Source organism: Aquarana catesbeiana, linkage group LG10, assembly GCF_042186555.1.
Source record: "Aquarana catesbeiana isolate 2022-GZ linkage group LG10, ASM4218655v1, whole genome shotgun sequence".
In the NCBI taxonomy this organism is placed as follows: Eukaryota; Metazoa; Chordata; class Amphibia; order Anura; family Ranidae; genus Aquarana; species Aquarana catesbeiana.
In genome coordinates this window covers 35,604,636-35,676,724 of record NC_133333.1, presented here as the reverse complement: position 1 = coordinate 35,676,724, position 72,089 = coordinate 35,604,636, and the positions used below count along the sequence as shown (strand labels likewise).

The 72,089-nt window shown below is 43.7% G+C and overlaps 2 protein-coding genes and 1 long non-coding RNA gene across 3 annotated transcripts in view; 2 read left to right on the top strand and 1 right to left on the bottom strand.

The window, feature by feature from the left end:
• Nucleotides 1-7,266: 7,266 nt before the first annotated feature.
• LOC141110572 (uncharacterized) lies at nucleotides 7,267-15,232 on the bottom strand. Its single transcript, XR_012236303.1, has 3 exons — nucleotides 14,904-15,232; nucleotides 7,827-7,926; nucleotides 7,267-7,704 (listed from the first exon to the last, which is right to left on the bottom strand). It is a non-coding gene; the product is annotated as an uncharacterized lncRNA (long non-coding RNA).
• A 35,310-nt stretch (nucleotides 15,233-50,542) lies between these two features.
• On the top strand, nucleotides 50,543-56,246 carry LOC141109832 (adenosine receptor A2b-like). The gene is made up of 2 exons (XM_073601095.1): nucleotides 50,543-50,868; nucleotides 55,511-56,246. Exons 1-2 carry the CDS (start codon nucleotides 50,543-50,545, stop codon nucleotides 56,244-56,246), a joined length of 1,062 nt encoding a protein of 353 aa, XP_073457196.1.
• A 12,596-nt stretch (nucleotides 56,247-68,842) lies between these two features.
• RPS19 (ribosomal protein S19) overlaps nucleotides 68,843-72,089 on the top strand; it is a 9,848-nt gene continuing 6,601 nt past the window's right edge. Inside the window, exons 1-2 of the mRNA XM_073601983.1 lie at nucleotides 68,843-68,927; nucleotides 71,346-71,416. Of these exons, the coding sequence (XP_073458084.1) occupies nucleotides 71,346-71,416 (71 nt within the window). The 5' untranslated portion in view covers nucleotides 68,843-68,927. The remainder of the gene's footprint in view (nucleotides 68,928-71,345; nucleotides 71,417-72,089) is intronic.

Sequence of the window (72,089 nt, the reverse complement as noted above, 5' to 3'; positions counted from 1 at the left end):
GATGGTTTTTTTTCAGAATTTTTCAGTTTGTTTTGAAAATTTTGAGCACCAGCCGCCACTACTAGCACTCCAGGCTAACTTCTCCCCATAGTCCTCCAGACTGACACTCACCAGCCCACCCGGCTAACTCTCAGGAGATCTCCCAGATGTGCTGACCTGCTCCCGCTGTCCTCTCTCCTTGCTCCCATGCCTCCAGGAAGGACTTCCTCTATGTGTTTTGGTAGGAATCTTCCAACACCCAAGCCCCAGACCCAAGGTCACCTCCACCAGACTAGGGGGCACCTTCAAGGGCCACCGACATCCTCTTCAGCACTCCATCTCCATCTTCCACCCAACTGACCCTGCTGGCATGGCCCTGGTCTATTTATGAGGTGAACCTGCCCCCTTCCAACTTCTTTTTTCTGGGGACTGGTCGATGCCCCCATAAATATTCCAGGCAGCCCCTGCTTACTCCCAGCTATGGAGGTTTCTACAAACTTCCAGACCAGGGAAAGTGTCAGAGAGAGTTACCTGCTGAGTCATCCAGCTCCTGAGTCACTGAACCCTGAGCCAGATTACACAGCTCAGGCTTAGCCTTGAGCTAACTATGTTTTGCCTACTCTAACAGTTTATCTACACTAACAAACCTATCTACATCTATCACACATTCTAGAGGGTGCTACACACCCTATATATGGGTATATATATCTAGCCAAGTCCTGAGCCTCTCCAGGCATAATGGGGACCTCCAGCATTAGGGACAGCCGACATCCTTCTGTGTAGAGTGGGTTACGAGGCATGGTGGGTGTAATGCAAGGTAGATTCATGGGCGCCAGATACTTCTTGAATGCAAAGAGATTTATTTTCTCTTAAACAGAACTGTGTGAGAGAGGGTAGGGACCAGGACATCCTTTAGTAGTTGCAATGTTAATTAGCAGACTCTGAGACTTCTATAGGCAGACAGCCATTCAGGGAAAGGCACCCAGCCAGACAGGCTATCTCCTATGGCAACAGTTTCTAACAAAGGTTGTAATGAACTCTTTCACTTCCTCCACAATCTCCTTTTAGATCTTCACTCAACTGAACTCCCAGTGTATCACTTAGATCTGCTGATCCACTGCCACTGGATCTCCTGAGCTCTTCCAAACTTCTCACTGAGTATCATCCTCAAGCATCACCCCCGCACCCCTGCTGGGCCAATAGCTTGGCACTCACAGATACTCCTCCATTGTCACCCCACTGGCCTGCTCAAACTCTGGCTTGGCACACAATATTGCTCTGCAAGCGTCACCTCCACTGGCCTCCACTGGCTGGGTCCCTGGCTTGACATCTGCTGAAGTTTCCCAATTCTTCACCATCCCCGGTTGGTGAGAATACTGCTCCGGGACTTGCTTCAGCTACTCACAATGGTCCACGGTAATAAGGTGGATGGCCCCTTAGTGGCGACAGCTTCCCCTCTACCTCCGATCATGACGGGTTCTCCGGCCGGCAGAACCATTACTTCTGGTTGGACTGCAAGCCGCAATTCCAACCCTACACTGCTCTCTTGCTTCTGGATAGGCCCTCAGACAGCCAAACAGCCAGATGTACCCAGCATCGGCCTCAGGCTCTGGCCTCACAGTGGCAATTCCACAGTACTGGGCAGCGCAACTCAAGTGGGCACTCCCTTTATCTGCATTCAGTCCAGCACAATCTCAGCAGTACAGCCAATATGAATGTTCTCCACTAGCAACAACTTCTGTGCAAGGGTAAAGTGGCTTCCAGCATAGCATCCTTAACTCCACATAGCACACATTTGTAATCCATAAGATTTGGTGAACAGATATAGTTCCATAGCATTTACCAGTAATACCTGGGATCCGGCAACTGGAAGGTTTCCCCTCTTGCGTTAACAGTGGTAATGTATTGGTGGATGTCCTTTTTGTTTGGCCGGCTGATAATCACACAATCTGGGTTAATTATACGACCATAACCCCAGGTTTTCAGCACCAAAGTATACCTTTCAGCTACCTTAGGTGACAACTTCTGAAGATCCAAGCACACAGGGACCCACAGGAAACTCCGCACGGCCTCATCCACCCACTGTATTTCTTTATCTTGAATTTCTTCCTCTAAGTGAGCTGGTATATATGGGTATAGGTAACCATACTCTTCAGCCAATTTTTTGATAATTATACGCTGTACTTTAGACAGCCTGGACAGTGTTTTAGGGTCTCCATACCCGGTTAGGACTCGGGTATTAGGTGCACGCTGAACTGGATACCCAGCAATAGGGATGAGCTTCGAGTTCGAGTTGAACTCATGTTCGACTCGAACATCGGCTGTTCGCAAGTTCGCCGAACAGCGAACAATTTGGGGTGTTTGCGGCAAATTCGAATGCTGCGGAACACCCAAAGTCTATGTTAGAAATCAAAAGTGCTAATTTTAAAGGCTTATATGCAAGTTATTGCCATAAAAAGTGTTTGGGGACCTGGGTCCTGCCCCAGGGGACATGGATCAATGCAAAAAAAATTTTTAAAAAGGCCATTTTTTCAGGAGCAGTGACTATAATAATGCTTAAAGTCAAACAATAAAAGTGTAATATCCCTTTAAATTTCATAGCTGAGGGGTGTCTATAGTAGGGGTCTCAAACTGGTGGCCCTCCAGCTGTTGCGGAACTACAAGTCCCACCATGCCCCTGCCTGAGGGAGTCATACTTGTAACTGTCATCCTTACAATGCCTCATGGGACTTGTAGTTTCACAACAGCTGGAGGGCCGCCAGTTTGAGACCCCCTGGTCTATAGTATGCCTGTAAAGGGGCTCATGTTTCCCGTGTTTAGAACAGTCTGACAGCAAAATGACATTTCAAAGGAAAAAAGTCATTTAAAACTACTCGCGGCTATTGCATTGCCGGTCCGACAAAACACATAAAAGTTCATTGATAAAAACGGCATGGGAATTCCCCACAGGGGAACCCCGAACCAAAAAAAAAAAATGACGTGGGGGTCCCCCTAAATTCTATACCAGGCCCTTCAGGTCTGGTATGGATATTAAGGGGAACCCCGGCCAAAATTAAAAAAAAAAATGATGTGGGGGTCCCCCTAAAATCCATACCAGACCCTTATCCGAGCACGCAACCTGGCAGGCCGCAGGAAAAGAGGGGGGGACGAGAGAGCGCCCCCCTCCTGAAGGATGGGCCACATGCCCTCAACATTGGGAGGGTGCTTTGGGGTAGCCCCCCCAAAACACCTTGTCCCCATGTTGATGAGGACAAGGGCCTCATCCCCACAACCCTGGCCGGTGGTTGTGGGGGTCTGCGGGTGGGGGGCTTATCGGAATCTGGAAGCCCCCTTTAACAAGGGGACCCCCAGATCCCGGCCACCCCTGTGTGGAATGGTAAGGGGGTACAAAAGTACCCCTACCATTTCACAAAAAAGTGTCAAAAATGTTAAAAATGTCAAGAGACAGTTTTTGACAATTCCTTTATTTAAATGCTTCTTCTTTCTTCTTTCTTCTATCTTCCTTCATCTTCTTCTTCTTCTTCTGGTTCTTCTGGCTCTTCTGGTTCTTCCTCCGGTGTTCTCATCCAGCATCTCCTCCACGGCGTCTTCTATCTTCTTCTCCTCGGCCTGCTCCGCACCCATGGCATGGGGGGAGGCTCCCGCTCTTCTCTTCATCTTCTTCTCTTTTTCATCTTCTTCTCTTCTTCAACTTCTTCTCTTCTTCATCTTCTTCTCCGGGCCGCTCTGCATCCATGCTGGCATGGTGGGAGGCTCCCTCTGTGTGACGTGTCTCCTCTTCTGACGGTTCTTAAATAACGGGGGGGCCCCCCTCTGACGCACGGGACATGACGGGACTTCCCTGTGGCATTCCCCGTGACGTCACAGGGAAGTCCCGTCAAGTCACCATGCGTCAGAGGGGGACGGGGTCACCGGGTGGCCCCGCCCCCCCGTTATTTAAGAACAGTCAGAAGAGGAGATGCGTCACACAGCGGGAGCCTCCCACCATGCCAGCATGGATGCGGAGCGGCCCGGAGAAGAAGATGAAGAAGAGAAGAAGATGAAGAAGAGAAGAAGATGAAGAAGAAAAGAAGATGAAGAGAAGAGCGGGAGCCTCCCCCCATGCCATGGGTGCGGAGCGGCCCGAGGAGAGGAAGATAGAAGACGCCGCGGAGGAGATGCTGGACGAGAACACTTGAAGAAGAACCAGAAGAGCCAGAAGAACCAGAAGAAGAAGAAGAAGAAGAAGATGAAAGAAGACAGAAGAAAAAAGCATTTAAATAAAGGAATTGTCAAAAACTGTCTCTTGTCATTTTTAACATTTTTGACAGTTTTTTAGTGAAATGGTAGGGGTACAAATACCCCCTTACCATTTCACACAGGGGGGGCCGGGATCTGGGGGTCCCCTTGTTAAAGTGGGCTTCCAGATTCCGATAAGCCCTTGTCCTCTTGGCCTGGTACGGTTCAGGAGGGGGGCGCTCTCTTGTCCCCCCCTCTTTTCCTGCGGCCTGCCAGGTTGCGTGCTCGGATAAGAGTCTGGTATGGATTTTTGGGGGGACCCCACGCCGCTTTTTTTTATTTTGGCTCCGGGTTTCCCTTAAAATCCATACCAGACCTGAAGGGTCTGGTATGGAATTTAGGGGGACCCCCACATCATTTTTTTTTTTAATTTTGGCCGGGGTTCCCCTTAATATCCATACCAGACCTGAAGGGCCTGGTATAGAATTTAGGGGGACCCCCACGTCATTTTTTTTTTTTTTGGTTCGGGGTTCCCCTGTGGGGAATTCCCATGCCGTTTTTATCAATGAACTTTTATGTGTTTTGTCGGACCGGCAATGCAATAGCCGCGAGTAGTTTTAAATGACTTTTTTTCTTTGAAATGTCATTTTGCTGTCAGACTGTTCTAAACACGGGAAACATGCGCCCCTTTACAGGCATACTATAGACACCCCCCAGCTACGAAATTTAAAGGGATATTACACTTTATTGTTTGACTTTAAGCATTATTAAAATCACTGCTCCTGAAAAAAAACGTCCATTTTTAAAACTTTTTTTTGCATTGATCCATGTCCACTGGGGCAGGACCCAGGTCCCCAAACATTTTTTATGACAATAACTTGCATATAAGCCTTTAAAATTAGCACTTTTGATTATTCATGTTCGTGTCCCATAGACTTTAACGGTGTTTGCGTGTTCGAACAAACTTTTTTCCTGTTTGCATGTTCTGGTGCGAACCGAACAGGGGGGTGTTCGGCTCATCCCTACCCAGCAACAACATCTGGCTTGCAATTGGACTTCGTTACAGGCATTGGCTTGGCAATGCGGACTTTAGAGACCCGTCAGGCCCAATGATCCTCCTCAAAAGATCTAGTAATGCATACCGATGGAGCAATTGTGACACTAGCGGCAGTAGCAGGAGAAACTTCATCCTCCTCCATGTCACACACTTGCTCCACATCACTGTCACTCCACTTTCTCTTCCAAGACAAAATGTCCGAAAACAGTTCAGATAATCCATCAGAGGGGATGTCTGAATTGATTATCGTGGAGCATTCTTCGGCTGGGAGGTAGTTGCACTTAGCACTGGCTTTAACCGGCACAACCATCTCCCTTAATGGCCACAGGTATCACCTCCCCCACTTGTACACTGCTTTCACCCCTTGCAGGCTTACCCGACTCCGGTACCCTTTTCTTCTGTGACTCTGACATCAAAGCGAGCAGGTGGGCCTGACCGCTGCCTTGAGAAGCGCCCAAAGCGCTGGGTCATGGGACAGCTGTCAAAACAGGAGGAGCAGCTTCCCACATGACTTGGGTGATGACAGGTGGACTCTTGATATCACTTCCAGCCAGGATAGTGACATTCTTGTCCCAATCTCCTTGCAGTATTTGCGGAGGTTGAGATGGCGAGACTACCCCCAAACAGGGGTTCCCCGCAGCATCCATAGACGATCCAAGGCCTCACATGTGTGGCCAGACCTGAACACTTCCCGCAGATCAGTCCCAAGGCCTCATAGCCTCCAGCCGTGTACAGGGCAAGACTATCTTTAGATGTAAAAAAAAAGGAGCATGCAACAAGTGCAACAGGGGCTGCCCCCTTGTACTTTTAAGGCAGAAATAAAGGTAATGAGGTAAATAAAAGGCAACATTGTGCCACTTTTATTGAGTACACAATATCTAATAAATTTTGTAGTCATAAACAATCACATTAAAATATACAAAAAGTACACCAATTAACCAATTAATACATAGACATATATATCAAACCCAAAGCTAATAATCCAGGCACTGCCAGAGTCAAGCTGAGGTCAGTCCATCAAGATTTGTAGCATACATCCCGACATGTTTTGTAAATTTTATTGGTACATATTTTCCTTCATCAGGGGTGATTTATACTTGGGTGACTTTATCTTTATCTGCAACATAGATATAGTTTACATAGTATTTGTACAATAATACATAAAAAAAACAAGTGATTTTACATGAGCTATATATTATTTAGGCTTTTTGATTGTTTATGACTACAAAGTTTATTAGATATTGTGTACTCAATAAAAGTGTGGCACATTGTTGCCTTTTATTTATTTCATTATCTTTATTGCCTTAAAAGTTCAAGTGGGCGGCCCCTGTTGCACTTGCTACATGCTCCTTTTTTCTCATGTTTTAAGGATACTGGCAGTCCTACACATTTAATTCCCATAAATAACCTTCTTCTATCCTTAGGTGTATACCACACTCCGGTGTCAGTCAGAATGCTTTCTGACTCCCTCAGACCACCCGGAGCATAAATCTTCCAATCCACCATGGTACGCCATAGTACTTCCAAACTGCGCTATCTTCTCCAACCCACAATCAGACACACGTGGCAGCACTTCCTTATCGTCCTCTGCAGAGCAGGGGGGCTCCTGGTGCAGATACTTTCTGGAAACTTCCGCACCCGCCCTTTTGTGTCTGCAGCACGCCAAATCTGTAATGGAGTCTGTTTGTGTCAAAAGGCTGGTACTCTCCCATAAGCAGTGAGACTTGTTGGTTCTTCCCCACATTGTTAGGATGCATAATAACACAGTCTAAAAGCAGGGAGTAAAAGTAGCTGGGTGGTCCTCGGTACGATACAGCACCTCATCCCAATAATTTTCAAAATATATGTGAACCAGGGATGCAGGGATTATTACGGTGCCAAAAGAAAACCAAAAAACATACGATAAAACATATGAAATTTTAATAACAAGGTTTAAAAAAGCAAGTTTGTATACTGTTACATATACAGGGTGTGCACCAAACTACAGGAAGTTTAAAACCATTTGTAGCGAGGTTTACAATATTAAGCCTGAGAGTGTGGTGTTCAATCCTGTAAGCAGGTAATTAGAGGTCCTACATGTTTCGCCAGAAGTGGCTTCCTCAGGGACAGATGGTTGTACCTGTATCGCTACTGTAAATTCTATAAAGAGAAATTCACAATCAAACACAAACAGTGATAAAGTACAGCAGATATAAACATAGGTAAAACACGCAATGAATTTTGTGAGTTGTCAGACATGATCATGCACAATACCGCCTAGAGCATGACCATGGAGCGCCTAGTGCCTACCACAGGTCCAAATCCTCCTCCCCCCACCCAGCAGGCAACCCAAATTGCCCGAAGATGGAAAGTGACTACCTGCAAGTCGCCGGGGGCGGGCGTGAGCGAATCCCAGAGCAGCACCAAGGTGTAAGGTACAATAGGCGGCTGCAGGGGGCAAATAAGAGGACCTGGTAAAAAATATATATAGTTAGGAAATTTAAAGCAGCTTAAGTGGGTACCAAAACAAATCTGGATCCACAAGCCTACAAACATATGGTTGGAATAACATAGTCTCAGAAGTTGTACTTACAATATTTGTATAATGTTCAAAAGCGCAGGACACCGAAACACACTCAGATTGTGTCGTCAAAGATGCCACATAAATGGTGACAGGAACTGCACAAGGGTATCTACAAATAATTGATAAAGTGTTGTTATAAAGGTAAGGCATATAGTAACCAGTGAGCCATATTATGTAAATACAGACAGCCAAGTATCATATATAGACACTGGTGAAAGCATATACAAAGATCCAGGTGTGTGGTACACTTACCCAAAGATAAAATCTCAAATTGATAATTCTGTGTGCTGGATTGGTAACTGATCATGAAAGTATGATTTAAATGCAACAAAAGGCATGTTCCGCTGCAGGGAGAATGAGGAGAGGAAACACATATAAATTCCTAACACATGTCACATAGGAGGATTACGGGAGGCTTGTGTGCTTATCGAGACGAAGTGGTGGCTATGGCATAGAAAGCTAGACACCCATTATTCCTAATCTGTCCTTGCAATGCCCTTGTCTTATCTAATGTCACCAGATACCCGGCCATCTAGCGACAAAAGAGAAAAGTCCAACAATTCCAGAATTAGGGTGAAATCAATTGACCTCCTAGCAATTGGCCAAGGCAACTATCACTTGGCAGATAAATTTAAGATTAACCGTGCCTAAACATCAGGGTGCTACAACTATACAGGTATATATATTTTTTTTTTTCTGATGTATTGATTTATTGCACTCCTTTGTATATGCATAGATTAGTTGTTATGAAAAAAACAAAAAAAAAAAAAAAAAAAAAATATATATATATATATATATATATATATATATATATATATATATATATTACATATTTATTTTTGGCTAGTGCTGTATGTTGCATTTAAAGTTTTCATTGACATGTGCTTCAGCTCTTGGGTGCCTCCTCTGGTTTTCAGAAGGTTCTAGAAAAGAGTCAGGGCAGAGAGCTGGAGTGACATGGGGTGTATGTGGGAGCCCTGAACAATCCCCAACTAAGATTGGCAGGGGGCATGCTTCCTATATATACCCATGGTCAGCCTGCTGTGGGAGGAGTTGTCGGGTGGATGAACTGAATGATGGAGTGTTAGACTGTCGTGGTCTGAGGAAACCCCCTTTCTGGGGGGGGGGTGTACCTCAGGCCTGGAGCTCGGGAGCTGGGAGGGAGCCTCTCTCTAAACGGTCATTGAGAGGTCTCCTGGAACAGGAGCAGGAAGAGGACAGTTGGGAGCACTGCCAGGCAAGTCATTCAGGAGGGATCCATGCCGGGGTCGTTGAGTGAGAAGCACAGTGTGAAGCTCTGGGAGAAACATGCCAGGATTTGGATGTGGAGCCAAAGGGAGAGACTGTGGTATTGTTTTGGAGTCAAGTCGTTGCAGCCACGAGAGCTGGCAAGAATTGCATTTGGATGTGCTGGGATCAGTAGTCCACCAAGTGTCAGTTAGCACATTTATTTTTTTCAACTAAAACGGTTGCTACCACAAAGGGAACTGCAGACCCCTACCTGTAAAGGGCTATCAGGAAAACGTTAGTACTTATTCAGAGTGAGGCCTAGCCATGTGCTAACGGTGACAGGAACCTAGATTTGAACAGTGAAGTGAAGCAAGTGATCTCAAGTAGTGTGCTGGAGGAGACGTGCAGAGGAGGAGACTGTCAAATTTAGATCAAACTACATTTATTTCCATTGCTAAAGATTCAACATTTAGGCATCACATGTCCCTTTTCCCCATCCAAGTTAAATCCCCTAATAAAAACATCAAAAACAAGCAAGAGACTGTTCCTTGTCTGGGAAAGTGTGCCAAAATGGATGTCTGACCAGCAGGGTGAAATGTGTGGATGCTAGAACACATAGTGACCCCACGAGGGGACAGCTGCATACTGTTAATAGGATAAATAGAGAGGGTGAATCTCCCTAACTGGGGCACAGGCAGCAATAAAAACTGACAGGTGTTCTAATCCCTCTCCACTCTATCCATAACTAAAGCTTTGGTTTTAGTTACACTTTAATGGGTTAAGCTTGGTTACATCTATACTGTAAACATAGAAGATACACAAAGGCGTATAATGAGCTGGACCAATGAGGATCGTAAAAATCATAAGGTGGATAAGGTAATCAAATAGTACATGATGACATACAGTAGATAGATGAACAAAGATAAGCAAACATTGGTTATTGATTTTTTTTCAACTAAGGTAGTTTTGCTGACAAAATACATGGGGAAGAATACCATGTATGATTAATTGGAGCTTTAAGGTACCCAAGGATTGCATGTAAATATCTAAGATTTTTTTACAAAACTTTTTTATTTCACATAAAATCAATTTATATACTTTAAAATGTTCCAACACATATGAAGCCCTCCTTCATGGCGGGTCTCTGTAACTAGTATCTTATACCACTCTATTCAAACTGAAGTTATACAGCCACTAGTATTATACTCAATCCCTCTCTCGTGTTGAGCATCCAAAGTTTGCCTTTACACGTTTCGCGGGCAATCCTGCTTCTTCAGGAGGATGGGAGCATGGCTAAAGTCAAAAAGGCAAGTTGGGTCTGCAATATAGGATACCCTGGGGGTGAGCACAGGGGGCACACTAACGGGACAACTGTAATTAACCAAAGATATAAGAATTAAAACGTATCTAAATCCACAGCTCCACTCAAGACTCACCTGTAGTTCATGTCCACTCCCCATCAGAAATGTGAAAAAATTTATCAGCAGCACTCCAGTCTTAGCTCCCCTTGCAGTATTTATTAGTTGTCAACAAAGTTGCTGCATACAAAAATGTCTCCACCTGGGAACCAACCTTCCTTGACGCATTTCACCACAGGCTTGTTCACAAGGATATCCTCATAAACCACAGATTTCTTAGATATCGGATCTGCTCTAAGCAGAGAGCAATAACTGTCAGTCACCAAAAGTGGCAGCCTGTCCATTAGGGGCGCATGGGTGCCACCCCCCATCCATGCGTTTGGACCCCTAATCTACATGCGGGGCGCTGGACGCATGGATTCTAATGTTTTTGTTTTTTTTTGAAGCAGGTGATTAGAGCTTGAGGCTCCAATAGGCTTCAAAAAGGGTGGGCTCGGGGCGCAGAATATTTGTTATTGTCACACTGATTCTCCTCCCGGCCAATCAGGAAGTGGGTCCTAAGACCTGATTGGCCGAAAGGAGAAATTGGCCTAGGAGGAGGAGGGAGGAGGAGGGAGGAGACACACGGCCAGAGGAGACACAGCAGCCAATCCCCCGACGACGTCCTATCATGACGAAACGTGTAGGGTGGGCCTGTGATACTGACGTCATCACATTTTGTGTCTTCGGAGATCAGAGATTGATGGTACAGCAAGCAGCAGGCAGAGGAAGCTTAAGGAGACGCCGCTACTTTTGATTTATTGACACACCGCGCATACTCAAGCTTTGTTCTGTAAGTGCAATCTATTTGATCATATTAAATTTTTTTTTATAATACTGCATTATGGGCGCAATTCTTTGTTTGTGTTTCTGAGTGACAAGGATCCAGCAGATTGGGACATCCACATAGGTTTTGGGAGACCGAATTTCCTGAGCTTGGCGAGACCGCCATTGCGGTCATTTCTGCGGGTAAGGAGACTACATACTCACTTTGGGTGTAAAGCCTGTTTGGAGGAAGGGTCCCCTTTTTTCTTCACGGCTTCGTGTCTACATTGTGTTTTTACACGTGCATGGACATCCTTGATTAACTGTCACATATATTTGGGACTTTAATTTAGTTGAAAGATTATTTTTTTCATTTTTGGATTATATTTTCTCTTCTTTTCACTGTTGATTTTGTGAAATTCTTTCTTGAAAATGGATTCATTTAAATGAGCAATTTTGTGAAATTATTATATACATTTTCTGGGATCACTTTTGGTGTTTAATATCTCAAAGTTTTTGACACCTGAATATAATATTTGTGATTTATATAGTTCACCATTGTTATTCATATGATTTGATTCTTTTGCACTATTTGTATTCATATTATGTTTATTTATTCCCACATAATTAGATTTTTCAACAGCTTTTGCAGCTCCCCTGTTTCCAGATATAGGGACTTAGTTTTCCATTTACCTATTCATGATTTTCATCATTCCTGAATATTTTAAATAGAATTGTATTCAATTTTTCTGTTCCTTCATTTTTGGATCAACACACTGCTACTTAGCGCTGCACCCACCCCATGTTTTTCATGAATACAGTGGAACTTTTATTACGAGCATAATCCGTTCCAGGAGTATGCTCGTAATCCAAAGTACTCACATATCAAAGCGAGTTTTCACATTGAAGTCAGTGGAAACAAAAATAATTAGTTCCGCAATGACTTCAATGGGATGCAATACTGCATGCGGCCAGAGGCGGGGGGCGCCGGAGAGCCTCGGAAACGGCCGAAAAGGCCCAAGCACACTTCGGCTAACCTCGGCAAACCTCGGAAAGACTCCGTTCACGAGCCTTTCAGGAGGTTTGCCGAGGTCAGCCGAACTGCCCTCAGGCCTTTCCGTGCATTTCCGAATGGCGACGATCGGCGGCGTTCGGCTCCGGCGCCCCCCACCTCAGGCTAAAAGCGGTACTGCACACCGCTTTTAGCCTGAATCCTGCTCATTTTGCAAGACAACACTCGCAAACCGAGTTAGGATTTTTAGAAATACAGTGCTCGTATTGAGAAACGCTTGTTAACCGTGTTACTCGCAATCTGAGGTTCCACTGTATCTGATTACACCCGAGGGGGGGTGGTGTTGGTTTATTATTGAGCACCAGCTACCACTGGTCCCCACTCTGTGCTCTGCCCCTCCAGCCCTTACTGGAGCACTGGGTAGGGGAGAGGTGGGAGCGATTGGCTCAGGCTCTGAGTTGTGCATTGAGAGAGTGAGGCAGCTGTTCATCAAGCATCTGGGTGGATCCCAACATGATTATTGGGATCCTTTCAGAGCCTGGAGAGGCTCTGTGACATCAGCTGGGAGCAGGCTTTAGCCCACTGTCAACTCATTCTATACAAGTAAGTGCATTCCTGTGATCCAGAAGAGAAGTATCGTCAAAAAAAGCTTTGGTCATACTCCTCTTTTTAACCCCACTCGCTCAGTATCCTTCACAAAATATCTTAGATTCTTTTCATTGAATGCAAGGTGCTTTGCAACTGGAGGAGGTGCGAATGAACATGCAATCTCCTCTCCTTCAATCACAAAGTGCCTTGCATTTCTAAAGTGCAAATGTCAGAGGACTAACCTGAAGAGAAATAAGTAAAGATGTGGCATTATGAAATGTACATGGGTCAACACATGTATGTGTGAATCAAACATGAGTGTCCATATGTAATATTTGCGAATAAAAATAAGTGTCCATATATAGTGACAGAAAATAAAAATATGAAGTAATGATCTGAAATCAGTCCAAGAAAGACCCCTTGGGTGAATCCAACTAGAGTCAATGGTGTAAAAAATATGAGTGACAACCCATACAGTATCCGCAAATACCCAATAATTGCGCTTACCGCAAGGCAAGAGAACACCAGCCTGTATCACGTCTTGGTGTGGAGAATCCAGATGGTGCTCCTAGACTGTATACATCGTAGCACAAGGCAAGCCAACAACAGCTTGTGTTCAGTATCAGTTAACCACACCACACTACGTGATCCACCACCAGGCAAGTAATGCGCTTACCGCAAGGCAAGCCAACCACAGCTTATGTTCAATAGCAGTATGAGAGATCCAATGGTGTTCTGGACTGCTTGCGGCAGGAACCGAGGGATACAGCAGAGACTCCAAAATGACATCTCACAAGCATGTAAATAAAAAGGAACTGGCCATAGTGTAATACTGATAAAAACGATTTAATAGATAAAGGTAGAAAACTCACATGAGTATGTAAAAAAACAGCAAACAGCCGGCCGGCATAGCGAGCACCCGTCCACACTGAAAATGGCGATGACGTCAGAGCGTCAACCTCCCGACGTACGTTTCACCACAAATGGCGTCGTTGGCTTGCCTTGTGCTACGATGTATACAGTCTAAGAGCACCATCTGGATTCCCCACACCAAGACGTGATACAGGCTGGTGCTCGCTTGCCTTGCGGTGAGCGCAATTATTGGGTATTTGCGGATACTGTATGGGTTGTCACTCATATTTTTTACACCATTGACTCTGGTTGGATTCACCCAAGGGGTCTTTCTTGGACTGATTTCAGATCATTACTTCACATTTTTATTTTCTGTCACTATATATGGACACTTATTTTTATTCGCAAATATTACATATGGACACTCATGTTTGATTCATACATACATGTGTTGACCCATGTACTTTTCATAATTTAATTTTTAATATTTTTCAACATTTTTGTATTTATATATGTACTTCCTCACGGAAGTCTTTGAGATTGCTTCGCGTGTTTCACTTATATTTAGCGCGGTTATTTCTTTTTTATTAGTTATTTTAGTGCACATCTCACTGTTTAACTGCTGCGTTTTGGGGGGATAGTTTCTATAGGTAGCGCAGGATTTTTTTTTTTTTTTTAAAGATGTGGCATGTGTGCCAATCTCCAACATGGCCATGATAGTATGCGCTGGAATGCGCACAGAAATTGGGTGCACGTGCATGCACAATGGAGCAAGTTTGTGTACACAGGCCCATGGTGTAAGTGGTAGAGACCACCAACCCGCGCAAATGGAAGCTAGTAATTTTAAATTTATTTAGGAGCAGCACGTTATAAGGGTAAGTCAAAAAAGAATAATTAACAAATTAATTACAAACCGCGCTCCCTTTGAAGTGCAGATAATTATCAAGGAATGCAAATAGTGTCAATAGTGACAACCATAAATAGCTTTCGGCTAGAGTCCAGTCAGAAAGCAAAAAAAACATCAAAATATAAAAAAAATTTAAAAATCTATAAAAAACAACACAAAAAAAAACAAAGTGAAAGCAACAGTTCAAAATTCAAAATTCAAAATATTCAAAAAATTCAAAACAGTGTTCAGAAATTGGTGTAAATTTCAAAACTTCTGGATAAAGCCTCCTAGAATTCCGCAAGGCATCAGGGAACAGTAATCCACCACTATCACCGGCCACACAGCCTACTCACCAGATTGTGGTGACTCCCATAACAGGAGTCAAAACTGCTTCAAAGACAGCCCAGAGAGCTTCACACGACCACATCTTGGTTCAGGTGCTGGAACTCAGGAACGCTGTGACTGCATGGATACTGGATGGATTTAGATGAACTCCCAGATAGAGATTGGTCATTGAAGATCATTAGTGCCATAAATGGGAAGAGAATGAGTAGAAAACTCCCATTGTGAAATAAGCCAAAAATGTATTGAACAGGCTAAAAACAAGCTAAAAAAGAGCTAAAAGAACCCGCATAAACAACGTGTGGGTTTGTGCGGACAAACAAACAACGAACGTAGCTACGATGCTGCGTAGCGAACGGAAGTGGCGTGTCACGTGTCACAAAAAGAGAATGCAGTTACAGAAATAGTAAACATCTGGACTGCCATCTTGTGGATAAATGCCAGATTACACAACTAAATAAAACATACTAGATTAAAATAAATAGAATAAATTAAATTAATTAAAAATAGAAGTAGGAATTAAAATTGATGTTGAGATTTTGTGATGGAATTCGCAATCTTAAAGAATGTTCTGAAAATATTACAATAAGGGATGAGACTGAAATGGATTACCTTTTCACAGTATGAATCAATAATTGGACAGATAACAATTCAGATCGATATCAACATTAATACCTGCCGGAGTGAGTGTGTTCATTCTATATATCTGTAGCACTAACTCTCTGCGGAGCTGCTGGTTTAAGCGGGCTTGTTACCTTCACTCTCCTTCCCTCTGTTTTACCGGCACCGGGTCTAGGGTTCCGTTGAGTTTACCTCTGGACGATACACGCACCAACACTTGAATACGTTTTCAATGCTTTATTAAACGATTTACTAAGGAAGTAGCAGGAAAGAGGCAGAAGGGAAACTGCAGAAGAAACTCAAATATCTTCTTATAAGGTTCTTGACAAATGTCCTGGTAGAATTTGGATAATATAACAGAATGCTCTCCCCTTGTGGGACACACTCTTTGCTCACCTGGATAGGCCTCTCTCACTTGCCTAGCAGTCAGTACGTAGCACGAACAAAAGTCTCTGCCACAGACTTGTTTGGGGTAAACCTGTACGGTCCTCTGCCACAGGATGTACCGGTTTTTCTTGTAGTGGATATCAGTCACAGTGCTTGAACCTTTAAGCCAACCCGGCGACACTATGCTGTATAGTTACTTTTAGGATACGTCCTCCAACCGAGTCACTAGGCCCCTCTCCATACCAGCACTCTGCGTGATCCTTCCATGACGGGTCCTCCCCTGGGGTCTCCTCGGTTGTCCAGCTTCTTCCCTTCTGGATAGACAGCTCAGGACCATTCCTCAGCTGCTGTGGTAGGCCCCAGACAAGCTTCTGGGCCCACCCCTGCACTGCAGCGGCGTGGGCCTCCAGAACGGAGGCCCACGAGATTGCTCTCTAATGCATACCTGTCGGCCAGGAGGGCCAGCAGGTGGCTGTAAAAACGAACCCCTAAATATGGCGTGGGTATGTACTGTAACTATTTCTATCGGTACTCTTGAAATGGGTCTTAGTCTGAATTTCACCATTGTTCTTATACAGAGTTAAGTCAAGAAAACTTATCTCACTTGTGCTCCAATTGCCTGTGAACCTTAGTCCATAGCAATTATGGTTGATATTATTAAGGAACATTTCCAATGTCTCCACTTTGCCGTTCCACAGAATCACAATGTCACAATGCACCTTTTGTACAGGCAGATCTCAGGTATGTGGGCTCCAAATATGCTGTGGTCCTCCCAAAGACTCAGGAGTATGTTAGCCACACTGAGAGCATACTTGGCTCCCATCGCCACTCCCTTGATCTGCCGGTAACAAGACCCCTCATGCCAGAAGTAATTATTAGACATAGCTAACTTCAGGCTCTCGATCAGAAATTCTTTCTGTTCAATTTTGAGGCTGGACTTAGAATCAAGGGCCCTCCTTGTAGCTCTCAAAACATCTTTCTGAACAAGGTTGGTATAGAGCGATTCAACATCAATCATAACAATGATTGTGTCATCCTGAACTGGGATATCCTTGAGCAAGTTCATAAGATGTTTACTATCTCGAAAATACGAGAGGTAAGATTGAACAATGGGCTGTAAAAAATAATCAACATATTCACCTAATCTGGAAAAAATAGAGTCTATGCCGCTGATAATAGGTCTACCGGGTGGGCATTGGGAATTTTTATGTATCTTGGGCAATTGGTAAATTATGGGGAGTCTGGGTGCATCAGGGACTAAATATCTGGCTTCTTTCTTGTTAAGAATTCCTACCGCTTTAGCTTTATGTACACTGTCCTTCACTAGGGTTTTGAGTTTTTTCGTGGAATCACCCTTAATTTTTTTTTTTTTTTTGTATGTCACAGTGTCACCTACCAACCTGTTAAGTTCTTTTGTGTAGTCATCTCTATTTAAAACCACAATTCCACCCCCTTTATCCGCTTGGCGGATGGCAATGTTTTTCTTTTTCTCAAGTGCCTCTATGCCTTTTTGTATGTTACCCTTCTTTTTCCCTTTTTTGGTTTTGATGAGCCTAATATCTTGCTCAACCATACTTTTGAACGTCTCCAGGAAATGATTCGATTACTGCTTGGGATTAAAAACTGACTGATTTCTCAATCCGCTATGTTGGTACTCTGATTCTTTGAACTGAGTATTAAGGGGTTGTTTCTCTGTTAAGTTTACCTGCAAATTTCTCAGTATCAATAAACGCCTCAAATTTGTTTAATCCTTTGTCTGGGGCATATTTAAGACCTAGCTCAAGTATTTTAAGTTCATTGAGGGTAAAAATTCCTTGGCCAACTATTCTCTCTTTCTTTTTGTCCTTCCTTCCTCCTCTCGTACCTCTTCGTTGTTTCTTTGGGGGTCCTGGGTGGGCCAGATGGGTGGTTCCCATTGTTGCCAGTGGGAATTCTCCTGGTCCCCATATTGGGTCCTTGGTGGTGGGTTGTGCCAAGGTGGATTTAGTGGTCCACCCCTCCCCCTTCCTCTTCAATTTCCCTTTTGTCCGGAGTAACCCCTGTTGTGATTCCAACCCCCCCGGGGGGTGGATCTCCATGTCCCCTCTTGTAAAAACCCTTGTAGGGTGAGCTACCTCTCTGTAAATCATCCCCTTGATAGAGAGGTTGGAACCTATTGTATGTGGGGATATTGTAACCTCCGTAATAACCATTATCATAATGGCTAGAACTAGGTGTAGGAGCGGGGTAGGTCGGGTAACCAGAATTGTTAGTAGCACCTCTGGAACTAGTACCTGCCCGCTTGTTCTTGGTGCCACGGATGGGGAGGCCGGGCTTATGCTCCTGGTTACCACAACCCGGGGTAGAACATAGAGGAACCTTGGGAGGTTGGATAGACTCCAACCTCTCTAAGTAAGAGTCCATGGATTGGTTGGGAGCCAAATCTACCAACTCATCCTGCCATTTGTAAACCCTGTTTTCCCTATAATCTTTAAGGTCACGTTGGTACTTTTTTTAATTTTCTTGGCTTGGTGTCCTTATCTAATTTCTCCAGATGTTTCTGTACCTGTATATTTTTTTCTTTATATTCCACAGTGTCTTTAAAAGGCAAGATGACCTCCTTAAATTCAGTAATTTTGGTCTCTAATATTCGTAGTTTGGCTTGTCTCCTACAAATAATTAGATCCAACAATTTCCGTACGCTGTCATTAAAAAGGTTATATCATTGGGCATCCAAATCAGAGTCCTCAAGACCATCATTTGGACCAATGTCCCAACCTAAACGCCTTGGTGTCATTTTGTTTTTAAAATATTGTTCTAATGTGGCAATATCCCACCAAGAATGGATTTTCTTATCCAGAATGTTTTTTAAGGATTTAAAATTGTGTTCCAAATCTTTAAGTGCTAAATTTTCAGCAGAAGCAAAAACATCAGTTGTGTCAGTGGGTCTGCTACTCATGTAATCAAAAATATCCATTGCTGCGGGTATAACTTAGAGAAAGATGATATCCTGTGAGTGGTAGAGATCACCAACCCGTGCAAATGGAAGCTAGCAATTTTAAATTGATTTAGGAGCAGCACGTTATAAGGGTAAATGAAAAAAGAATAATTAACTAATTCATTACAAACCGCCCTCCCTTTAAAGTGCAAGTGCAGATAATTATCAAGGAATGCAAATAAGTGAAAGTAATAATCACACAAAATATAAAAGATTTTAAAAATATTGTGTCAATAGTGACAACCATAAATAGCTTTTGGCTAGAGTCCAGTCAGAAAGCAATAAAAAACATCAAAATATAAAAAAATGTAAAAAATATATATATATAAAAAAAAACCCCCAAAAAAACAAAGTGAAAGCAACAGTTCATAATTCAAAATATTCAAAAAATTCAAAACAAATAGTGTTCAGAAAATTGTGTAAATTTCAAAACTTCTGGATAAAGCCTCCTAGAATTCAGCAATGCATCAGGGAACAGTAATCCACCACCATCACCGGCCACACAGTCTACTCACCAGATTGTGGTGACTCCCATAACAGGAGTCAAAAGCGCTTCGAAGACAGCCCAGAGAGCTTCACATGACCACATCTTGGTTCAGGTGCTGGAACTCAGGAACGCTGTGACTGCATGGATAGTGGATGGATTTAGATGAACTCCCAGATAGAGATTGATCATTGAAGACCATTAGTGCCATAAATGGGAAGAGAATGAGTAGAAAACTCCCATCGTGAAATAAGCCAAAAATGTATTGAACAGGCTAAAAACAAGCTAAAAAAAGAGCCAAAAGAACCCGCATAAACCACGTGTGGGTTTGTGCGGACAAACAAACAATGAACATAGCTACGATGCTACGAAGTGGCGTGTCACGTTCTGTAAGTCCGACCGGTTTCGTCAGTGCGTTCTGACGTCATCAGGGATCATACATACGGACACGTCACTTCCTTAACCACTTGCCGCCCGCCATATAGCAAAATGACGGCGGCAAAGTGGTTTCAATAACCTGACTGGATGTCACATGACGTCCGCAGGATATTGAGCCGCTGCGCGCCCCTGGGGGCGCGCATCGCGGCGATCATTGTTGCGGTGTGTCAGTCTGACACCCCGCAACACCGATCTAGGTAAAGAGTCTCTGATGGAGACTCTTTACCACGTGATCAGCCGTGTCCAATCACGGCTGATCATGATGTAAATAGGAAGAGCCGGTGATCGGCTTTTCCTCACTCGCGTCTGACAGACGCTAGTAGAGGAGAGCCGATCGGCTGCTCTCCTGACAGGGGGGGTCTGTGCTGATTGTTTATCAGCACAGCCCCCCCTCGGATCCTACCCAGGACCACCAGGGAAGCCGCCCAGGACCACCAGGGAAGCCGCCCAGGACCACCAGGGAAACCAGCCACACTGGACCACCAGGTATGCCCCTTAGACCCCCAGGGAAATACTGATCTGTGCAAAAGCAGCTGCCAGTCAATGCCCAGGCAGCTGCTAATCAGTGCCCACTCCAATGCCTACCACTGCCAGTGCCACCAGGGATGCCTATCAGTGTCGCGTATCAGTGCCCATCAGTGCCACGTATCAGTGCCCATCAGTGCCGCCTATCAGTGCCCAGCAGTGCCGCCTATCAGTGTCCATTAGTGCCACCCATAAGAACCCATCTGTGCAGCCTTTCAGTGCCCATCAGTGTCGCCTAACAGTGCCCATCAGTGCCCACCAGTGCCACCCAGTGCCACCCATGAGTGCCCATCAGTGCCGCCTATCAATGCCCATCAGTGCTGCAAATCAGTGCCACCCATCAGTGCCGCCTATTAGTGCCCATCGTCAGTGCCCTTCAGTGCCCGCTCATTGGTGCCACCTCATCGCTGCCGCCTTATCAGTGCCCGTCAGTGCCGCCTTATCAGTGCCCATCAGTGAAAGAGAAAATTTATTTATTTACAAAATTTTAAAACAAAAGCAAAACTTTTATTTTTTTCAAAATTTTCGGTCTTTTTTTATCTGTTTCGCAAAAAATAAAAACCGCAGAGGTGATCAAATACAACCAAAAGAAAGCTCTATTTGTGGGAACAAAATGATAAAAATTTTGTTTGGGTACAGTGATGGATGACCGCGCAATTGTCATTCAAACTGCGACAGCGCTGAAAGCTGAAAATTGGTCTGGGCAGGAAGGTGTCCAGGTGCCCTGTATTGAAGTGGTTAAAATACAAACACCAAACGAAGTTATCCAATCCAGTACCATCCCACCTTGTTAGGGGATTTACCATGATTAGGGAAATTAGGAAACTAATGGTGAATGAAGGCTGCCATCTTGTGGCTAAAAAACAGAATGCAGTTACATAAATAGTAAACATCTGGACTGCCATCTTGTGGATAAATGCCAGATTACACAACTAAATAAAATATACTAGTTTAAAATAAATAGAATAAATTAAATTAATTAAAAATAGAAGTAGAAATTAAAATTAATGTTGAGAATTTGTGATGGAATTCGCAATCTTAAAGAATGTTCTGAAAATATTACAATAAGGGATGAGACTGAAATGTATTACCTTTTCACAGTATGAATCAATAATTGGACAGATGACAATTCAGATCGATATCAACATTAATACCTGCCGGAGTGAGTGTGTTCAATCTATATATCCATTCCGTTTCATTTTTTGATATTCTCTGAACCATATTTCCTCCCCTCCATTCAGCATCCAGCTTGTCTATCCAAAAAAATGTGGCCAAACTAGGATCCCGCACTTGCACTTTAAAGGGAGCGGGTTTGTAATTAATTTGTTAATTATTCTTTTTTTTTTGTGTACACAGGCCCATGCCTTGTATGTTAGTTACTGGCACCCACTGGTCTTTATAAGGACAACACTCTTGCTCAGAAGTTGCTGGTTTATCATCAGCTTCCTGTATCCTGTGTATCCTGTGCTCCTGTGTGCTCAGTATTCTTAGATTACTCATTCCTGGACCTGTCTTCAGCTTCTCTCCTGGCTCTGACTTCAGCTTGCTCTCACTGACCTTGCTTTGGCTTGCTTCCTGTGTATGACCTCGGCTTGCTCCTGACTTTTCTCCTGCTCTTGTTCCTGACTGATCCACTGTGCATGACCCTGGCACTGGCTCCTGACTATACCTTCTGCTGTAGTTCTGCTGCTCAGATCCTGCTGCACATCCAGAGGATTATCTGGCCCACCATCATCCCGGTCCGACTCTCTCTTCATAAGGAGTCTCATCATCACAGACAGTCAGGCAACCATGCAGCTGGCAGCCCGAGCTTCTTTGGCACAGCACCTCCTGTCACCACCTTCAAGGGTGCTTTGAACTCAGCCATAAGGGGAGCCCTCTCATCACTTTTGGTCTCCAAACAGGAACGTAACAGCAAATTTGTAAAAATTGTGAGCTTTCTCACAATGCATACAAAATTGTGCATACCTTTTGCAGGTGCACATTGCCGCCATTCATTCTCAATAGAACTCCAATGTACCTTGCTAAAGCATTTTGTTATAGAACTATTTCATATGATCATAAGTTTCTATGCTACATAGATCCAAGGTTTTTGCACAGCTGTTATGAGCAAGGCCTTGTTCGCACAGACCTACTTAAAGTGGAGCTCCACCCAAAAGGGGAAGCTCCACTTATCTGCTTCCTACCCCCTCTCTGGTGCCACATTTGGCACCTTTCGGGGGGGGGGGTAATGGGTACCTGGTTTTCACAAATACCCGTCCCTACTTGGCTGCAGCCAGATACGTCGAGGTCCCCCAGAAGTTTAGCCCCTCTCCTCCTTACTCAGCCACTGGGCCATTCACAAAGCACAGCGCAGTTCGTGCATGCACAGAAGGGAGACGGCTGTGAAGCCGCAAGGCTTCACTGCCAGGTTCCCTTTACAAGCAATGGCAGCACCCAAGAGCCAATGGAAACATTGGCTGGGATGCTGACATCCAGGACAATTAAGGGTCCTAATATTAAAACTCAGCAGCTACAGTATTTGTAGCTGCTGACTTTACATTTTTCATGGGGGGGGGCTGAAGCTTCGCCTTATGTGTACAAACGTGCAAGGACCGTGTTCCGTGCATCCTCGTGCAGGCAGCACCATTCGTGTCAATTGGGATGCAGCAGCTGCACAGACACAGACGATGTGCACTAGGGGACCGCATGCAACTACACAGCAGTCAAATTGGGAGCAGCAGCTGTGTCTGTGCAGCTGCTGCATCCCATTTGACACAAATGATACTGCTTGCGCAGGGATGCATGGAACACCAGTGCATCCCTTTACAGGCAAACACAGCCCACGCATGCCTAAGTATGCTTGTGTGAAAAATGCCCTAGTTTCACTTCTGTTTCTAGTTGATTTAAATCACAATTCAACTGTTTATTACTCCAGCTGTTTTATATTCCAACTACATTCTCCATTTACACATCTTCCTTGGTGATTTTGCCAGATCTTCTTTGTACAGCTCAGTCTTCTGCAATATACAAATTGGCCACTAGAGTGCACCAAAGTCCCAAAGTACCAAAGTCCTCCAAAACCTACAGTACATATACATGCGTACATCAGGATCTACCCCTATGATAACGCCAGGGAAATTCCAAACATCCTCCACAAAGCAATTCTAGAATAGGATATCAAAAGAAGTAATCCTGATAGAATTACATTATTTTTTTCATGTAATTGTATGATAACAACCATTGTATGTGGATGGTTATAGACTTTATTGATTTATAAAAATATATTGTTCTGTGGAGTACCCTTAAAGTCCAAGCATTGATTTGAAATACTGTTATGAAAATACAGATGTAGTACACATGATATTTAAAGGTCAATGCATACTCCTACTGTTCTGCCCCACTTTTATGCTTATGCGCAACATGTGGGTGTTAAATCCCACCATTTTTGCTGCCGCATAAATGCGTTACGAGGGCGGCAAGAGGTTAAAAAAACAAAAGCTATTTCAGTGACATTGCTCTGTTTATTAAAAATACGAGTGAAAAAGTGAGTGGAATGGTTTTGAGGGTCAAAAAAGCCTTGTCATACAGTTATGGGACCTTAAAGGGGTTGTAAAGGTAATTTTTTTTTTTATTTAAAATAACAAACATATCATACTTACCTTCACTGTGCAGCTCGTTCTGCACAGAGTGGCCCCGAACCTGGTCTTCTGGGGTCCCTCGGCGGCTGTTTCAGCTCCTCCCCGCAAGCATTTACCACCTTCATGCGAGCTCCCTCGCACGGTGGTGAGTGCTTGCGGGCGCGCTCCCGTGATACAGCCGGCGGCTATAGCCGCTCGCTGTATCACTCGGCCCCGCCCCCCGGCGCGCCGCGTCATCGGATGTGATTGACAGCAGCGCGAGCCAATGGCTGCGCTGCTTTCAATCCATCCACTGCAGCCAATCAGCGACCAGGCTGAGCTGCAATGAGGACGAGCAGCGAAGATTCGAGGCGTCAGGTAAGTAAAACGGGGGGGCTGGGGGCGGCGGTACTGTCAAAAGTTTTTTCACCTTAATGCATAGAATGCATTAAGGTGAAAAAATTTTTATCTTTACAACCCCTTTAAAGCTGTATTAACCACTTACCCACTGGGCACTTAAACCCCCTTCCTAACCAGGCCAATTTTCAGCTTTCGGTGCTCTCACATTTTGAATGACAATTACTCAGTCATGCAACACTGTACCCAAATTAAATGTTTGTCCTTTTTTTCACACAAATAGAGCTTTCTTTTAGTGGTATTTAATCACCGCTGTTTTTTTAATTTTTTGTGCTATAAATTAAAAAAGACCAAAAGTTTTGTAAAAAAAAAAAAATGCATTTATCTTCATTTCTGTTATAATATTTAGCAAATTAGCAATGTTTCTTCATAAATTTTGGCCAAAATGTATACTGCTACATATCTTTAGTAAAAATAACCCAATCACTGAAAATTGATCATACCTGATGTACTAAAAGCCTGTCTAATTTCTTGGGACACTTAAAAGCCAGGAAAGTACAAATACCTCCCAAATGACACCTTTTTATAAAGTAGACATTCCAAGGTATTTAAAGAGGCATGGTGAGTTTTTGAAGTTGTAATCATTTCCCACAATTATTTGCAAAATGAAGATAATTTTTTCACAAAATTGTCATAATAACAAGTTATTTCTCACACACAGCATATCTATACCACAAATTACACCCCATATTACATTCTACTACTCCTTCCAAGTATGGCGATACCACATGTGTGAGACTTTTACACAGCCTGGCCACATACAGAGGCCCAACATGCAAGGAGCACAGTCAGGTGTTCTAGGGGCATAAAATACACATCTAATTTCTAGACTACCTCTTACACCTTTGAAGGCCCTGGAGCACCAGGACAATGACCCCATTTTGGAAAGCAAACACTCCTACTTATATTCTATGAGGCATAATGAGTCTTTTGAACATATCATTTTTTTCCACAAGTGTTTGGAAAATGTGTAAAGAAAATGAAAACGCATTTTTTTTTTACACAAAGTTGTCCATTTATAATTTCCAACACATAGCATGTACATAGCAAAAATTACACCCCAAAATATATTCTGCTACTCCTCCTGAGTATGGTGATGCCACATGTGTGAGACTTTTACACAGCCTGGCCACATACAGAGGCCCAACATGCAGGGAGCACCATCGGGTGTTCTAGGAGCATCATTTACACATCTAATTTGATTACCTATTACACTTTTGTGAGGCACTGATGGGCACTGTAGTGGCATGGATGTGGCACGGATGAGAACTGATGTGGCATGGACAAGCGCTGATGTGGCATGGATGTGGCACTGATGAGAACTGATGTGGCATAGATGAGCACTGATGTGGCATGGATGAGAACTGATGTGGCATGGATGAGAACTGATGTGGCATGGATGTGGCACAGATGGGAACTGACATAGCATGGATGTGGCACGGATGAGCACTGATGTGGCATGTATGTGGCATGGATGAGTACTGATGTGGCATGGATGAGCACTGATGTGGCACAGATGATCACTAATGTGGCACGTATGATCACTGATGTAGCATGAATGTGGCACGGATGATCACTGATGTGGCACTAATGTGGCATGAATGTGGCATGGATGATCACTGATATGGCATGGATGAGCATGGATGAGTCATGGATGAGCCATGGATGGGAATGGATGAGCATGAATGAGGATGGATGAGCCAGGGATGGAGCATGGATGTGGATGGATGAGCCAGGGATGGAGCATGGATGAGCCAGGGATGGAGTATGGATGAGCATGAATGTGGATGGAAGAGCCAGGGATGAAGCATAGATGAGCACGAATGAGGATGGATTAGCCAGGGCTGGATAGACGGACGGATGAGCATGAATGTGGATGGATGAGTCAGCCAGGGATGGAGCATGAATGTGAATAGATGAGCATGAATGAGGATGGATGAGCCAGGGATGGAGCATGGATGAGCATGAATGAGGATGGATGAGCCAGGGATGGAGCATGAATGTGGATGTATGAGCCAGGGATGAATGGATGAGCCAGGAATGGAGCCTGAATGTGGATGGATGAGCCAGGGATGGATGAGCCAGGGATGGGCACATATCAGTGCTATGGGAACTTCAGATCCAGCCCACAGTGCTACTGCACTGGCTCCCTCCTCTCCTTATACGCTGTACCGATTGGTGTGAGGAGAAGGGAGGAGCCAAACCAGATATGCTCCGGTTTGTTTACAAGTGATCACTCCGTCACTGGAAAGTGTGATCTCGTGTTAAAGGGCCACTGTCACTGGCTCTTTACCCCGATCCGTGATACGCGGGGTCTGGGAGACCCGACGGTAACGGACATTCCCGGGTATGCGCGATTCTGGGAGGACGTTGTAGTATGCCCTCCCAGAATTATGAGATAAGTGAGCGCAGATACACTGAAAGCACCCTTACATTGGATTTGGACCTATCCACTCTGGGACAGCTGGACACTCATCCGCCCGTTGTACAGCCTTTATTACACAGGTTCCAACGATCGTCTGCCCCAAGTTGACTCACTCAATATAGATTGGGTCTGTCGTCCATGAAATACTTTATTTGACCCTGGTGTTCTGAGTGCGGTTTGAACACAGAGTCATTCCACTGGAACTTATACATTTGCAAAACATCCTCAACTCTCAAAACCCTGATGAAGGTATCAGAATACTGGAAACGCGTCAGGTATCGGGATACATCACCCCTAGGAGAGTACATTTAATACGATCATTTTGCATTTTGTATATCTTCTGCTCTGTTTTTGCATGGAATGTATTTTTATATGTTACAATCGTCCACACGTCTTTTTACTGTATACCATTAAAAATATATATTTTTTATCTTGAGAGTTGATGGTCTGTCAAAGTCCCACTAAGGGGGGTATTCTTCTTTGGTCCCAGAATTATCCGACTGCGCTGTAGCCATTTTTCAGCAATGGCCCGGTTGGCAAGCGGTTAAACCCAAAACCGAAAATTTTATATATTGCATCTTATTAATCATTAGATGTGGTGGTGGCATCTGTTTTCTTTTTTTTAGGCTTTTTCCCTTCTGTTTTCACCTGGTGATCTGCCCAGTAACACACGTCCTGTATTAGAGTGCCCCCACTCTGGATAGAGGAGAACGGGGGGCACAGCAGACAGCAGCATTGTCAGCCTGGCAGAAGGAAAGGGTTAGATGTACTAACAGATTAAGATACACTAACAAATTCAAGCCAAACTCCAGCTCACACTTCAATTACAGCAAACAGTTTTTCCTTTTGGCATAAACATTTTACATGAATAAAACAAAAGCTGATCATTATAAGCGTCCCTGTCAGTGTTAAATGTTTTGTCTCAACCCTCTAACTGCTACATCTGTAGGACAGCTTGCTCTTTTGAAAAACAACAGGCTTACTAGCTGGATCACTGGGTGAAAATATGGGGAAAAAAGCCTAAAAAAGAAAACGAATGCAGCCACTGGTAAGCAGCAATATAATAAATGTTTCCTTTTGGGTTTTATTATTGCTCTAAAGTTAGGACGTATGCACGGTCCAAGATTTAAAGGGAAACTTTCTTTGTATTGCTGTCTACACTCTCTATCTCCTGGTGACCGTTATCACGGGATAGAAGGTGATAAAAAAAAAATGTAGGGTTGTTAACATAACAGGAGGTGGGGGAAACACTTCCAATGAGACACCAGTTCTGGTGAACACTTATTTAAGACAGATAGAAAAAACACTTCCATGCTTTATCCAAATCTTTGTTGTCATTTAATACATAACAAAGGAATTCATAGATTTGTCAGGACCTGGATCACCTACTGGTGGCACTGCGCTTCCCAGAGTAGAAGGCTGTAGTTCTGGTGTCCAACAGCGGGTGTCTCCCAGCAGACAGCAGATCCCAGTAATCAGTTTCCACCTAATGCTGGCTGCTGGGAGGGTATTTAGGTCCTCTCTTACTAGTGCCTCTAGCTCCAGTGTTTTGCTGCTGCCAGATAGTGTTTGCCATTGATCCTGATCTTGCTCCTGCCCTGCACCCTGTATCCTGTACCCTGTACCCTGCTGCCCTATACATGCTTCCCCTTCTTCCTGATCCCAGTTTTTGTTCCCTCTTCCCATCTGCTTCCTGCACCTCCAGTCTCCCCTGCTTTTCTGTTCCCCATTTTTGTATATATTGCAAAAAGTTAGTTGTTAGACTTTCTGTTTGTTAGGTCGAATTTATTAGTTATTCTGTCACTGGGTTTTTGGTTCACTTTAAGCATACGCAATCTAGTTCCAGTCTCCTGACTGAAGCCATCCAGATCTGGCGACCCCTGTTGCTGAGTCTTGACACAGATCCTTATGTGTTTTCTAATGAGATAGCACAGTAGTGTTTTGCTTTTGGACACTGTCTCTGATGGAAACATTGGATAGGGTCCTACATCAGAAGCAAAGAAAACAACAGAAGGAAGAATCACTGTGTGTTGCTAGGCAGGATTGCACAGTGAATATAATATATACAGTATCTCACAAAAGTCTCTCACATTTTTGTAAGTGTTTTACTATATCTTTTCATGTGATAACACTGAAGAAATGACACTTTGCTACAGTGTAAAGTAGTGAGTGTACAGCTTGTATATAAGTGTAAATTTGCTGTCCCCTCAAAATAATTCAACACACAACCAATAATGTCTAAATCGCTGGCAACAAAAGTGAGTACACCCCTAAGTGTAAATGTCCAAATTGGGCCTAAAGTATCAATATTTTGTGTGGCCACCACCATTATTTTCCAGCACTGCCTTAAACCTCTTGGACATTGAGTTCACCAGAGCTTCACAGGTTGGCACTGGAGTCCTCTTCCACTCCTCTGTGGCGACATTATGGAGCTGGTGGATGTTAGAGACCTTGCGCTCCTCCACCTTCCGTTTGAGGATGCCCCACAGATGCTCAATAGGGTTTAGGTCTGGAGACATGCTTGGCCAGTCCATCACCTTTACCCTCAGCTTCTTTAACAAGGCAGTGGTCGTCTTGGTGGTGTGTTTGGGGTCATTATGTTCGAATAATGCCCTGCGGCCCAGTCTCCGAAGAGAGGGGATCATGCTCTGCTTCAGTATATCACAGTACATGTTGGCATTCATGGTTCCCTCAATGAACTGTAGCTCCCCAGTGCCGGCAGCACTCATGCAGCTCCAGACCATGACACCCCCACTCCCAATATAAATGCAAATGTCAAGGTGTACTTTGTTTCCTGCATATATAAGTGCAAAACTGAGCCCTTTGTATACCTGTTTTTCAATATTGAGGGAATGACATGATGGCACAATAAATAATAGCCCTGAGCATTGGTTTGGTTCCTGATGTGAGTGGAACTGCTCACTGGTATGTTGTTGTTTGTGGATTCTGCCTAAACAGGCCCAACTATACAAAAGGAACAACTGTAATGTACAACATATACACAGTGAGTATACAATTGGAGTGCAGCCCATATATGAGACAGAGTATAGTTATACGGATGGGCCCAGGCATATATATACAGTACATACAAATAGAAGCAAGTACAAAGTATTACCCAATGGAATAACAATCAGATTAAGAAAAAAAGAGGTCCACAATCCAGTGTTTGGGGGTGTATAAATACCCCTTTCTCAAAACAGACCTGTTTAAGCAGCATCTCTCTTTTAAAGTACCAAAGGCTCCCGTGGACCAGCCCATCTGACATACCATGTGACCAGAGATGACATCACAGTGCATCTCTGTTAGTGTGACAGGAGTCTCAACCAGAGCGAAACACAGGGTATGGAGCAAGTATTACCCAATGTCCAGGAGTCTGTACCTGGGCCAACCACTTGGTAAGGGGTAAGAATTACCCAATGACCAGGAGTCTCTACCAGGGCCAACCTCAGGGTAAGGGGTAAGAATTACCCAATGGCCAGGAGCCTCTACCAGAGCCAGCCACAGAGTAAGAGGTAAAAATGACCCAATGGACAGGAGCCTCTACCAGAGCCAACCACAGGGTAAGGGGGACAAATTTAAATGAAATGTGAAGTACTTGTGTGCTGCTATGGACCCCACAACCAACCAAAACTAATATACAAAATAAATATGCGAAACAGTGATACAATGCGCTAATTCAAGAAGCTATTCAACAAAAAAAAAGACAAGTATGCATGAATGACTATCCCAAATTGAAAAAAAAACAAAACTGCAGTAATATGAGATAATATGCGATAATATGTGAAACCGTGATAAAATGCTCGGATCAAAAGCAGATATTCATCTAATTTTACATTTAAAAAAATAGTAAAATAAGTCACAGACAATCAAGTGCATGTGCATCAAAAAGTGATGAGATGTGAAGATCAAGTGCTCAAAAAACAGTTTTTGAAAGTTGTGAACACAATTTCTCCCACCATCCAGTTATCCACCAGGAGTGTGCCCTAGCAGCTTACCTAAAACAAAGATCCCAACAGATCTAGTGGAGCTGTGGTATACATATCCTTAACGGCAGTTCATATTCCACTCTCCTCTCCTGTCCTGCATCACAATCTACAGCGGGACTGACAAGGCTTTAATATAGGTTTCCTTTATGGAAAATCACATTCCACTTTCATCTCCTTTCCTTAAGGCATAAGTCCAGAGTTGTGGTATATGGCTCAGTAGTCAGTGATAAATATCCACTATGCTGTATTAGATCTCTCCTCCTCTCCTCCATTCACAGGCCATACAAGACAAATAAGAACTCCATAGTATAGTAATTTTACAGAAGAAATGGTTTTATTAAAACATAATACCTTACATCTAGGTTAAAAGCAAGCAGTATCAATAAAATACCTACTTTCAGTCTCGGACGTGACTGGGAGTGATGTCACCGGCTCCTCCTACGCGTTACATTACTGGTCATGTGACCTTTTCAAGGATCCACAAGTCAATTCTGCTGGATAAAAAAAACAAAATTCACAGCAAAAATGATCTAAAGGCAATGATACCCGTCACACCTCCTGACGTAATGTTTTAAAGGTTTTTCATAATTTTGTCATACAGTTTTTTTTATTGTGCTCAAGTGTCGATCACTTTCTATTTTGAAGGATATATACAGTGTATATATATATATATATATATATATATATATATACCCCATCAAATACACCTCCATCAAATCATTCCCCGCATTTATTACCTTTTGTACCACCACCCCCTCCCTTTAGAATGTAAGCCCTACGAGCAGGGCCCTCCTGTCCCTTCTGTATTACTGTAATTGTGCTGTCCCCCTCTACACCGGAAAGCGCTGCGTAAACTGCTGGTGCTATATAAATCATGTATAATCATAATAAATATATATATATATATATATATATATATATATATATATATATATATATATATATATAGTGGGGACGGAAAGTATTCAGACCCCCTTAAAGTTTTCACTCTTTGTTATATTGCAGCCATTTGCTAAAATCATTTAAGTTCATTTTTTTTCCTCATTAATGTACACACAGCACCCCATATTGACAGAAAAACACAGAATTGTTGACATTTTGCAGATTAATTAAAAAAGAAAAACTGAAATATCACATGGTCCTAAGTATTCAGACCCTTTGCTGTGACACTCATTTATTTAACTCAGGTGCTGTCCATTTCTTCTGATCATCCTTGAGATGGTTCTACACCTTCATTTGAGTCCAGCTGTGTTTGATTATACTGATTGGACTTGATTAGGAAAGCCACACACCTGTCTATATAAGACCTTACAGCTCACAGTGCATGTCAGAGCAAATGAGAATCATGAGGTCAAAGGAACTGCCTGAAGATCTCAGAGACAGAATTGTGGCAAGGTACAGCTCTGGCCAAGGTTACAAAAAATTTCTGCTGCACTTAAGGTTCCTAAGAGCACAGTGGCCTCCATAATCCTTAAATGGAAGACATTTGGGACGACCAGAACCCTTCCTAGAGCTGGCCATCCGTCCAAACTGAGCTATCGGGGGAGAAGAGCCTTGGTGAGTGAGGTAAAGAAGAACCCAAAGATCACTGTGGCTGAGCTCCAGAGATGCAGTCGGGAGATGGGAGAAAGTTGTAGAAAGTCAACCATCACTGCAGCCCTTCACCAGTCGGGGCTTTATGGCAGAGTGGCCCGACGGAAGCCTCTCCTCAGTGCAAGACACATGAAAGCCCGCATGGAGTTTGCTAAAAAACACCCGAAGGACTCCAAGATGGTGAGAAATAAGATTCTCTGGTCTGATGAGGCCAAGATAGAACTTTTTGGCCTTAATTCTAAGCGGTATGTGTGGAGAAAACCAGGCACTGCTTATCACCTGTCCAATACAGTCCCAATAGTGAAGCATTATGGTGGCAGCATCATGCTGTGGGGGTGTTTTTCAGCTGCAGGGACAGGACGACTGGTTGCAATCGAGGGAAAGATGAATGCGGCCAAGTACAGGGATATCCTGCATGAAAAACTTCTCCAGAGTGCTCAGGACCTCAGACTGGGCTGAAGGTTGACCTTCCAACAAGACAATGACCCTAAGCACACAGCTAAAATAACGAAGGAATGGCTTCACAAAAGCACTGTGATTGTTCTTGAATCGCCCAGCCAGAGCCCTTACTTAAACCCAATTGAGAATCTCTGGAGAGACCTAAAAATGTCTGTCCACCAACGTTTACCATCCAACCTGACAGAACTGGAGAGGATCTGCAAGGAGGAATGGCAGAGGATCCCCAAATCCAGGTGTGAAAAACTTGTTGCATCTTTCCCAAAAAGACTCATGGCTGTATTAGATCAAAAGGGGCTTCTACTAAATACCGAGCAAAGGGTCTGAATACTTAGGACCATGTGATATTTAACTGCTTTTTCTGCCCTCCCTCCCACTATACTTATGGAAACATCCAGAAGACAGTGGGAAGTAAAAGACAAAATACTTATTTTCCATCATAATTTGCAAATAAATTCTTTCAAAAATCAGACAATGTGATTGTCTGGATTTGTTTCCACATTTTGTCTCTCATAGTTGAGGTATACCTATAATAACAATTACAGGCCTCTATCATCTTTTTAAGTGGGAGAACTTGCACAATTGGTGGCTGACTAAATACTTTTTTGCTCCACTGTACAATTTTAGTAAATTTCCTATAACAAACACAGAGAACATATACATAGTAAAAAAACAACCAAATACTGGCCAATGTGTTATAAACAACAAGCCTGGCCCCCATGTTCCCCATCTAGGTACTTCCAGAGATATAGATTAGGACCATAGTCTGCATGAAGTTGACAAACAACGTTGAACTATATTCTATATGCTGTAAAGACGTAGTGCCAGGTGATTCAGAAGAAATTCTTCTAGGCTCAAGATATGGGTTTTAGAAGTACTGGATATGCAATCCACATTGTCAAAGTAAAGATAGTGTTACTCATGTAAACATAATGCCAGGACTGCTCGCCATTTGTCCAACCCTGAAAGAAAATGTTTTTGACACAGTAAAGATATACTGTAGAGAGGAAACTGTTACAAAGTTATATTTCAGAAAATCGGCCCTACCCCCCTTAGGCCCCTTAGGAGCTTGGTCCAGCCTTAGCAGGCATGAAAATAGAACACTCAGAGACCTCACTGACTTGTGGGAGGAAGGCCATATTGATGATGAAGTTGATGTGGATGACAACTTTGCTAAGTTGATGTTAGATCTAGTTCTAGAGGTTAGCGATCAGCTGAATGAAGGTACTGAACAATCAGTGGTGACCAACCGGTTGGTTGAAGTAAAACTACACAAAAGATCTAAATCTTTTCCTCCCTTGTTGGCATCTTCTGCTTTGTGAAAGCGGTGGTGCAGGAAAATAAATTAAATCTGAGCCACAATTTTCGAAAAACTTAAGTTACTCAGAACGTGAAGCTTTGCAAGAACTAAAGTTGAATTCTGAATTAGTTATTAAAACTGCTGACAAGGGAGGAAAGCTCATTGATAAATCCAAATATATTATTTGGAGCGGATATTGACACATTGTTTCTGGTACACTCCCATTCCCTCTATTAATATGGAATTGTACAAGAGAATCTTTTCTGACATTACTGACAGGACCTTTAGGGACCAAATCATTGTTAAAGAAACAGTGGAATATTTGAAGGTGGAATTCCCTAAGGTTTCAATTATTTTAAGCACTTCCAAAAAATATACAAGTCAGCTATTGATCTTTCTGAGCGTCCGATTACACCAGGGCAGGGTTTTAATCATGGAGTGTGTGTGTGAGCGAGTATATTGACCGCACCCTCCAACCACTTGCAGTGAATCAGCCCTCGTATGTTAGGGATACTTTGCATTTGATTTGGTGGTCCCTGAAAACACTTTATTACTTACCCACAATTTTGAGGCATTGTATTCATCTACTATGGGACTATGGGTTGTGGAATAGGTCCAGGTCCTTCAAGCTAGGGCTCTAAGCAAATGTTGGCATAACAAATTCATTGTTGAGCCTTTTCAGTTTCTTTTGACACATAATAAGTTTGAGTCAATTTTTTTGCCAAGCCCAAGGCTCATCACAGTCTTAAGTTCACTAGTAAATGTGCCCCACATAAGGTAACCTTTTTGGTCCTGATTATACAGTTGGGAAAGGACCAAACAGTCAAAATTAAATTGTACAGAATGCCAACATGCAGACAGCTTCCATCCAAATGTGTTGTGGTGTCCAGAACATCCCCACGGGACAATATTTGCGAGACCATCAAAATTGTACAGAAGAAACTGACTTTGAGAAGGGCGCACAACATCTAAGGGACAGATTTGTTAAATGAGGCTACAAGAGAAAATGGTTAACTTATCAGACAGCAAAGGACAGTGATTGTGAGTCCTTAATCTTTGGCCGTGAGAGACCTAATTCTAACTCTGAATATACAACCAGATTGAGCCTCCAGTACACTAATCTTGTACCAAGGGTGAAAAAAACTTGTCTATCCCACTGGAATTTATTGACTAATGATGAGGCAGTGGGTAGGATTGTTCTCCACGTGACCTCAATTTATTTTCAGAAAGGCACCGTCATTGGGAGATTTATTAATTCACAGTGATATACCATGGGCACCTGGCTCTTGCACTGGTTATAGAGGGATGAAGAGGTTATAGAGGTCTGGCTCCTGCAATTTCTGTGAATTTATGATAGAGGGAGACATCCTAACTTTGTCCATGGGGAGGACCCTTAGGTGCAGAGGAGATGTGGATGTGATCTACGTCCTGACTTGCGCCTGCAGTACCTTCTACATCGACAAGACAATCAGGACAGTTTGCAGGAGATTGTAGGACCACATTTATTACATCTCTACATATCATCTAAAATCCCCAGTAGCCAGACACTTTTTCTTGGTATATAACAGGGATGAGAGTTTGTTAAAATGCTGGGTGTTGGAGCTGATCTCAAAAAAACGCAGAAAGGACAATTTGGACCAATTAGTGCTCCAAAGAGAAACTAAATGAATTTGGGAGCTGGGAGTTTTCCCAGCCTGAATGACAGCCTGAGTTTTTTTTGTTTTTTTTTTTTTTTTTTATACACGTAGTGATTTTTCAGTGGACAGTTAAGTATATAGTTATGGTTATTTTTGAATTTTGTATGTTTTTGATCTATTTATTTATTGATGCTGACATAATTTGCTAAACCAGAGGCACTACTTAATTAGCATTTGTTATAAATGTTAATTTGTTGAATTGGGGGTTTATCTGGGGCAGGGTTCCGCCATGTTTAATGCTTTTCATTATTTATGTACTTTTTATATTTTCCATCTGGTGCTGTATCTTGAAATGGCAGCATAGTCTTCCATCGTAGCACACGTTTGGCTTGATTGAGTTGTGTCAGGACGCCGCCACGCATGCATGCATCATGACATCACCATATAACGTGCTTGCATCATGGCGTCACTGCATGGCATGCATCATGACGTTATGTATTGGCAAGCATGGCATCTATTTTAAATGGCATTTATTGGCAGATTCTGCCCCGGAAAAATGTTTGTGGCCTCTGATGTAGCCAGCTTGACCAGCGAAACCAGTCAGGCACTTCAAAAGCCTGGTTTCCCTTACCCCCTGTGGTGCTAGCATTGACTGTGGGCTAGGATCCTGGACTGATAAATAACCAACTTTTTTTATGTGGATGAATGGACTTGTTACCACCTCTCTATGCTATTTCGTGTGTTGGGGCCATAGCTGGTACCTACCAATTGATCATTGAAGGGTGTAACACTTCAGGCCACAGGTTCATGTGCCATATGGGAAGATGCATGGACTTGTGATTATTCTGTTTGTGTTATTCCTTATGTTGAGGTGGTAGCTGGGACCCATCCACGCATTATATGGATGGTGCATTATCCTGTTCTACAAGCATTATTTACTAATTAAGAGAGGTATGCCTGGATCACTTTATGTGGGACTGGAGTCATTGTCTTTGATATAAGAACTGTTTACTTACTATAAACTGTATTCCAAATGTGGCATAGACTTCCATTTTATACTCTCCTGTCACCTGAATATTTACGGTGGACTATACTATACAGACACAGGGGTATCTGAATCTTTAGGGGTTAGTCCTGAGGTGTAACCCATGCAGCACAGTCCACACACAGGAGGGTGAATTATTTATTTTGTATTATCATCTTTGCATCCTGAGTTGAATGTCGAACAGTCCTGGACTATGGTCCTAATCTCTAGAAGTACCTAGATGGGGAACATGGGGGCCAGGTTTTGTTGTTTTTAATACGTTGGCCAATATTTTTTGTATTTTTATTATGTATGTGTTCTCTGTGTTTTTTTTTTTCTAGGAAATATAATAAAATTATATATTGATTGTTAACTTTCATGTGTTGATGCTGAGCTGTCCTCTGGAATTTAATGCGGAGTAGAGTCTAAGCCAGGTTTTTTACCTTTTATTAGCTGCAATAACTTGATTTGCATCGGTGACTCCTCCCGTTGGTTTCTGAGTTTATTTTGATAAACTAAGAGGTTTTGAGGAGCCTTTAAAAGAGGTGTCTACAGTGCTACAGGCCCACTCCTTGCCAACGATGGGGTGACCAAGGGAAAAAACTGTAATGCCCTGTACACACAAGCGGAAATTCCACCAGCAAAAGTCAGATGAGAGCTTTTGGTCCGAAAATGAGACCGTGTGTATGCTCCATCGGACTTTTGCTGGCGGAATTCCAGCCAGAAAAAAATTGAGAGCATGTTCTCAATTTTTCTGTCGGAAAAAGTTCAGATCGGAAATTCCGATCGTCTGTACCAATTCCGATGTGCAAAATTCCTACGCATGCTCGGAAACAATTCGACACATGCTCGGAAGAATTGAACTTCATTTTCTTGGCTCGTCGTAGTGTTGTACGTCACTGCGTTCTTGATGGTCGAAAGTTCAGCGAACTTTTGTGTGAACGTGTGTATGCAAGCCAAGCTTGAGCGGAATTCCGTCAGAAAAACCATCCAGGATTTTTCCGACGGAAATTCCGCTAGTGTTTTAGCGACATTAGGCTCGATTCACATCTATGCATGTTGCTTTTGAGCGTTTCTGCAGTAGTTTGTGTGGTGCTTGCTGCGTTTTTGAACATGCATTTTTGCCGCGATTTGCGTTTTGCGGATTTCATTTTGTGTTTTATAAAGGACCAATTGGAAAACATCACTGCTTATATCACAAAATGTCAGGTGACATTAGTACTTCCTGCTTCCTCCCTAGTCTTGGTGTCTTTTGGTGCTTAGATTATCCTGGCTTCAAAGTCCTTTTTTCTAGCAGTAGCCACAGCTACTGCTGCAGTTTTGCTTGAAGAGGAAGCCGAAGAAGAGGAACAAAGGAGAAAACGTAGATTTTGGGTGCATCCAGTGATTGCCAATAGGGAGCAGAGAGGGCAATTCTGGATAATTTACAACGACCTCCAAGCCCATGAAGACAAGTTTATGGATCACACACGGATGTCTATTAAAAGGTGAGTTATTGATTTTGTACCATTACCTAGCCCTACTCTGGTTTAGAGTTAGGTTATGTTTAAAAGTTGACTTCGGGTTAGGGTTAAAAGTAAGGTTAGGGTTAAAAGTAGGGTTAGGGTTAAAAGTCGAGTTAGGGTTAAAAGTCGGGTTAGGGTTAAAAGTAGGATTAGGGTTTGTGTTAAAAGTAGGGTTAGGGTTAGTGTTAAAAGTCGGGGTAGGTTTAAAAGTAGGGTTAGGGTTAAAAGTCAGGTTAGGGTTAAAAGTCGGGTTATAGTTAGGGTTAAAAGTAGGGTTAGGGTAAAAAGTCAGGTTAGGGTTAAAAGTCGGGTTAGGGTTAAAAGTCGGGTTAGGGTTAAAAGTAGGGTTAGGGTTAAAAGTAGGGTTAGGGTTAGTGTTAAAAGTCGGGTTAGGTTAGGGTTAAAAATAGGGTTATGGTAAAAAGTCAGGTTAGGGTTAGGGTTAAAAGTAGGGTTAGGGTTATGGTAAAAAGTCAGGTTAGGGTTAGGGTTAAAAGTAGGATTAGGGTTAGGGTTAAAAGTTGGGTTAGGTTTAGTCTTAACCCTAACCCAAATTTTAACCCTAACCCTAAACCAATTTTTAAAGTGAAATCTACTGACTAAATAGGCTCAATGTAGGTGCTTGTAAAGGTGACATTGTGCTTGTGGTTTTTTCAATGGCCTTTTTTGCCCACACAGTTTTGATGCTTTGCTTGGTTTACTCAGCAGCAAGCTGCAATGTCAGAACACATATTTCAGGGACCGCATTCCACCAGTTGAAAGGCTAATTATTACATTGAGGTAATTCTGGACTTTTTGGTTTATACTTTAACCCACAAAGCGTTAATCAAATGAACAGGCACACTAAGTGTATATTTCACCAAAAAAAAGTATTTATGATTTTTAGTTAGAATTTTGACACAAACATATAACATGTAGAACTGCTTCATTCTTTCAAAAACAAAATTGTTTTCAATATAAACATTATTTTAGTTAGGTTTCCACCATATGTATTTTAAGTATTAAATAAAAAAAAACACAGAACTAGGATTTTTAATTATAAAGTATGATAAGTAAATGGGTCTTGGGATGCTTCAGGTTGCTGGGAGGACAAAGAAGGAGCACTTTCTCCATAGTGCTGGTCCTGAGCAAGACTTGGAGCATTTGTGAAACAGTAAGGTGGCCCCCTATTGCCCACATCTGGTGCTCCAAAACAGGATCCTGGTGGCCCAAGTGTAGATGGTAGAGGAGGTTGTTGGTGATCAAGCTGTCTAAGTGTTGGTCTAGATGGGTATTGATTTCCTGGTCTGTAACTTTGTTGCATAGGCATCTGGTAATATAATGGGGGGTTTGGGAAAGAAGCATAAGTGCCTGTCTACATTGGCTGCAGTGGAAGATTTCTGTCTGTCTGGAAACTGTTTTGGGGACTGGGGATATATGATTTGATGCTCTGCATCACAGAAATTTGCATATCCATTTTCAGGGCATCGGGCACCTGGTCAAAATAGGGCACAAGGGTATTCGCAAATTGTTGGGAGAGAGACAATTGCCTGGTAAAACGATCTGACAGATGCTTTAATAAAGTGTACATTTTCTCAGACTCTCTTTCATTTGCCTGTTTGGCGCCCCCCCCCCCCCCCCCTTAGTTGTGCGCAAATTGTGCACTGGTGCAGCAGCCCCCTCTCCTCTTGTTCCTCTTCTCCAGCTACAGTATCTCACATTTTTGTAAATATTTTATTATATCTTTTAATGTGACAATGACAGACCATTCTTATTGAAGTTCTTGCATTACAAAGATAGAGACATTATTCTCCATCTGGCTAGACAGAAAGCTGACATGGAAATCCAAGGCTCCAAAGTGTACACATACCCAGATTTCTCAGCTGCTGTCCAAAAAAAGAGGGTGAAATTTACAGAAGTAAAAAAGAGAATGCGTGCAATCCCAATAATTTATTCCATGCTATACCCTGCCAAACTACGCGTGGTGGCAGACGGATCAGTGCACTTTTTTGAAAACACTAACTGGCTCGATCGTCATGAGAGGCAATTGTGGAGAGCTGCTCGGGGACATGCACCAGACTAAAAAACTGCACAACCTGCTTGTCTTAACTCCTATTGCTCACCTTGCTAGAGAAGGAGCTCACAGAGAGACACAAATGACTCATTTTGCTACCCCTCATCTCTCACCAGCAACCCTTGTGCTTTGACTTTTAAGACACGGGGTCCCAGCCCTCATTATTACCCCTCAAACAGCCCTGCGGGGCAACCACGGAAGGATTTCTGATGGGAATGCCTACGTTTGTGCCTACTATGCCTGTTTTTGTTATTGACAGGCTGTTTTTTTCCCATTTTTATGTTTTTGTTGTTTTTCGGCCCTGGTTGGGTGGGCTATTTCTCTGCAGGTACCTTTTCTATATGCCTCCGCTTCACATTTCTGTATCCCGGATTGGATTAACTATGACTACACCCATGAAGTGCCTTCTACTTCTTGCTTGTTCAGGTAACTTTTGGGACAGGGCATTCTGGTCCCCTTTTCATAGACTGGACCCTCAATGGTCTGGGATCCTGTCATCAATTCCCCCTCACTCTAATGGGTAAACAGATAGACACAATCCTCTCCTGGAATGTCAGGGGCTTACATGACCCTACAAAGAGGACCACCATATTCACCTTCCTATCACAACAGGATCCCGCTGTCATCTGTCTACAGGAATCCCATCTCACTAGTGACACTACCAGTGTCACCCCCCCCCCCCACCCCACTCCAGGCAGCCACAAAAAAAATGTAAAAAAAAAAAAAATAATTTTTTTTTTTTATTACTGGCCCTTAAAAAAAAAAGAAAAAAAAAAAGATCCTTAAGTGCACTGTGTTCGGACGCCGGACACAGTGCGACGCCAGACACAGTGCACTTATGGGAAGCGCCACATCTATGCAATCACGAGTTTAGCCCGCCTTGCAGCGTTTTCTGAAGGGCAAGTAGCTTCCGCCTGGCCATAGTAATATATACTACAGGCGCCGGGCGGAAGCTACTCGGTGCTTCAGATTTGATTGACATCTGACCTGAGTTAGATGTCACTTCCTGTTTCCTTCTCCCATTGTGCCCGAGAGAGGAAACAGGAAGTATGCCATCACCGCTGCCAGTGTGAAGGAGACACCGCAGGAGAGGAGACAGCAAGGTAAGTACCGCTGTGCGGAGAAGGGGGGGGTTTGAAGTGACAGAGGCTGCATGCAAGACATGGGACACAGACATGCTGCATTTGGGGGGACAGAGGCTGTATTTGGGGGGGGAAGAGGCTACATTGGGGGGGGCAGAGGCTGCATTTGGGGGGGACAGAGGCTGCATTTGGAGGGGAACAGATGCTGCATTGGGGGGGACAGAGGCTGCATTTGGGGGGGACAGAGGCTGTATTTGGGGGGGACAGAGGCTGCATTTTGGGGGAGACAGAGGCTGTATTTGGGGGAGGGGACAGAGACTGCATCTGGGAGGGCAGAGGCTGCATTGAATGGGACACAGGCATGCTGCATTTAATGGGACACGGGCATGCTGCATTTGGGGGAACAGAGGCTGCATTTAGGGAGGACAGAGGCTGCATTTGGGGGGGGGACAGAGGCTGCATTTGGGGGAACAAAGGCTGCATTTAATGGGACACAGGCATGCTGCATTTAATGGGACACAGGCATGCTGCATTTGGGGGAACCGAGGCTGCATTTAGGGGGGGCATAGGCTGCATTTGGGGGGGACAGAGGCTGCATTTGGGGGAACAGAGGCAGCATTTGGGGGGGGACAAAGGCTGCATGGGGGGGGACACAGAGGCTGCATTTGGGGTGGGTGGGACAGAGGCTGCATTTGGGGGGGGGGCAGAGGCTGCATTTGGGGGGGACAGAGGCTGCATTTGGGGGGGGACAGAGGCTGCATTTGGGGGAACAGAGGCTGCATATAATGGAACACAGGCATGCTGCATTTGGGCGAACAGAGGCTGCAAATAGGGGGAGCATAGGCTGCATTTGGGGGGGACAGAGGCTGCATTTGGGGGAACAGAGGCTGCATTTGGGGGAACAGAGGCAGCATTGGGGGGGGACAGAGGCTGCATTTGGGGGGGGGACACAGAGGCTGCATTTGGGGGGGAACAGAGGCTGCATTTGGGGGGGTGGGACAGAGGCTGCATTTGGGGGAGGGGCAGAGGCTGCATTTGGGGGGGACAGAGGCTGCATTTGGGGGAACAGAGGCTGCATTTGGGGGGGGGACAGAGGCTGCATTTGATGTGACACAGGCTGCATGTAAGGACGGACTCTGCTGGGGACACCTGATGGCATCTGGTGGCAGGCGACGTGGCTAGTGACACGCTCAGGGCTCCCACTGATTCTGCATTATGGTGAGTTGAATGATTTAATTTTATATTACAATGTAATAATAGAAATAATGCATTTCAATCATCCTGACACCATAACAACCATGGTGCCGAGATGATTGAAGTGTTAACACCAGGTGTTTGGAGTATCTTTATCTGCTGATTGTTAAACTTTCTAGAATACACATATTTCTATTGTTGTGTAGGATCTGGGCCTGCTGTTCCTCCATCCCTCTCTCCCTCTCCCTCCATACTTCGTTTATCTCAGACGCTAACCACACCACCTTAGAGCCACGCCCACTATTTCGCTGAAACCACGCCCATTTTCACCAAGTGGGAGGGGTCAAAAGGGGGCGGGGTCTGGCGCCCCCTCATCCTAAAACTTCACCAGCTGCCACTGGACACTACCCATCTACTACATATGTCTAAATACCCTATACAGTACCACTCTGTGCATACCAGATACACCAGAGGGGACAGTATACTGTTTTCCAGAACTGCTGCATTCGCTAAGCATGATGCACACATAGACTCTGAAGGGAGATTTGTTGTTCTGGTGAGTGTCATGTTTGTATTATTGCTAATATTTATGTGCCTCCGCCCTTTACACTAACGGTATTACAATGTCTATCTAGGTTTTTAGCCAAACACCCCCAGCTCCCGGTATATGTCCTAGGTGACTTTAACAGCACACTGGACACCTCCCTTGATGTGCATAAAAAATGCTCTCCCCAGGGCCCCAGACTGAGTACCCCCTTAGCTAAATTTATAACTGAACTCGGGCTGGCGGATCTTTGGAGATGTAAATCCCCCCTCCAGGCCCAGTTCTCCTGCCATTCACTGACCCACTCTACGCTATCGCCTATAGACTTTGCATTGGGGAATGACTTGACTTACCGCTATGACCATGTAGTAACGTATCTGGCCAGGGGCATGTCTGACCACTCCCAGGTGCAGCTTAGTTTAAATTTCCATAAAGCACACCTGCCTGTCCACTGGAAGTTAAACCCATTTTGGCTCCAGCTATTCACTGACAAAGGACAGTATGCAGGTACACATCAACTACTTTCTTGAGGTCAATAAACCTTCAGCTGCACCTGGCGTAGTGTGGGACACCCTGAAAGTCTTTATTAGAGGGATGTGCATTAAAGAAATGAATACGATTAAGACCAGGAGCAGACAGTGGGCCAGGGATGCCAGTCAGGCGGTGGAGAAAGCGGAGGAAATATTTCTGCGAACTCCCGCGCCTGAACACGAGAGGCAGTGGATAGAAGCACAGAAACTCTACAGCACTATACATCAACAACAAGCTGACAACAAATGATTTTTTACCTCTCAAACGGATTTTGAAGAGGGTGAGAAAACTGGCCACATGCTATCCATGATAGCCAGGTCCCAACAACCTCCTCAAGTGATACATAGCATAGCCACATCACCAGCACAGACAGTTACAGATAGACCCTCCATCCTGAAGGAGTTTTGCCCCTTCTTCCAGGATCTAGACTCCTCTAAGGTATCTTACCCTGTAGACGAGTTGACACATTTCCTGGACTCTCCCCCAGCTGCAAGAGGCAGATAGGAAACGTTTAAATACACCCTCACCCTCGAGGAATTGCAACTTGCACTGGCCACGTTCCCGAACTCGAAGGCCCCAGGCAATGACGGTCTGCCAATTGAATTGTACAAAAAATTTGGAGGAACACTCCTACCGGAGTTATTACATACACTTACAGAGGTGTATTCCTTAGATTCTTTGCCGAGATCTATGTATGAGGCGGTGGTGGTGGTCCTTTTAAAGCCGTGGAAAGAACCTGACAAACCCGAATCCTATAGATCCATCTCCCTGTTGAATACGGATTTAAAACTCCTTCCTAAACAATTTCAGGAAAAAACAACTAGCTGGATTAAGCTGCCACTATCTGCTGCATCTTAATAAAAAGGATTTGGAACCCACAGCTATTATATGCGCTCCACAATGCCCCTCTCTGGATCCCTATCCATGTGTTTAAAAAAATGCAATACCATTTTTCGCACATTGATATGGAGGAAGCAGGTTCCAAAAATTAAATTAGAAACTCTACAGGAAGCAAAGGACTCGGGTGGCCTGGCAGTCCCTAACCCATTTTACTACTTTGTGGCAGCTCAGCTGCTGCACCTAACGGGCTGGCTGTACCCTGAGTCCTCCGAACCTATTCGGAACATTGTACACACGCAGATGTCTGGCGATGGACTTGTGGAGTGCATAGAGGCAGGTGTGCGGGGGGCATTGACCCCATACCCCACATTACTACTTATAGATAGAATATGGAATAAAACCAAACAACATCTACAATATACTGGCTACACTAACTCGTCACATGTTTGGAATAACCAAAATTACCCAGAACTAAGCAAACTACAGGGCTTCTCCAATTGGTCTAGAGGTGGAGTAATTTATACCCCGCAATTATGTGTCACTCTGCTCCTCTCAAAAACGTACCCAGTTGTTCATTATCCACCGCACATACCGCACACCTGAGAAATGACACAAATGGCATAGATGGGATGATCCACTTTACCCTCGCTGCCTTATAGACATGGTGAAGACGACTTTCTGAAGTTCAAACTGAGTATCAGAATGGGGAAGAAATGGGATTTACGTGACTTTGAACGTAGCATGGTTGTTGGTGCCAGACGGCTGATCTGAGTATTTCAAAAACTGCTGATCTACTGGGATTTTAACACACAACCATCTCTCGGGTTTACAGAGAATGGTCCAGAAAATAGAAAATATCCAGTGAGCGGAATTTGTGTGGAGGAAAATGCCTTGTTGATGTCAGAGGTCAGAGGAGAATGGGCAGGCTGGTTCCAGATGATAGAACGGAAACATAAACTCGAATAACCCTCGTTACAACCAAGCAGGGGCGGTCCATCCATTAGGGCCGCCCGGGCACCGCCCCCCCTATACTCGCCACCCCCTATATGCATAATGGATAGATTCATGCACAGCATGATTGGTATCATAGATGTGCAGCCGAAAAATCTGCAGCAACTGCGTGGTGCTATCATGTCACTATGGACCAAAATCTCTGAGGAATGTTTCCAACACCTTGATGAATATATGCCACGAAGAATGAAGGCAGTTCTGAAGGCAAAAGGGGGCCCAACCCGGTGCTAGCAAGGTGTACCTAATAAAGTGGCTGGTGAATGTATAAATATATTGTAAAGTTCAGGGAACCAGCTAGATCGCAGGACACAGGCTTTTCAATCAAAAGGAGGTTTATTAAACTTAAACAGCTTTACAACAGCAAAAATAACAGAAAGAAATATCAGTCTCATTTACTTGGAGAGCTCAGAACTGCTGTTGCAGTTAAAGTCATAGTAACATAGTTAGTCAGGTTGAAAAAAGACACAAGTCCATCTAGTTCAACCATAAACAAAAAAAAAAAAAAAATATCATACAATCCCATATACCCAATCCTATACCCAAAGTTGATCCAGAGGTAGGTGAAAAAAAACCCAGAAAAGCATGATCCAATTTGCTACAGCAGGGGAAAAAATCCTTCCTGATCCCAGAGAGGCAATTGGATTTTCCCTGGATCAATTTTACCTATAGATGTCAGTACCCAGTTATATTATGAAATAATTCAGGCCTTTCTTAAAGCAATCTACTGAGCTGGCCAGAACCACCTCTGGAGGGAGTCTAGTCCACATTTTCACAGCTCTTACTGTGAAGAAACCTTTCCATATTTGGAGATGAAATCTCTTTTCCTCTAGGTGTAAAGAGTGCCCCCTTGTCCTCTGTGTTGACCGTAAAGTGAATAACTCAACACCTAGTTCGCTATATGGACCCCTTATATATTTGTATATGGTGATCATATCCCCGCTTAATCTCCTCTAATCTTTCCTCATAGCTGAGCTCCTCCATGCTTCTTATCAGTTTGGTTGCCCTTCTCTGCACTTTCTCCAGTTCCCCGATATCCTTTTTGAGAACTGGTGCCCAAAACTGAACTGCATATTCCAGACGAGGTCTTACTTTGTATCGCAGGTAACTTACCCTGCTAGTCGGTTTCCAGGCAGGACACTGCCATGCGCTTTCACAGCTATTCACCATCCACCGTCCACAGTGTCCACTATACTCCTCCACACCCACCTACAACTTCCTGTCTTGTTTTAAACCCACTTCCTCTGACAGGTGAGTCAACCCTTTTGTTCCCTTAACCACTTGCCGACCAGCCGCCACAATTGTACTGCGACAACATGGCTCGGCTGCGCGAATCGCCATCATGTTGCGTCACTTTTATATTTGGCCACGAGGGGAGCGCACGCCGCCGGAGACAATGCAAGTGCCAGGCGTTCGCGATCACCGCTGGGCTCCCACGATTGCTCGGGGCACATGGAGAACCGGGATCTGTGTGTGTAAACACACAGTTTCCAGTTCTCTGAGGGGAGAAGAGACAGATCTTTGTTCATACAGAGTATGAACAGCGATCTGTCATCTCCCTTACACAGTCCCCTCCCCCCTTCAGTTATAACACACACTAGGGAACACATTAACCCCTTGATCGCCCCCTAGTGGTTAACCCCTTCACTGCCAGTGACATTTTTACAGTAATCAATGCATTTTTATAGCACTGATCGCTGTATAAATGCCAGTGGTTCCAAAAATGTGTCAAAATTGTCCAACGTGTCCGCCATAATGTTGCATTCCCAATAAAAATCGAAAATTGCCGCCATTACTAGTAAAAAAAAAAATTAATAATAATAATTATATAATAATAATAATAATAATAATAATTAAAATTAATAATAAAAATGCCATAAATCTATCCGCTATTTTGTAGACGCTATAGCTTTTGTGCAAACCACTCAATATACGCTTATTGCGATTTTTTTTTTTTTTTTACCAAAAACTGAGAAAATATATTTTTGGGGGATATTTATTATAGCAAAAAGTAAAAAATATTGAATTTTTTTCAAAATGGTCGCCCTTTTTTTGTTTATATCGCAAAAAAGAAAAATCGCAGAGGTGATCAAATACCACCAAAAGAAAGCTCTATTTGTGGGAAAAAAGGGACATTGATTTTGTTTGGGTGCAACGTCACATGACCGCGCAATTGTCAGTTAAAGCGACACAGTGCCGTATCGCAAAAAGTGCTCTGGGCAGGAAGGGGGTAACATTTTCTGGGTCTGAAGCGGTTAGGTTAAAGGGACCACAGTCCAAACAGAGGGGAAATATAGCGTCCTTCCAGGACCCAGCCACGGCGACCTGTACAATATATAGTGATGTGGGTTCCTGGGGGCAGTGCAGTCATAATGGCCTCACTGATCACTAACATGTGCTAATAGGTAGAATGGCAAAAACAAATGAATGAATATTGAGCAGAAGAGCATTGATATTCCTATACTAAGCATCTATCTGTTTACAGAGCTGATCCTGTGTTCTGCTTTATAGATAAGAAATGTGATTTGTTGCTTTCCACTTGGAAGAGTCACACGGTGCAGACACTGGAAGAGACGAGGTGAGATCCGCTAGAAGAGAAGAAACTGAAAATAGGTGAAATCTTGTATATATCTCTACTTCTGCTGTATGCACTGACTATAATAGATGTAAACCTGTTCATCAAAGTCTTATATAAGCTTTAAATTGTTAAAAAATAGTTTTTAATTCTTTGAAACCTGCATCTTTCATTAAAAGAACTTGCCATGAAGGCTATTGGGCATTTCCTGTTATAGTGAGTATTGTGCCCCCCTTTTTTTCCACTAGCCACGTGAGTTTTCTGCAAGGTGCCTGGAGCGATGCATTCTGTATGGTGAACTGACCACTTGTGTGCACTCTCTATGGGCATGTATGTGTGTGTTCCATTACGCACGTGTGTATGCACACATACAGTGCCTTGAAAAAGTATTCATACCCCATGACATTTTCCATATTTTGTCATGTTACAACCAAAAATGTAAATGTATTTTATTGGGATTTTATGTGATAATCAACACAAAGTGGCACATAATTGTGAAGTGGAAGGAAAATGATAAATGTTTTTTTAATTTTTTTACAAATAAATATGTGAAAAGTGTGGGGTACATTTGTATTCAGCCTCCCTGAGTCAATACTTTGTAGAATCACCTTTCACTGCAATTACAGCTGCAAGTCTTTTTTGGGGATGTCTCTACCAGATTTGCACATCTAGAGAGTGACATTTTTGCCCATTCTTCTTTGCAAAATAGCTCAAGCTCTGTCAGATTGGATGGAGAGCGTCTGTGAACATCAATTTTCAAGTCTTGCCACAGATTCTCAATTGGATTTAGGTCTGGACCTTGACTGGGCCATTCTAACACATGAATATTCTTTGATCTAAACCATTTCATTGTAGTTCTGGCTGTATGTTTAGGGTCGTTGTCCTGCTGGAAGGTGAACCTCCGCCCCAGTCTCAAGTCTTTTGCAGACTCTAACAGGTTTTCTTCTAAGATTGCCCTGTATTTGGCTCCATCCAATGCCTCATGGGATGCGTAGTTCCGCAACAGCTGGAGGGCCGTAGTTTGAGGATCCCTGAATTAGGTGACTTCTGAAGGCAATTGGTTCCCCTTGATTTTATTTAGGGGTTTCAGAGTAAAGGGGGCTGAATACAAATGCACACCACACTTTTCAGATATTTATTTGTAAAAATTTGTAAAAAACATTTATCATTTTATTTCCACTTCACAATTATGTGCCACTTTGTGTTGGTCTATCATATAAAATCCCAATAAAATACATTTACATTTTTGGTTGTAACATGACAAAATGTGGAAAATTTCAAGGGGTGTGAATACTTTTTCAAGGCACAGTATATCTATACACATTTGGTATCCTATTTGTGTATTATTATTTATGTTTTATTTTCTGAAGTAATTTTGTAATAAATAATCGTAATAAATATGACGATTTCAAACTATATTTAGTGGTGTGAGTTCAGTGGAGTACCGTGAAAGTCCTTAGTGCCTCAAAAAGATTTCTAATTTCCTGTTGTAGGGTGACAACCCTCTCCCGGCTGTACTTCTGTGTTGTCACCCTGTCACATGTTACCTCGATAGAGACAACATGCAAGACCTGCTGACACTTAAAGGACTATTTATTAAACAGTCACTGAACCATTGAACAAAGATTCAGACAGATCAATGCAAGCTGGATGCATTTTCCTCATATTTTCCGTAATAGATTAATTGCTGTGAATGTCAGCTCCATCTAGTGGCCAAAACACAGTATGTTTTCTCATTGAGGTAGTTCAGAAAACAATGCAGCATTTTGGCCACTAGATGGAGCTGATGATCATAGGGAATAATCTATTACGGAAAGTACAGAGAATTTTCGCCCGGTCTGCACGACTGTGTGTGACATTCGTCAAGCAAACGTTTAATAAATAGACCCTTAAGTGACATTGTGGAGCCATGGTCCAACGTTGTCAGGAAAGCAGTCCAAAGCATTATAGTGCCGGAGGGAGAGAGAGTGCATGTTGACAGAAAGTGACTGATAAATGCTGGAGGGGATCAGCAGCACTGAGATTAAAGAAAGGATGAAACGTAGGTAAAAACAGTGTTAAAGGAAAGAAAAAAAAAAAAAAAAAATATATATATATATATATATATATATATATATATATATATATATATATATATGTATATTTATTTATTAATAATATATTATATATAAATTATTAATATATATATATATATATATATATATATATATACTGTAAATACAGTACATGTATAGCAATTTTATGATAAACGGTATTTAGTAAAGTGAATGTCGTCCAGTTGGGGTTTGCGTTTACTTTAATCTTATTTTCTTTCTTTCTTTCGCTATAGGAAGCTATTTATAAAAATTTCACATATCGAGGAACATTCGCCTCTCTGGACTTGTCCAGATCCAAACATTTGCTGGCAGTATTGTATCTGTCTCCAGTCTTTGGTCACATTATAGGGATCATGGATGATAACTTCCCCTTTGTCTTGCTGGAGATTATATTGGCCCTGGGCATAGTCTCTTTGAATGTGCTGGTATGTGCCACCGTCTACCTGCACAAGGAATTGCGGACAATCACCAACTTCCTGATCGTCAGCTTAGCGGCTGCGGACATCGGGGTGGGAGCCCTGGCCATTCCTTTCTCCGTAGTGCTGAGCATGGAATACATGCTTTGCTTTTACACTTGTATTTTCATCACCTGCTTCCCGCTGGTCACTACGCAGTTCTCCATCCTGCTCCTGCTGCTCATCGCGGTCAACGCCCACCTTAAAATCCGCCTTCCAAACAGGTACGAGGGAAATTGAGCCATGCAGAAACTGTACAGATAAATAACTTATTTGCTGTCAGAGCGATTTTTTTTTTACACACGTGTTTAAGCCTGAAGATTAGTTACGCTCCCAAACAGTATATATTTTCTGAAAGCAAAGACCCCAGAGAATAAAATGTTTGCAGTTACAATTTGTATATCACATGATACATGATTTGTTACCCAGTTGTTTTTGGAAAAATGTAAAAGATGAGGTTGCACCGAGTAAATAGATACCAAACATGCCAAGACTTATTGTCTTATATGTCTATGAAAGACACGTAGGCACCCTGATGCGAGCAGCTATGTTTGTCTGTGTATGTATGTTGGGGGTGGGGGGGCTTTACATATTTATTTATTTTTTTTGTAAGTACCTGGGTGTACAGCAATCGGATCCATCTGAAACCTGACAGCCAGCTTGTGGTTGCTGTATGTCGGTGGCAGTGACAGAGTTAAAGGGACAGTCCACCGTAAATGAATATTTCAGTGTTTGGTAGATGTAAGGGAGTTAAAACACATGATAGATTTTTATTTCCCAGAAACTAAATTGCTGGGTTTACCATTACAAAGGGCTGTAGTGAATAGAGATAACTCCGCTCTCCCAACCAGCCAACCTATGTGTAAGAATAGGCCTCTGCTTACATGTTTCCACCCAAGAAACCACGCTCCCTCAAGGGTTTCGCTCTGCTCACAGGTGGGCAGGGCGAAACGCACCGTGGAGGGGGCATGGTTTCTTGGCGGAGACATGTAGGCTGAAGCCGACCCTTATACAAAGGTTATGCTGGCTGGTTGGGAGAGTGGTGTTTTCTCTATTCCCTGCATACATTACTCAGGATAGGCCTGCACTCTTTCACCTGCAGATCATGGAAATGGAATTTGAGCAGCGTTCCAAGCTTAGTCTAACATTACAAGAGGCTCCCACTCTCCATGATATATTTTTTTTTACTTTAGTTCATATTGTGGAAAATGTAACTGGAGGATCTGGAACCCACACAGTTGGCAGGAACATTTAACAGTCTCCCAACCGGATAGAAATGACCCAATTTGCATCTAATTCTGACGACTTCTTTGGTAGCTTTGAATTATGGTAGGTAGTTCACATTGTTGGGTTAGAAAGACGTAAAGGAAGCCAAGGATTGACTTAGCCAACCAGGCTGAAACTTTAACAAAAACAATACATTATATTACCAAAAGTATTGGGACACCTGCCTTTACACACACATAAATTTTAATGGCATCCCAGTCTTAGACTGTAGGGTTCAATATTGAGTTGGCCCACCCTTTGCAGCTATAACAGCTTCAACTCTTCTGGGAAGGCTGTCCACAAGGTTTAGGAGGGTGTCTATGGGAATGTTTCACCATTCTTCCAGAAGCGTATTTGTGAGGTCAGGCACTGATGTTGGATGAGAAGGCCTGGCTCACAGTCTCCGCTCTAATTCATCCTAAAGGCGTTCAGTCGGGTTGAGGTCAGGACTCTGTGCAGGCCAGTCAAGTTCCTCTACCCCAAACTCACTCATCCATGTCTTTATGGACCTTGCTTTGTGAACTGGTCCAAATCATTTGGTGGAAGGGGGATTATGGTGTGGGGGTTGTTTTTCGAGCGTTGGGCTTAGCCCCTTAGTTTCAGTGAACAGAACTCTTAAGACGTCAGCATACCAAGACATTTTTGGACATTTTCATGCTCCCAACTTTGTGGGAATAGATTGGGGATGGTCCCTTCCTGTTCCAACATGACTGTGCGGCAGTGTACAAATCAAGGTCCATAAAGACATGGATGAGCGAGTTTGGGGTGGAGGAACTCGACTGGCCTGCAGAGTCCTGACCTCAACCCCATAGAACACCTTTGGGATGAATTAGAGTGGAGACTGTGAGCCAGACCTTCTCGCCCAACATCAATGCCTGACCTCACATTTGCGCTTCTGGAAGAATGATCAAACATTCCCATAGACACACTCCTAAACCTTGTGGACGGCCTTCCCAGAAGAGTTGAAGCTGTTATAGCTACAAAGGGCAGTCCAACTCAATATTGAACCCTCTGGACTAAGACTGGGATGCCAATAAAGTTCACGTAAAAGCAGGTGTCCCAATACTTTTGGTAATATAGTGTATATTCCTTTGGGGAGGACTGACCCTTTAAGACCTTATGCACATGGATGTTTTGAGGCTCTAGCTTAAAATGCTGGCATTTTTCCATGCCCAGGAAGCTGCAGGTGACGTGTATAGCTGGCCATATAAATAAATGGCTGTATGTCGCCGTCCATTAAAAATAAAGGAAAAATGCCAGAAAAATCAAAACAAATTTGTAGGCAGGTGCAGCCTATTTTCTCCAATGCTGCGGCATGGCAGAGGTAGAGGGAGTCAAGAGGAGTTTGGTTCCTCTATGGTTTCCTGGGTCACAGGTGCAGCTATCCGATTGGATAATGGCATCCCATGTGACTATAGCAGCCATCTTGGGTCAGGCAGTGCCTATTTAAGACCCTGGCTCCTGGGCTTGGTGTGCATTTCGCGCGTGGCCGGAGTAGGGACAGATCTCTGTCAGAGACAGTGCTTAGCATCAAGGAGAGGTACCTGAGGAGCAGGGGAAGTGTAGAGACACTCCACCTTACCTGGAGGCCTCCCCACCTGGGTACAGAACAATGCTTCTGTGACCACCTGCCACTGACTCCTTGCTGTTATATGTGCTCCCAGTTGGGTTGACTTCCCATTGAGCTTGTATTGCTAAACTTCAATTACAATATATTCCTGATTCTTTTCCGCTGCTACACCTACCAACAAATTCATACTTAGGAAAATCACCGCTCAACCCCATGCAGTTTATGTGGTTAACAGTTTATGCGGTTTATGTGGAGTGGTGCAAGGCTGAGGCCATCTTACACGCTAACCACATAGACTGGATAGGGTTGAGCTGCGATTTCTCTAATGCCGAGTACACACGAGCGGACTTTTCGACAGCAAAGGTCCGACGGAACGAATCCGCCGGACAATTCGATCGTGTGTGGGCTTCATCTGACCTTTGCTGTCGAAAAATCAGACAGACTTTAGAATTACAACATGTTTTTCGAATCTTTCCGACGGACTCGAGTCCGGTCCAAAAATCCGTTCGTCTGTATGCTAGTCCGACGGACAAAAAACGACGCTAGAAAGCTATTGGCTACTGGCTATGAACTTCCTTATTCTAGTCCCTTCATACATCATCACGTTCAAACCAACGGACTTTCGAACGGACTTTAGTCCGTTCTTGGCGTATATAGTGGATCAGCAGCTAACCGTAGATTTGTGCCACATTCAGAATTAGAATAAACAGCAACAAAGAGGGTCCCCTATTGGTGGACTTTTCAGGCACATAGTTCTATATTAGAACAAATATATATATATTAAGAGGATGACAATCAACATGTGAGTATCAATCAATGGAGTATTTCATAATGTACTTTTTATATCCGATACACTTACATTAACACTATGTTGGCTGACTTGGCATTCCATAAAACAATGACAAGGTCTGTCTACCCAATATGCTCTTGATTCCAAAACAAACGGACATCTATATACTAATATGTCGGAATCAAGAGCATATTGGGTAGACAGACCTTGTCATTGTTTTATGGAATGCCAAGTCAGCCAACATAGTGTTAATGTAAGTGTATCGGATATAAAAAGTACATTATGAAATGCTCCATTGATTGATACTCACATGTTGATGTCACCCTCTTAATATATATATATATTTTTTCTAATATAGAACTATCTCTAATGTACACCACCCCTGAGGAAGGAGTTTAATTGACTCCGAAACGCGTCGGATGTGAGTGTACTGCCTCAAACACTGTATATACACTACTGCAATATGGTCTGATCCGCATTCCAAACAATAGAAGCTACAACTGTGTTATATTTTTTTATTGTGTTAATTTAATAAATGATATTTGTACTAACTATACCTTCATATGGTTTTTATATGTGCCTGAAAAGTCCACCAATAGGGGACCCTCTTTGTTGTTGTTTAGTCCGTTTGTGTGTGTGCAAGTCCGGTCATTTGAAAGTCTGTAGTAACTCCGTCGAAAGTCCGTCGGAAAGACCGCCGGACCTTTGATGCTGAAAAGTCCGCTCGTGTGTACGCAGCATAAGGCTCAGTTCACATATATGCGAGTCGGATGCATTTTGAACCACATACATTTTGCATAATATGTGAACCAGACTGGTTTTCAATGGAGCAGGTTCACATATATGCAGGCCGGTTGCGATACAAATGAAAAAAGGGTCCTGTGCGTTTTTCAGTTAGGTTCAGGTGCGATTTAAGTGTCAAATTCGCACCTGAACCACTGAATGGAAACCACACCGGACTCAGCACCGAAACCAGGCCCACATATATGTGAACCGAGCCTAAGTATGCTACACACTATTGGATGGTGATATATTCAGCCAGAATGCCTGAGTACCAGTGGTCTCCTCCTTTGCTTAGAGTGGCACTACAAGTATTGGCTACCCACAAATTTAGATACCTATCTATAGGACTGGTAAATTGCACTATATTATATTTTTGTTTTCTTAAGTCAGATACAGTTTAAGTTGTTCTTGGCGTTGATCACTGTTCACATAATGATATTGGTATATTATTTTGCAGCTACATGGTGTATGTGACCAACAGACGGTTAGCTCTTGCGGTGCTGCTGTGTCTCTTCCTCTCCTGTCTCATTGGCTTCTCCCCCATGATGGGTTGGAACCAGTTCCAGCAATATGTCGGCAGCAATCAAACTCACACAGCCTCTGAAAGGTCCATGGCTGGCTTTGAGAGATCCGTTCTGGCTAACTACTTGCCTCGCAGTCGCAGAGCAAGCGACCTCTCCAGGGCCTACTTCAGCCACCAGCAGGTCACCAGTAATAGCACTACGCGGGGGGACCACCTAGGCTGCTGCTCCCTCACCTCTGTGTTCACCCCCGAGTATCTTGTCTACTTTGTGTTCCTTGGATGTACTCTGTCACCTTTGCTCATCATGCTGGCTATTTATGCTGATATCTTTAGGGTGGTCCGCGGCCACCTGAGATCCTCCAAAAAGTGGGAGACAAACATGGCCTGGACTATGTTGCTCTTAGTGGGCATCTTTTGCTTGTGTTGGATTCCAATCAATGCAATTAACAGCCTGAAGCTCCTTTGCCAATCATGTTTTATTCCAGTGCCCCTCATACGCCTGGCTGTGCTCTTTTCACACATGAACTCCTTTGCCAACCCGCTCGTCTACGCCATGAGAAGGAGGAACTTTGGCGCAGCACTTAGATCCGTGTTGCTCAGAATTGTCCACTGCTGTCCCATATCTACAGTGCTTTCTCGAAGACACAAGATCCACCCAGAGACTGGATGAGCGGGGCACATATTCTACAAGAGGGTTTTAAAGCAGAATTATATATATATATTTTTTGCATAATTATATTGGGCTAGCTTGGCTCAAAGTAAGTCTCCACATGTAATATCCAGAGGGCCACTGGGGATAGTGTAAATCACTGTAGTAGCCCTCGCTAAATATATTGATAGCCGCAATCTTCCAGGTTCTGTGCAAGTGGCTTTCCCTCTACACGGGGGGGCATTCTTGGCACTGCTGACATTTACAGAACGTCTTGTATTTTTTCAAAAAATACCAGGCATTTTCTGATTGGATGAGGTGGAGCGGAAAGGTGATGGTGTCACAATCTACCCTCCTCCATTCAGAGAATGCCCTTTATTCACTGAAAAAATACAATAAGTTATTTAACCGCTTCAGCCCCGGAAGAGTTTACCCCCTTCCTGACCAGAGCACTTTTTGCGATTAGGCACTGCGTCGCTTTAACTGACAATTGCGCGGTCGTGCGGCGTGGCACCCAAACAAAATTGACGTCCTTTTTTTTGCCACAAATAGAGCTTTCTTTTGGTGGTATTTGATCACCTGCGGTTTTTATTTTTTGCGCTATAAACAAAAAAAAAGCGACAATTTTGAAAAAAACACAATATTTTGTACTTTTTGCTATAATACATATCCCCATTTTTTTTTGTAAAAGCAAATTATTTCTCAGTTTAGGCCGATATGTATTCTTCTACATATTTTTGGTAATAAAAATCACAATAAGCGTATATTGATTGGTTATAGCGTCTACAAAATAGGGGATAGATTTATAGCATTTTTATTATGTTTTTTTTACTAGTAATGGCGGCGATCTGCGATTTTTATCATGACTGCGACATTATGATGGACACATCGGACAATTTTGACACATTTTTGGGACCATTGGAATTAATACAGCGATCAGTGCTATAAAAATGCATTGATTACTGTAAAAATGTCACTGACAGTGAAGGGGTTACTAGGGGGCGATCAAGGGGTATATTGTGTTCCCTAGTGTGTATTCTAACTGAAGGGGGGAGGGGACTGACTAGGGGAGATGACAGATCGCTGTTCATACTTTGTATGAACAGACGATCTGTCACTTCTCCCCTCAAAAAAACGGGATCTCTGTGTGTGTTTACACACAGAGATCCCAGTTCTAGCCATGTTACAAGTGATCGCGGGAGCCCGGTGGTCATCGAGACCGCCGGGCACTCCCATCGGCTCCAGAGGTGAGCTGCGTGCGCGCTGTCTCTAGTGGCCGCCTTAAGGAGCGACGTAACATAACGACGATTTGCCTGCCCGTGCCATTCTGCTGCAGTACAACTCCGGCGGCTGGTCGGGAACAGGTTAAATGATGGAGGTGCAGAGTGAGCGACCCCCTGTGTTAAAGAAGATCTTCACTCTAGAAACCAAAATTTAAAAGTCAAACTACTACAAATACTGTAGCTGATGACTTTTAATTAAAGACCACTTACCTGTCCAAGGATCCAGCACAGTCCTCACCCGAGCTGGTTCTTCACTGGTCTTCAGATCCCCGGTGCCAGCAGCTATAGTATAGGAAGCTGTCTGTGACTCCTTGCAGCTTCACAGCCGGCTTCTCACTGCGCATACGAGAGCCGCACTGCACTTTGTGAATGGTACTGCAGTCTTCTGGGACCTGAGACGTGTCCCAAGAGGCTGCGAAGGTGGGGGGGCTGAACTTTTTGCTTGGTTTGCCTAGGCAATCTGAACGGAAGTGGGTGAGGGTACCTATCAAAACTAGGTACCCGCTCCCCAAACAATTATTTAATGTGTCTAAAGTTGAAGCGGGATAGGAGGCAGCAGTGGCGTCGCTAGGGGGTGGCTTTTGGGGCTATAGCCCCGAATCTGGTTCCCCTAGCCCCGAGTCTCTGCAGGGGTCCCCAAGGGGAGGGGAGGCTCTGTGGGGACCCTGATGTAAGTGGGGGGGCTCTCTGGGGACCCTGATGCAAGGGGGAGGCTCTGTGGGGACCCTAATGTAAGGGGGGCTCTCTGAGGACCCAGATGTAAATGGGGGGCTCTCTGGGTACCCTGATGTAAGGAGGAGGCTCTCTGGGGACCCTGATGTAAGGGGGGCTCTCTGGGGACCCTGATGTAAGTGGGGGGCTCTCTGGGGACCCTGATGTAAGTGTGGGGGGCTCTCTGGGGATATATACATACATACACATGTATATTACTGTATATACATGTGAATGCCCGCCCAAGCGTATGACTTTCTTTACTACGCTGCTATGGGCTCTAGCCCTAGATCTTTTGTAGACCTAGCAACGCCCCTGGGAGGCAGAATACTGGAACCTCCTCTTTTGGGTGAAGTTCTGCTTTAAGTGTGCAAAGGGGAAGGCACTCGCACAGAACCCGGACAATCATGGCTATCACTGTATGTAGCATGGACTACTATGGTGAATTACAGCCTCCCCAGCAGCCCATTGGATATCACAAATGGATACTTCGAGCCAAGCTGGCCAAATGTAAGGCATATGATTGCTGGAGTTCTGTTGGGTAATATATGTAACCATAGCAATGTTTAATGTACATTCTAACTATGCTCCTTTTTGGTCCGGCATATATATACATTTGAATCGTTTTGTTATATCTGTTCGGTAAAAAAATGTTTAAAAATCCTGTCTGGAGCTTTCCTGTGTCCTGTGCACATTGCGGTCTTATTTCAAGCAGTCTAATCAGCCCTCCCGGGTTATCTCTTAAGCTGGCCGTACACAACTCTACAACCTACTTCAGATTTACTAAAACTGTGTAATATGAAGACAACCCTAAACAATCCAATAATTTAGTATCAAATCACACACATACCTCCCAACTTTCTGAGATGGGAATGAGGGACCCCTATAAGCAAAAGTATGCAGGCATAGGACACACCCCCTGCCACGCCCCCTTAAAGGAGAATTGTTCAAAATAACTATTGATTAAACCCACTAAGTACTTTTTTTATCACTACTATTCCTTTAGTTTGGCTTTTGGAAATTACAAATGCAGCAATTTAGACATTGGATGGAAGGCTTAGCACTGGGAAACACTTTTTTCGATAGATAAAAAGTGCATTTTATATACAACTTTATAGATCAGACCAAAATGAGGGACAAATGAGGAGGAATGAGGGACAGAGGGACATTGCTCCAAATCAGGGACAGTCCATCAAAATCAGGGACAGTTGGGAGGAATGCACACAAGCCCTTGTAATATAGTTTGTGGTAGATCTAAAGAGGATTGTACAATCAGATTGTATAGTGTTTGCTACCTTTAGACTGCAGAACACCTCGTCTGAGGTTGTGAAAACGAGGAGAGGGAAAGGTGTTCTCTAGTTCAGAAATATATATATTTTTTTGTCAAGATCAACAGGTATCTTTCTGTACTTTATGGTCCTGCACTTTAATTAACTGGGGCACAAGATGTCCAATACTTGCTGCTATTCAACCCAGTGCTTGAATAGTTGCTCCACTGACAACCATTTGCCGACCGCCGCATGTACATTTACGTCGACAGAATGGCACGGCTGGGCAAATGGGCGTACAGGTACGTCCCTTTGAATTTGCCGCCGTGTGGTCGCGTGCGCTCTGCCGGCGGCACGCGCACGACCCTGCCGCGAGCTCCGTGAGCAGGATCACGGGTCCCACGGACTCGATGTCCGCAGGGATACCCGCGATCGTCTCACAGAGCTTAAGTACGGGGAGTTGCTAATGTAAACAAGCATCTCTCCGTTCTGCCTAGTGACACTGTCACTGATCATAGCTCCCTGTGATTGGGAGCTATGATCAGTGATGTGTCACACGTAGCCACGCCCCCTAACAGTTAGAATCACTCCCTAGGACACACTTAACCCCTTCCCAGCCAGCTAGTGGTTAACCCCTTCACTGCCAGTGTCATTTTTACAGTATTTAGTGCAATATTATAGCACTGATTGCTGTAAAAATGACAATGGTCCCAAAAATGTGTCAAAATTGTCTGATGTGTCCGCCATAATGTCGCAGTCATTATAAAAATCGCAGATCACCCCCATTACTAGTAAAAAAAAAAATTATTAATAAAAATGCCATAAAACTATCCCCTATTTTGTAGACGCTATAACTTTTGTGCAAACCAATCAATAAATGCTTATTGCGATTTTTTTTAACCAAAAATATGTAGAAGAATACGTATCGGCCCAAAATGAGAAAAAAAATTGTTTTTTTATACATTTTTGGGGGATATTTATTATAGCAAAAAGTAAAAACGAATGCGTTTTTTTTTCAAAATTGTCGCTCTATTTTTGTTTATAGCGCAAAAAATAAAAACTGCAGAGGTGATCAAATACCTCCAAAAGAAAGCTCTATTTGTGGGGAAAAAAGGACGTCAATTTTCTTTGGGAGCCCCTTAGCACGACGCGCAATTGTCAATTAAAGCGACGCAGTGCCGAATCGCAAAATGTGCTCTGGTCTTTGGCCAGCCAAATGGCCTGGGGTTTAAGTGAAGTATAACTATACATTTGATGCAGTAACATTTACTGTACATTGTGATCCCCCTCTGTCACTGTTATCACCTAAAACAGAGGCAAGGATCAACACTAGTCCCAATAGTGTGATTCAGACGGTATAGATTCAATATATAAATATAAAGTCAAAATAACAGCCAAACAGTGAATCATGCAAAAACTGGTGCGAAGGTGCAACCTGAAGTTAAAGAAAAGAAAGTTGAGCCACAATAGGGAAAATACCACATTATGGCCACTAGATGAGATGGTGATGAGTGTGATAGTAAATAAGTAAGCTTCTCAGCGCCATCTACTGGCCATAATGTGTTGCAAGTGTAGATTTTGTCTAAATAGTGGAGTTCAGTCTAAAAGCTGAACTCCAGGAGAATCAAAGGACTTTTCGTTTTCCTGACATTCAGCTTTAGGTAGACCTGTCATTAGAGAAATACAATGGCCGCCATTGCTGGCCTGCTTTTGAAAATTCCAGGCTGTCTCTGGCTTCAGTGTTTTCTGAGCGACACAGAACAATATGCAAATCAGGAGGGCTTAGAAGCCTTTATCTGCATGCTTGTTGTGGGTTGGCAACCGAAGGTGCTCAGGTCAGCAGCTCTTCATGACATAGAGGGGGTTAGCATTGTAAGTAAGGATAGTCCTTAAAGCGGTGTTCCACACTAAAAAATTTTTTAAAAGTCAGCAGCTACAAACACTGTAGCTGCTGACTTTTAATAAGGACACTTACCTGTCCAGGGAGCCCGCGATGTTGGCCTCCCGAGGCTGATCGGATTGGGTGCAGCCGCCACCATTTTAACTAAGGGAAACCGGCAGTAGAGCCTTCAGGCTTCACCGCATGCGCATGCGTGAGTTGCACGGTGCTTCCCGAATGGCCCCGTCATCTTCTGGGACACACACAGGTCCCAGAAGGCAGCGGGCGAGCAGCAGGAAATGACGCCCTGAGCCGCGGTGATGCTGGGGCGGAAGTACACAAGGTTCTTCAATCAAGGTAGGAAGGAGCAATAAAAAAAAAATCCAAAAACTAGTGGTGGAGGGGTAGGCTTTCCTCCTTTAAGATCTAGTTTAAAAAGTGGGTGGAACTCTGCTTTAATACTGGCATTCAAGTTTCTCCCAGGCAGTGTTGCCAACCGTCAGTATTTTTACTGGCAGCCAGTAAAAATCAGGCAATTTTCTCCTGCCAGTAAATGCCAGTAAAAAGAAAAGGTTGCCAGTAAAAAATATGTCTGTGATGCTCGGCCGGGAACCAGCCAAGACCATACAAGTGCCTGCTACAGTGGGTTCGGGTGGCTCTGGTGGAGGCGGTGCCTGAGCATGTCCTGTGATGTCATGGTGCAAGGGAACCAAGCAGAGCGGCCAGAGCCTTGTGTGTGGGTCTGCGGGATGGGAGCAAGTCAGGCCAGGAGTGAGACCATCAGTGCTGTTTGGACTGGAGGGACCACCTGGCTTGGAGAGAGACTGTCACTATGACTCAGGAGGGGACGTGTCGTGCCGGTAATCTGTACTGCTGCACACTGCTGTCGGTATCACTGTGAGAGTCAATTTCATGTGTGTGCCGCCCATTCTAATTTCTTGCCCTCCTGAGTCCTGTCCCTGAGATACTTACTTACTATAGCAAAAATAAAATAAGAAATATGTTTTTTGCCTTATTATCTACCTTAAATCACATTGCTAATTACATATTGTACTTGTTTGTAGTCTAAATGAAAATTGTGAAATTCTGAAATTTGTACATAAAACTGTAATTTTGTAACTTTTGGAAATGCCAGTAAAAACTTGGCTGTGCCAGTAAATTTTGGGTGTCGTGTCAGTAAATTTCAATCTGATAGGTTGGCAACACTGCTCCCAGGCAGGGTTTCCTTCAACCATCAGAAAGAAAACCATCTGGCTACTCTCAGTTACAAAACACAATCCAATATGTATTCAGAGCTCATGGTGCTTTATATCCCAATACTGATAGATAATGAGGAAACCCCTACACAGGTGAGACTCATTGGCCTGAACTAATGAGGACTCTTATCTCCTTCTCTGCCACCTTTACTATGCTTCACTGCATATCACCTCCCAGCAGATGGTCACCTCCGTACCTGGTCATTAGAATATGGATTGTGGAACTATCAGCCAAGTGCTACAAAGATGTACTGTTGTTCTTCTGATAAAGCTTCATTCTAAATGGAAAAGGTATATACCCAATGTATTGTATACAGATTAATACAACCACAGATACTATTGTAAGACCAGCAATAGAAAATCTGCCAGAAAGCCAGAAGAAAAAATAAATCAATTTATATATACTGTATATCTTGCAATTACTTCTACTCTCTTTAGATAGTCCTCAGAGTGCCTACTACATTTACTGTATATATATACATATATATATATATATATATATATATATATATATATATATATATATATATATATATATATTATTTTAATTATATAGGATTTATAAAGTGCCAACAGTTTGTGTGGTGCTCTAAAAGGTTAGGGCAGACAGTACAGTTACAATACAATTCAATACAGGAGGAATCAGAAGGTCCTGCTTCTTAGAGCTTACAATCTAGGAGGGAGGGTCAAGTGATACAAAAGGTAATAACTTTTGGGGGATGAGCTGATGAAGAAAATGAAAGTACTGTTAGGTGGAGGCAGGATAGGCTTTTCTGAAGAGAAAACTTTTCAGGGATCGCCTAAAAGTGGATAGAGCTCATAGGCGTGCGGACAGGTTTTGCCAGGTGTGCCTGGGCACACCCTAATCACCCTGTGTGGCGCAGATCACCCTGTTTAAACCCCTGATATTTCACCAAAGCCCCCTAATAGGGCTCCGAAATTTAAAAAAAAAAAAATAATAAAATAAAATAAAAACAATTTGTAAAAAATAATAAAAATAAAAACTACTGACACCATCAAGTGCCCTACCGACACAATTACATGCCCTACTGACACCGTCAGTATAAATACACATGCACACACACATATGTGATGAGCATTGAGGTGCACACCCTAATGCAATAGGCTGCGCACACCTATGATAGAGTAGGAGATAGTCAGACAGATTGGGGTAGGGAATGTCAAAGGATTGGAGAGGCTCGGGAGAAGTCCTGGAGGTGAGCATGGGAGGAGGTGACGAGGGAACTAGAGAGCAGGAGGTCTTGGGAGGAACGAAGAGAACGATTTGATTTGTATTGTGAGATAAGGTTAGAGATGTAGCTGGGGGCAGAGTTATGGATGGCTTTGTAACTTATTGTTAGTATTTTTAATTTAATTTGTTGGGTGAGTGGCAGCCAATGGAGGGATTGGCAGAGGGGGGTAGCAGACACTGAGCGGTTTGTAAGGTGGATGAGTCTGGCAGCAGCATTCATGATGGACTGAAGGGGGGATAGTCTATTTAAAGGTAAGCCAATGAGGAGGGAGTTGCAGTAGTCGAGGCGAGAGATAACCAGGGAGTGAATCAGGAGCTTTGTGGTTTCATTGGTTAAGAAGGATGTATCTTGGAGATATTGCGGAGGTTGAGGCAGCAAGCCTTGTAAAGTGATTGGATGTGGGGCCGAAAGGAGAGTTCAGAGTCCAGGATAACACCTAGTACCCTGACATGTGGGGATGGGTTGATGGTTGTGCCATTGCTCTTGACAGACAAGTCAGGGGAAGAGGCACGTGGGGAAGGAAATACTATGAGCTCGGTATTGGACAAGTTGAGTTTGAGGAAGTGGTGTGACATCCAGACAGATATGTCTGTTAGTAGGTTAGTGATGTGTGGGGAGACTGATTGAGTGAGCTGAGGGGTGGAGAGATAGATTTGGGTGTCGTTAGCGCAGAAATGATGTTGAAAGACTCCTATTGAAAATAGAAGGGGTCCAAGCACATAACCTTGGGGGTCCCCCGACGGAGAATGGAAGAGGAGAGGAGGAAGTAAAATTGTAAGTGACATTGAAGGTGTGGTGGGATAGGTAGGATGAGAGCCAGCGAAGAGCACAGTCACGGAGACCAAAGGAATAACGTTTTTTGAGGAGGAGGGGGTCAACTGTATCAAAGGCAGCCAAAAGGTCCAGAAGTAGGAGTACAGAATAGTGTCCATTACTTTTTGCTGTTAGTAAGTCGTTTGTGGGTTTTAATAGAGCAGATTCTGTTGAGTGCTGAGGGTAAAATCCAGACTGAAGGGGATCAAGAAGGTTATTCTTAATGAGGTGGTCACTCAGTTGGTTGTAGATCAGGCGTTCAAGGAGTTTACAGAAAAAGGGAGCAAGGATATAGGATGTAGATTGTTAAGATTGGTAGGGTCCAAGGACGGCTTTTTAACCACCTCAATACGGGGCACTTTCACCCCCTTCCTGCCCAAGCCATTTTTCAGTTTTCAGAGCTGTCGCACTTTGAATGACAATTGCGCGGTCATGTTACACTGCACCCTAATGAAATTTTTATCATTTTTTCCCCACAAATAGAGCTTTCTTTTGGTGGTATTTGATCACCTCTGCGGTTTTTATTTATTGCGCTATAAACAAAAGAAGAGGGACAATTTTGAAAAAACACAATATTTTTTACTTTTTGCTATAATAAATATCCAATTTTTTTTTTTTTTTTTAACAAATTTTTTCCTCAGTTTAGGCCATTATGTATTCTTCTACATATTTTTGGTAAAAAAAAATTGCGATAAGCGTATATTGATTGGTTTGCGCAAAAGTTATAGCGTCTACAAAATAGGGGATAGATTTATAGCATTTTTATTATTTATTTATTTTTTACTAGTAATGGCGGCGATCTGCAATTTTTATTGTGACTGCGATATTGCGGCGGACACAACGGACACTTTTGACACATTTTTGGGACCATTCACATTTATACATATAAAATTGCATTGATTACTGTGTAAATGTGACTGGCAGGGAAGGGGTTAACACTAGGGGGCGCTCGAGGGGTTAATGTATGACCTAAGGAGGTGATTCTAACTGTGGGGGGAGGGGACTGACTGGGGGAGGTGACCGATCGCTGTCCCTATGTACAAGGGACACGCCATCGGTCTCCTCTCCTCTCTGACAGGACGTGGATCTGTGTTTACATGCACAGATCCACGCTCCTGCTCTGTTACCCGGCAATCGCGGGTGCCCGGCGGACATCGCGGCCGCCGGGCACGCGCACCGGGTCCCGAGCGACGCAGCGGGCACGCGCGCGCGCCCCCTAGTGGCTCGGGAGGGCGAGGATGTCATATGACGTCCTCCCAGAACAACAGAAGCCTCGTTCCACCGTCATATGACGGTGGGCGGTGACTTAGTGGTTAAAATATGGGGGTGACCAGTGCATTTTTTAGAGAGTTGGGGAATATGCCAGAAGAGAGGGAGAGATTTAAGATGTGGGTTGCAGAGTGTAGGATAGAGTCAGAGGGTGACTGTAGTATTTGAGCAGGAACAGCGCCCAGGGGGCAGGTGGTGAGGTGGGCAATAGAAATGGGTTTAGCAACCTTGTTTATAATAGCAGGCTTGAATAAGGGGAGTGTTGATTGTACCTGTTGACATGGGGTGTTAAGTGGGGGAGATACCTGTAGAGTAGAGATTTCATCACAAACGTAATCAATCTTATATATACAGTATTATATATTACCCCAAAATGAATTTTAAAATCTCAGGAAACCCCTGCTACAATAAATCATTGTAGGTCATTGATTAGAATGTCCCTTACACTGGTGGTCAGTGGGAAGAATGTCCTTTACAATGGCGGTCAGTGGGAAAAAATGTTCTATACATTGGTGGTCAGTGGGAAGAATAATGTCAGTAGGAAGAATGTTCCTTACATTGGTGGTCAGTGGGAAGAATAAGGTCAATAGGAAGAATGTTCCTTACATTGGTGGTCAGTGGGAAGAATATTCTTTACATTGGTGGTCAGTGGGAAGAATATTCTTTACATTGGTTGTCAGTGAGAAGATTAAGGTCAGTAGGAAGAATGCCCCTTATTTTGGTGGTAAGTGGAAAGAATAAGGTCAGTGGGGAAAAATGTTTCTCACATCGGTGGTCAGTGAGAAGAATGCCCTCTACATTGGTGGTCAGTGAGAAGAATGCCCTCTACATTGGTGGTCAGTGAGAAGAATAAGGTCAGTAGAAAAAATGTTGATCTGTGCAGTAATCCAGTGTGAGACTTTTCCTTCCTAAAGACCGCTCACTGCTGCTCTCTCTCCCTGTGCAGGGTGACTGGTCTTGTCTCCGCCCCCTATTGTCATTTTCTGCAGGCAGCCTGTAGTGGGTGGAGTCTGCTGGACCCCTCCCATAGCTCCACTCTCTGCACAGGCTATGTACAGCACAGTAATTTATTATTTATTTATTACAGGTACTTATATAGCACCGTGAATTTAGGCAGACATATATATTGTCCATTCACATTAGTCCCTGACATCCCAGGAGCTTACAATCTAAGGTCTCTAACACACATTCATACATACACATACTAGGACCAATTTAGACAGGAGACAGTTAAAGAGGAACTGCAGTCTGCTCACATAATTTGTAATAAAAACATCTTTGCCATTCTGACGCTTCCCTCCAACCACTTTGCATATTATTTCATATATACTGTGATTCTGTACTTGCCAAATATGCTGCAGAAATCTCTCTCCACTGAGTGTGGCTGCAACCATTTTAACTGTGGGCAGCTGAAGCTGCTGTCTATTTACTTCCTGGACTTACACAGACACACACCTCCAGCTCTGCAGCTCTCATTGGCCCTCTTATGACTCATCCCCACTCCCGTCCTGGCAAAGTCTCAGGAGAGTGAGAGGGAGAGCTGTGCATCATGTCCTAAGCCCCGGCTAATGACCAGACAAGAAACAGGAAGTGGGCTGTATAAGGTATTTACTTGCAGAAAAAAAATGTTTTACTATCCAAAGTTAAAACAACAACAAGGGCAGAAGATTTAATAGATGGAAAGCTGAAAAAATGACTGAAGGTCCACTTTAACCTAACAGTATGTCTATGGAGTGTGGGAGGAAACCCACGCAGGCACAGTGAGAACATGAGTCAGTGCTACATTTACAAGGTAATGTCTGGGTTTGCCAAGAGATTTGGCTGTAATTAGTCACAGCAGAAGCCGATCAGCGGGTGCCGGCCAATGACTGACCGCCAGCACCGGCCAATGACTGACCGCCAGCACCTGCTGATCGGTGAGAAGAGACACAGGATGGAGCTCTGCCTATGTAAACAATACAGAACTCTGTCCTGACAGTGGGGATGTGCGTTTCCCTGCAAAACACATGCCTTAGTGAAAGCACACATAGTACACACATAAACAATAGCTAGGCACACATGTAACCCTTTGATCGCCCTAGATGTTTAACCCCTTCCCAGCCAGTGCCATTAGTACAGTGACAGTGCATATTTTTTAGCAATGATTACTGTATTAGTGTCACTGGTTCCCACAAAGTGTCAGAAGTGTCAGTTATGTGTCTGATTGGCTGCCGCAATAGTGCAGTCCTGTTATAAGTTAATGATCACCACCATTACTAGTAAAAGAAAAAAAATTCCAGTATATATCCCATAGTTTGTATACGCTATAACTTTTGCGCAAACCAGTCAATAGACACTTATTCTGATTTTTTTTTTAACCAAAAATATATAGCAGAATACATATCGGCCTAAATTTGGGAGGAAATTTTATTTTTTACACTTTTTATTGGATATGTTTTATAGCAAATAGTAAAAAATACTGTTTTTTTTTTTTTCAAAATTGTTGGTCTTTTCTTGTTTAAAGCGCAAAAGAAAAAAAAAAAAACGCGGATGTGATCAAATACCACCAAAAGAAAGCTCTATTTGTGTACAGTGTTGCGTGACCGCACGATTGTCAGTTAAAGTTACGCAAAAAATGGCCTGATCATGAAGGGAGGTTAATTGTACTGGAGGTCAAATGGATAATTGTCATATGAACAATAAAAAAAAAAAGTTAAAAAAACAATAACAGCTCCCATCCCTTCTCTTTCGATTCTCTGCTGCAGGTTTTATAAATCAAACACTACTGCTTTGGCCCCATACCAGCCACCATACAGGAAGTTACTCCGCTGCGTTCCAGCATGAGACGCATAGCCACGCCCCTTAGCCCGCCTCGCCGTCCAATCTGAAAACCCGCTCTCAGAGAGGGGCGTGACCTCGCCGCCCTCCCTTTCTTCTGCGCTCGGGAGACCCCGTCGATCCCTTTTCCCTTCTCGGCTTCACAGAGAGAAGGTGAGTGAGGCCTATTACGGGCCTAACGGAGGCCGGATTTACCGGGATTTCCCGGGGATTGAACCGGCTCGTTGTATGTCTGTAGGTGGGCCGAGTGGAGCGCTGTGTGGTCCGGAGTTGCTGGTGGTCTCCGCGGCCTGGTGTCGCACGGTAGGCCGCGGTGTTTCCTGAGGCCTGTGCCGGCTCCGGGGTTGAGCTCGTGGGCGGCGTGACTGACTCGAGGCCGGGGACTAGCCGTGGCTTCGCGGTAGAGGAGTAGGCCCGGGGTGGGTGTAGTGTGTTCTCTTGTCTGTGCTCCACATCCGGCTGTAGTGTGAGGCACATGGTGTGTGTGAGAGAGAGAGAGGGCGGCCATAGATCTGTATACAGGCCTGAGACATCCCCTCCTCCTCCTAGGAAGTGTCCATTCACTGCGGGCACCTACCTTACTGGACCATCTGTCTATAGTAAGAGGGCTACTTACCACTTCTCTGTGTTTTTCCCTTCTGTGTCTCTAAAGGTGAAACTTTAGTTTTGGAGAGCCTAGACCCCCTGTCAGTTTTTATTGCTGCCTGTGCCCCCCATTAGGGAGATTCATCCCCCTCTATTTGTACTTTTACCATTATTAAAAGTCAAAGGATCCCACATTTTGGGTTGTCCCCAGAACAGGAATAGAGGGAACTTCTCCAGATGGGGACACAAGTTCTGGTGACATCCGGGGATTCCCTCACTTTGTAGTCGGGATCGACCGATTATCGTTTTTTCGGTGCTGATATTTCCGCCAACCTCTCAGGCTGATATTCTGTACATTTAACATTTTTACTTACATTGTAGGTGAGGTTGAAAAAAGACAAGTCTAACCTCTGTGTGTGAGAGAATATAAAAATATATATATATATAATGTCCCCGAGTTACGAACACAATAGGGACTGTAGGTTTGTTTGTAAGTCGCAATGCTGCATTTGTAAGTGTAATGTCTGCCTGTGTGTGGATGTGGGATGTTCTGGGCGCTTGTTATGTTATCTGGGGCTCTTCTGGCCATGTAGTACTGCTGTATGGGAAGTGTCTGGAGGTATCCAGGACCACCATGGAGCACAAGTGGCCGGCGTTTAAGGCCATTCGTAACTCGGGGACTGTATATATGTGTATATGTGTGTGTGTGTGTGTATGTATGTATATATATATATATATATATATATATATATATATATATATATATATATATATATTTTATTTATTGTAAACATCCCTTGTGATAGTAATAGGCAGTGACAGGTCCTCTGTATGGAGATATCAGAGGTCTATAAGACCCCAAACCCATCCTCTGCACTTCAAAGTATTCAAAACGTCAAGATCGTTTTTAAATGCTTTTTTAAAACCGGTGTTGTAAGAAAAAAATCGACCCATGCAAAACTTCAACTGCGTTGCTTCCGGTTCGGCTACATCAGGTAACGGCTGATCGTGCGGCCCTACTGCGCAGACGCTATTTTCTGTCGTGAAAAATTCTAGGCGGAGGCGGTGCGAGTTGCTTAATTACATCATCGGCAGCCCCGCCCCTAATACACACTTAGCTTGCTCTGGAGAAGGGGGGGGGGGGGGGCGGGCCCTTGCATAATAGCACTGTGTATGTTAATGTGAGGTTGAGGGAATATATAGAGCTGCACCGCCTCCAACCCTGCCCCTAGCCTGCTCTGGTGAAGGGGGGGTGTGCCCAGTGCATAATAGCACTGTGTATAATCAATGGCAGGTCGAGGAAAATTATAGAACAGTGTCTGTGACAGTGGCGGCTGGTGCTCAAAAAATTTGGGGGGGGGGGGGCGTGCAAACAAGCTGAAAAATACTGAACCCCCCCAATCATGCAGCCACCTTGTGCCCCATCATATGCAGCCAGGCGCGTCCCCCGGCTCGGCTGTCACTTCACTAATCCCCCCCCCCCCCCCCCCCCCTCGTGGCTGGTCCGGCGGCACTTAGTGGCGAGGTTCTCCTCCTGCTCTTCTGCGGCTGTGGCTCCTGTGTGACTCCTCGGGCTTCCTCCGCTGTGTCTCCTCTTCCGCCAAAGTGTTAGGCATCCAATAGGATTGCCTAATGCTTTGGCCAATTGGGAGACAGGTCTCACTGACCTGCCTGCTGATTGGCAGGGAGGAACGTTGGTGTGAAAATAGCGAAAATTCATTTGCTACGCCACACAACGGGGTGGGATCAGGACACAGTGCATGCCCACAATGCATGGGCCGCCACTGGTCTGTGATCTCTGTCACGTGCTGGGGGCTGGATCACCTCCGCTGCTTTTCCTGCAATCAGGGGCCAAAGAAGCTGAGTGCACGTTTACCTGTAGCCCTCACACTGGAGACTTGGGAATTATCTTGGGTTATGTTTGCACCATATAATTGGTTCAAAAGCTTGATTGTATTTTTCTTTTTTTTTTTTTTTGTGTTTTAGATGCCCGGAGTAACAGTGAAAGACGTTAACCAGCAGGAGTTCGTCAGGGCCCTGTCTGCTTTCCTTAAGAAGTAAGTTCTGTTCCCTGAAAACCTTTCCTTCTGTATGAAACCATCAGGAATCGGGTTCTCTGCCTGTATTGGGGACATTTCGGGCTTTGTTGGGAACAACGAATGACATTCCAGCAGTTGTTTGTTTTATTTACACCTGAGAATATTATAGCTCAGCATCCAGAATCCCATTGTTTTCACTTCTGCCTGTTCACACCGGAGAGCTGTGTCACTTGAAGTTTGTAGCTTGGAAATGTACATGAGCTTCTCTTTGAGTTGGCACGCTTCCGGCCTCATGCACAGAGTTGTGTTACTAAATCCACAACAGTAAAATCAGTCTGTATGTGCAGTAAAGCACGCTTATTGGAACCTAAGGGTTAATCTTCCACATTGTGTAAAAAGGCTGTTTGATCCTGTCTTCTCTGACCCTCTCCTTCTTCCATTGTCCCCTAATCATTTCCTGATAGTACAGAGCTAGGGGACAAGCTGCACATGCTCAGTTTGGTGTGTTTTGCTAGGGAGTTTATTTTCTTGGGAGAGTGCATGTGATCAGCACTGTCCAGACAGAGGGTCAGGGGTCCTGCATCCTCATAGGACAATCGGAGGAAAATAAAAACTCCTCCTATAAGCTTTAACCAGACAATGATGCCGTTTTTTATTTACTAAAATTGCAGTTCTGTGTACTGTGGGAGAT

Coding starts and splice junctions, on each gene's coding strand:
- LOC141109832 (XM_073601095.1), top strand. CDS start 50,543: ATGGATGATAACTTCCCCTTTGTCTTGCTGGAGATTATATTGGCCCTG. Junction 50,869..55,510: donor AAAATCCGCCTTCCAAACAG/GTACGAGGGAAA, acceptor ATTATTTTGCAG/CTACATGGTGTATGTGACCA.